Source organism: Lytechinus pictus, chromosome 14 (assembly GCF_037042905.1).
Source record: "Lytechinus pictus isolate F3 Inbred chromosome 14, Lp3.0, whole genome shotgun sequence".
NCBI classification, from domain to species: domain Eukaryota; kingdom Metazoa; phylum Echinodermata; class Echinoidea; order Temnopleuroida; family Toxopneustidae; genus Lytechinus; species Lytechinus pictus.
Window position 1 is genome coordinate 3280555 of NC_087258.1, and position 71686 is coordinate 3352240.

The following is a 71686-nucleotide window of genomic DNA, read 5'->3' on the forward strand; positions in this document are numbered from 1 at the left end:
TTGATGAAGTTTACAGCGTTATTCATGTTTGATTTTTCTCTATTTATTCAAATCAACCTTTTTCTTGGATGGACTTGACCTTTAATGATAGGACCTGTATTGTCGTTGCGGTGGTGGTGTGTGTGCGCCGCACTTGGGGGTGTGTGGGTGTGGAAGATAATTGCACCAAGACCAACACTTGGGAGGTAAAACTTATGGAAATGACAGCTCCTGAAGATAATTTTCCCGCTGGGAAAACAATAAGACTATTTACAATGAAGGCAAACGTAGGCTAAATTTGACTTATTAAATATTTATTTTATTTATCTATTTATTTATTTCACATCTTTATGCAGGGTAACCAATTCAGCTATACATGATAAAAACATTAACAAAGATAAAAAGCTGGTTTGCTATTGGGCCCTGTTAATTAAAATACATACAAATTACAATAATTAATTTAACATTATGATTACATATTGACATGAGCGAAAACAAACTATACAATTAAAATGTGCGAATATTATTAGGATTTCAGAAGTCGTTTGAATAGTACCAATGATTGAGCAGATCAAGTGTCTTAAGATAAACAGTTCCATTCACTTATACCTACCGGTATAAATGTGTTTTTGTAATACTGCGTTTTGAATTTCCGGAGTCGTAGCATTAATCTATTAGTTCTTCGTTTTATACGCACTGATACATCATCATTAAAAATAAAATTCGTACTTAACAAATGTGGAGCTAATCCATTTACACACTTGTATACCATACATAATGTCGATTTCAAGTACAATTCTTTTAAAGAAGACCAGGAAAGGATTTTAAAAACACGCTATGATGGGGTTTGCCATGTATTACCTCTTACGATGTATGCTGCACGTTTATCTATACGACCACACATTTGAACAATACATTGCATGAGGGAGTCAATCAGGAAATATAAAATTGAAGCATTAAAATTACAATTCTATATTTCGACTAGAATGTAAATAATATACATGACTTCTTGGATTCATTAAAATGTATAGGCCCTATGCCTACTATTTGCCCTATGATATTATTTTCTGAATATTATGTAAAAATCTAAAAAGAAATATACAAAAAAAAAAAAAAAACGATTATTGTAATAAACATGTTGATATTTTTGCTCGCTCGCAAACTTTTATAAATGTTGGCCCCCTCATTTTTGTTTGTTCATTACGCCACTGTCCGTACTCATGATATTTTGGGCTATCCGTAACAAGTTTACGGGATCGCGATTGTCAATCAGGGATATAAAATCCGCATTTATGCCGAGAATACAAACAGCTTTTTGAATGGACATCACAAGAGTCAATAGTTAGGCCTATGTACATAACCTTAAATGATATATTTTCTTTGTATCGCTGCAAGGTTGTAGTCATGTTAATGTTGAAAAGAGGATGTACTTGGATGGGATCTTTTTAATAAGATGTCATAATAAAAACCCTATACTTGAATAAAATAAGTTAAGTACATGTATAAGTTACAACACAAAGATAAAGATCTATTTTTATTATCTTGCATGGTATGAACGGATAATATTTATATCTTAATTTTGTTTACTTTCTTTTAAACTGCTTCACAAACATGACAATGGTGGTCTGCAGTTTAACAAAATCATTCTGCATGAAGCTAAAACAGTTAAAAATAAAGGGGTAACATGACAAACAACAACAAAAACCCCCCTATTTTCTTTCATTAAATTTATGAGTTCACATTATGCGATTCATCAACGGCACGTAGTATACATTTGTTATCAATGAACGCAGTAGACCACCATCGAGGATGGTTAAACTTGAAATAATTGATGGCAGCCTCATAAACGAGTTTCTGGCATTGATTGTGAATTATGGAGCGCCTCTGGCAGTCTCATCTTCATCACGCGATTCTATATAGCAGCAGTGCTGACTTTGAATACAAAATAATTACACTCACACTTCACACAATCACAAGAAACTAAGATGTGCCATTGGTTGTGGTTTTTAATCTCATGCATAATACATAATACATTATGTAAATAGGCTTAATAATCTTGACGATTACAACATGAATAACTTGGTTGCGAGATGATTTTATACTAATATAATTTGAATACATATTAGTACGATTCTTAAATCTGTAAATCACCATCATAAGTTCAATGTTATAACTTCATAAAATGGGTATACCACTTAATTAAAGAGGACGGCTTCAGCATAACTACTTGGAAGGACCCGGGTATATTTTATCCGATAATTCAATCACAATTTACTAAAGCGTCCGCCCCCACGCGTCCGCACATCCCTACCCGGGGTGCATAATGACGCCACCAATTCCTCTCTGCATAGGGTGCCCACCTCTACAGACGAGGAAACATTCAAAGGGCACAACATTAATAAACACTGCCCGAACAAAATTCCTCTCCACATGATAGGGTTGAACCTATATGGACGAGGAAACAATCAAGGGCACAACATGAAATAAATGGGGCATAATTAAGACGCAATGGCCAATACATCCAATCTCAAATAATTGAAAACAATACACCTTCCTGCTGAGCTTTACATGGTGAAGCCGGCCAAAGTTACGTAAGATAGGCACAGGGGCTCAAAAATTGTACAATTTATCAAACAAATGATGTGCAATGTATGTTCGGATAGAACAGCTATATCAACATCCCAACTCTTAAACCAACTGCTGAAAGCATTCTAGCAATTAATATATACAACTATATTAGTGGGATCGAGAGCCCCCTGAACTTGAACACGTACCCTAAATAACCGGGCAGGGGTAATATAAATGCACCCCCTGCTCGAGTGCAAAGTGCTACGAACCTCAGGTAAGGGTGAAAACCTCCATGGTCAAAGGAGGAGAAAAGCCCCTTACTGCCAAGCAAAGCTTCGACAACTAAACAATACTAATTACAGTCTGAGGCACCAGCAAATGCACATGCATGATAATAGCTTATTTGAATGTTTTCCATGGGTACTCAATTTGAAGGCGTAGCGCCCTTAAGACTATAAAACTACAGACAATTTCAATTTTCCCGCCGATTCATTACTGGACCCCTGATTATGACATTTAATTATGGTAACGTACGTATTACAGGTGGTCTAGCAGGGGAGGAGGAGGGAATTAAAATTTGGTTGATTCACACAGGACAAGTGTTCTCAACAAAACCACAACTCAAAATGATTATATTATCTCACTAACTCATGCTGAATGCAAGTAAATGCTACTTTCCCACGCCTCTGATGCGCGGTAACTTCCCGAGGGATTCTATTTTGTAAACATTGCGGCAGTACAAACAGGCGGCCGCTTATTCGGAGCGCCGCTAATCTTACCCGCGGCACCTTTGTGAGCGGTTTCGTTTCATCTACGTGACCGCAAGTACTTATCACAGCCGCTATAAGAACTGCCGCTCCGTGCGACTACCGCCCGACAAAATGTGCAAATTGCGACTGTAAATCATTTGAGCGATTAAACACCGCTAAAATTTATTACACTCACACTTCACACAATCACAAGAAACTAAGATGTGCCATTGGTTGTGGTTTTTAATCTCATGCATAATACATAATACATTATGTAAATAGGCTTAATAATCTTGACGATTACAACATGAATAACTTGGTTGCGAGATGATTTTATACTAATATAATTTGAATACATATTAGTACGATTCTTAAATCTGTAAATCACCATCATAAGTTCAATGTTATAACTTCATAAAATGGGTATACCACTTAATTAAAGAGGACGGCTTCAGCATAACTACTTGGAAGGACCCGGGTATATTTTATCCGATAATTCAATCACAATTTACTAAAGCGTCCGCCCCCACGCGTCCGCACATCCCTACCCGGGGTGCATAATGACGCCACCAATTCCTCTCTGCATAGGGTGCCCACCTCTACAGACGAGGAAACATTCAAAGGGCACAACATTAATAAACACTGCCCGAACAAAATTCCTCTCCACATGATAGGGTTGAACCTATATAGACGAGGAAACAATCAAGGGCACAACATGAAATAAATGGGGCATAATTAAGACGCAATGGCCAATACATCCAATCTCAAATAATTGAAAACAATACACCTTCCTGCTGAGCTTTACATGGTGAAGCCGGCCAAAGTTACGTAAGATAGGCACAGGGGCTCAAAAATTGTACAATTTTCCGCCACACGGGCAATGCCCGCCGCCACTGTGCATATCGCTTCGTCAATGAAATATTATTGTGAGAATCCCGTGAAGCGCGTTATGGCAGATGAAATGGGCTTGAGCATGTTACTACGATATATATAACAGAAGGAAAAGAGGAAAGGGGGACATTTTGTGTATTCGTGTATTGAAGAGGAATACATGGTTGAGTCTAAGTAATACAAGCTTAAGGATGTACCAACATCTAACGTCTTAGCTATACAGAAAAACAACATTATCTATGGTTGTAATTGTGCGAGAGAAAATTCTAACAACTGAATAAATCAAATCAAACAAAATGTCATGATGAAAATGGAAAGAACTACTCATGGTTTACCACACTAGCATCGAGAGAAAGAAACATAAAAAAATATTTATGTATGCATATATATCCATATATAATGATGATTAAATAATAAAAATAATAATCATTAACAAACATCGACTCATGTAGCAGTAAGAAAATGAGGTAAACCTGAATAAGCTAAACCTAAATATTAAGAACACCTAAACGTGTTAAGAGCAATTAACCATGCCCTGACTAAATGACGTCCATAAGGCCATTAAGTAGGCTTTCAAGGAAAACCAAAATGCCCTCCTCCGATAGGTGAACTCCATCCGGGCGAAACAGCTGGCGGTCGTCGTATCTGATTCCTTCATGCTCCAGAACAAACCCCGTCAAATGGCGGCACACGGACCTGGCACATCTGTTCGCACTCCTCCTATTCCTGTCAATGGCGGGCTGGTCCTCGGGGCAAAAGTCAGCATAATTATGTTGCCCGAGGTAAGTTACATGACCACCCCACGTTAACTGAAGGTAGGAGGGACTGCACTCGCCTTAGCACTTTACCAATTTTCTCCTGAAGCTTCCTATTCCATAAGCCCCCAATGTCATTCGTGCCAACATGGATGATAACATGGGACGCCGAATCAAAACTGGCCCCCGTATATGTTGCTCTACCTGATGTAATTTGAGGCCTCGGATCCCACGCCACACAACGCCAGCGTCTAGCCCCAAAGATTGATAATTATGGCGAGTTGCATAGACAGCAGACCAGTAAATGATGGAGTCCCCGAGAATCACCAATGTGAGTTTCCGACGTTGACCTGCCAGTGAAAAACACATACAAAACTTCCGGCAGTAACTAGTTCAACTACTTGTATGTTTTAAACAGTATATTCATATGTATTCCCCTACTGGTATAATTATAATTTGATAACTGCAAAGCTCTTGGCGTCTCACAGTGTAATTATGTACCAATTCCATTGGTAATATAATACGGATACCTTTATTTCATTCCCACCTAGTTTACGACTGTCAATGCATCATATATCCTTATAGAGATGTAGGTGTGGGGGACTTAGAATGAAAGTGGAATATGTGATTACTACTACATCAGTGATTGTACTCTTGTGTACGTACGGTATACAAATGGCATGATTTTAGATGAATTTAAACTACACTAACCCTAAATCTCGGATATAGTAATCTCTGGACAAGAAAATACTAATAAATAAAACAAAAAATAGATAAATAAAAATCAAATACATAAATCGAACAGATCACTGTAAAAACACCGCATTCCAACAACACCTAACAAGGAACTACACATTAAGTAATGAGAACAAACAAAACCAAGCAACGTAAACGGATAGTGGCCCTTTCCGAAATATATATAGCATACCCGCCAAATTGATGCGAATATAACGCTTATGAGTGTCCGGAGACCATCTACCCATCATCTCGATTGCTTCAGACGCAAAACCTGCCATCGCCGCCGAAGTGGCGGCACCTATTCTAAACGAGTGGGATGAAAATCGAGATATTGGCATCTCCAATGAAGACAGGCATTGCTGGAGAACCGCTGTAAACTCCCGACGGGTCACATTTGATCCGTCAAAATGGCAAAAGAATGCGCAAGAGAAATGGGGCCTGACAGACATAAATCCCTGCCCAGCTCCAACGGGGCAGAACATAAAAATCATCCGGGTGGACAGGCAGCAGGCGGAAGGCCGATTTTATGTCGGCCTTCCCCATGCATGCGCCATGCCCTATTCGCTGGACTACCCTTCTGCCCGTATACCCTAACCAAAAGCCTTGTCTAAAACCGTTCTCTAAATACTCTCCATCCTCACCATTACTGTATGTGCGCAGAAATCGCAACATTCCTTGTAACCTAATTGGAGTTTGAGCTAGCGCTCGGAGTTCCGATTTTTCCCTTTGAACATTGGGCTGCCCCGTGGGATGACTGCCCACACTGTGTACATTCATGTGTGTACTTGCAATATGGGCGGGAACATTTACCCTTGCGGTTGAACACGTAGCAGACACCTTGCCCTTTTTGCCTATTGTATGCCCTGTCCATTCCTTGCTTTGTGTTGGCAGACTGGCCGCCTCCACTGGATTGGAAGTAAGAGGGAAAATTGTCCCGATAACCCCCCGCTGGACCTTTGTTTATGTAGGGGGCAGCTGCTGTTATGAGCCATAGCTCACTATCAATTAGGGCCCAAGATCTTGTTGGTTCTCTTTCTTGTCGTAAACGAAATTGTATGTCGTACGTATGCCAGCCATAACCCTCAAAACGGGAAGCAGTACGGATTATGTCCATGTACTTGAACATTTCACCAGCCCGCGACTGATGCTTTTCCGTGTAAACGGCCCCAAAAACAAGAAAAGCACTTGTCCACTGTTCAATGGACGTGATACGTGGGACTTTACGCTGCGGTTGCAGCTGCATACTGCCACCTGAAATTGTGAAAATCATTGATTGCTCCATTTGCGGAGTGGGGGCGTTTTTCAACAAAAGCCCTAGGTCTAGAAACTCAGACTTCCAAATTTTTTCCCGCACCGATAAAGGGATCGCGGACCCTAGAGCCTCCCTTGGCACTGCAAGCATCGAAGGGGTTGGCCCTTCATTTTGCAATATGTCAACTCCACCATCATCACAAATCTCAACAGTAGGCCAAGGAGCCGTGCTAATCGACTCACCTAATGCGCCACTCGATGGACCTGCCACATCCTCTACCTGCCGATTCTCTCCTTGACTGCTAGCTCTTGTTACTGGCCTCTCCACTGGCGCCGACCGGGCAGTCACCGACTTCTTCTTTGCTTTCGGCATGACGAAGGAAGGAGACGATACACAGTTATGAGACCACTTAAAGTTGTTAGGCCTACTGGGAAACAGACTAATTAAAGTTATGAGACCACTTAAATTTCCAAGATTGGCACAATTATCGAATCCGTCCCGAAGTTCTTGCACCGCAAAACAGAGTTGGATCAAAAAGCGAAGTTCCGCTTCTAAAAAGTTGAAGTTGTTAGGCCTACTGCGAAACAGACGAATTAAAATTTGGTTGATTCACACAGGACAAGTGTTCTCAACAAAACCACAACTCAAAATGATTATATTATCTCACTAACTCATGCTGAATGCAAGTAAATGCTACTTTCCCACGCCTCTGATGCGCGGTAACTTCCCGAGGGATTCTATTTTGTAAACATTGCGGCAGTACAAACAGGCGGCCGCTTATTCGGAGCGCCGCTAATCTTACCCGCGGCACCTTTGTGAGCGGTTTCGTTTCATCTACGTGACCGCAAGTACTTATCACAGCCGCTATAAGAACTGCCGCTCCGTGCGACTACCGCCCGACAAAATGTGCAAATTGCGACTGTAAATCATTTGAGCGATTAAACACCGCTAAAATTTATTATTCACAAGAAACACCATTCATATAATGAATATACGATTTGTTTTAATAACGTTAATCACTAGAGCTTGGTTCTTATTTTATTGAATATTTGTATAAAATTACATTCATTACTTACACGTAATACTTTTCACTTGTTTTGAAGTGTGACAATTTACATTTTATTGTTATTGTTGCTGTTGCTATTTTGCACATATTCGGGTCTTTCATGTATATATATTTGATAATTAAAATGATTAATGTATATAAATTGCTTAGAGTGGAGGAAGTAAAATCTCAAGCTAATTTCAACATAAGATTGAATGATTAAATACCCATGTTCAATTTGTAATAAATCTGTTAAAATAAATCAAAAGGCTTTGTTATGCACTGTATGTTCACAGTGGGTGCATATAGTTTGTGGCGGGGTCTCAAGAGAGACCTATGATTCAGATGAACTGTTTGAAAATTGGCAGTGCCCGAAATGTATTCTCCAAAGTGTATTACCTTTTTGGAATGATCCTGATCTATCTACTGAAGTCGTGTATAACTGTAATAATATTTCTGTCGACGCACATGATGATAGGTCAACCGAAACTAATGATTTTGCTCTAAAAGATATTAAAGGTATAAAATTAGCTCATCTTAATGTCAGAAGCATTGTTAATAAAGTTGCTGATTTACAATGTTGGCTGAATAATAACCCTTATGATCTACTAGGAGTGTAAGAAACATGGTTAACAAAAGAACATTCTGATAGCTTGATTTCTGTTAAAGGTTATAAGTTTGAGAGGAAGGATAGATGTACTCATGGAGGTGGAGTGGGATGTTTCATATCAGAAAATTTATCGTATATAAGGAGATTGGATCTTGAATCTGTTGCCTTAGAAATAATTTGGTTTGAGTTGCAACTTAGCAATAGTAGCTCATTATTTATTGGTATATTGTATAGAAAACCGGATAATCATTTAGATTTTTTTACAGTCTTGAAAGTAATCTTGAGAAATTGTATACAGTTACAAACAACGTCATCCTTCTTGGTGATTTTAACTGTAATATGCAAACCATAAATAATATTTCTGGAAAAGTTTCCAGTCTCCTTACTACAATGCAAATGACACAGGTTATATCTGAACCCACTAGAATTTCACCACATAGCCAGTCAGTAATCTATTTGGTATGTATTTCTGATGCACTTGTTGACAATATTATTAAGTCAGGAGTGCAGTCAGCTGGACTTAGTGATCACTCTGTGATTTTTACAATTAAAGGGAAACATCAATCCCTTTCTCCGAAAATAACTAAATGTCGTTCATTCAAGTACTTTGACAGTGAGAAATTTAAAGATGATGTAAGGAAAGTTGATTGGCATGAGTATTATTCCTGTGGGACTGACGTTGAAAAATTGTGGCACTACTTTAAAAACACGCTCCTGGACATTTGTGACAGGCATGCCCCCGTGATATCAGTGCGGCAAAAACAAAAGGGGTACCTTGGATAAATGATGATTTTTTGGTGTTAGCACGCGAAAGGGATTATTATCGAAAGCAATTTAGAAAAACAAGATTAATTTTTTGGTGGAATAAATTTCAGTTTTCCCGTAACAGAGCTAATAACTTGATAAAAAATTTGAAAAAGAAGTATTATCAGGACAAATTTAAGGACTGCGAAAATGACATAAAAAAGAACTGGAACATTTTATCGAAGCTTATACCTAAGAAAAATAAAACCACGAGTCATGATGTTAAATTAACAATTAATAATGATCAAATACCTAACAATGAAATAGCTCACGTTCTAAACAAAGCCTTTAATGAAGTCGGCTCAAGGTTGCAAGCCGCTTCGGGTAATTTCTCGAAAGATTTATTAAACAATTTACAAACTCTGTTTATTCCAGATTGTGAATTTAAATTTTATGCAATCAAAAAAGGAGTATGTTTTGAAAGAACTATTACATATTGATTGTTCGAAAGCGGTCGGAGTAGATGGCATTCACCCTAAGTTTCTTAAGCTGGCAGCAGAGAGTATAGCTGGCCCTTTAACCCATTTATTTAATGCAACTTTACAAACTAGTGTTATTTCAGAAGATTTCATAACAGCAAGAATTACTCCTGTACATAAGGGAGGATCATTTGATATTGACAATTATAGACCAATTTCTGTGCTTCCAGTCCTGTCCAAAATACTAGAGAGAGCAATACATGGTCAATTGTATAAGTACTTAAATGTAAATGATCTACTTGCAAATTGTCAGTCTGGCTTCAGACCGTCTTATTCTACTGCCACTTGTCTAACTGAGATTACAGATTTTTTGTATGATAAAATGGACCGAAAACATGTTACTGGTGGTATTTTCTTGGACTTACGCAAAGCTTTTGTTATTCCTCACAATTTTATACTTGCAAAACTTAAGTACTATGGTATTACTGGCAATGAATACAACTGGATGGAATCGTATTTAACAGACAGAAGGCAATTTGTAATGATTAACAGTTGTCGCAGTGAATTTTTTAAAGATAAAATCAGGTGTCCCACAAGGATCTATACTGGGTCCATTGCTATATTGTATTTTTATTAATGACATGTGTAATTTGAAATTGCATGTACATTCTAAAATGTCTCTTTATGCTGATGATACCGCCATTTTTAATCACGGTGAATCAATTAAGGAGGTACAAAAGTATTTGCAAGATGATTTTGATTCAATAAGTAAATGGCTAGCCTTATATAATATGCATTTACACCCGCAAAAAACAAAAGCCATGGTATTTGGTCAAAATAAAAAGTTGAGGGGTGCTCATTTGTCAGTGAAATTCAGGAACATACAATTAGAAAATGTAAAAAAGATTAAATACTTAGGTGTCATGCTCGATCCGGGCTTGACTTGGTGCGAACATATTACTAATATCGTTTGTAAAATATATCGGGCAATAGGTTGTGTAAGGCGGATTAAGCACTTACTGTCCTTTGATATCATGAAGAAGCTGTACTTTTCTATGATTTTACCTTACATTGATTACTGTATTACATATTGGGGAAGCAGTGCAAAAATACATTTAGATAAGATACAAAAACTTCAAAATAAATATGCCAGAATGCTTTTGAAAAAAATATTATAATACATCACAAATTTCTTTGTTGCAGTCACTGAAGTGGCAATCAGTAGATCAGCGTATAAAATATCAGTATTGTGTTCTTGTATATAAAATAATGAATGGTTTAGTTCCAAATTATTTAAAACCTTTAGTATGTAAACGGCCCGTGAAATACAGGACACGGTTTTCTCTACGATGCCCCCTTCAGCTTCCCAAAGCTAGAATTGAACATAAAAGAAAATCTTTCGCATATGTCGGACCAAAATTATTTAATGCACTTCCTTCAAATTTACAAGTTTGTACTTCCTTGTTAGTTTTAAAAAAATTATGTAAAGCCTTTCATACGAATTGATAAAGAGCGAAATGATATTCCCTTGATTTACAATGCTATGTATGTTTAAATTGTCACTTCCCACTCTATATTTTGGTGTTAATTGTTTCTGATGTTAGATATTTTGTATTTTGTATTTTTGATGTTGTTTGTTGTTGTTGTTCATAGTTATCTTGACATGTATTTTAAACTGCAGGGCGCCTTTGTAAAGCAGTTTTAAGAACTGAACAGGCCTACCCTGCAGTATAAAATAAATAAAACAAAATAAATAAATAAATAAATAAATAAATAAATGATGCAATACTACGTTCATTGACAATAAATGACATTTGACCTTAATCATGCGATCTAAGACTTGTCAGTGATACTTGATTACCTCTATATCTATAAACTTTGAAAGCTATGACAGCAATCTAATGATTACCTCCAAAATGTCCTAGGGGTGATTGTCCGGGGGGTAGTTGTCCTGATACGGTCAAACCACTAACAGCTAGAACCGCCACTGCCTTAGATGATTCCTCAGATGACGACAATGTTCACATTCGCATTTGAGCATGACTTTTTAAACTTAGGGCCTACATTACTGTTAAATGACCCCAGATGTTTGTTTCAGCAGTGAACTGATATGAGACTAAATTAAATTTTACATTCGTAATGATCAAGAACGTTAACTTCAGAACAACACAAATAGCGAATGTTATACTAGTGTTATATATAATATAATACAAACTGACAAACCTGATGAACTATGCTACACTGATAGCTTTGCACCAATCGGGGGAAAACCAGTAGTCGGTGTCATCACAATAAGACTAGTACTAGATAAACAATTGCTATACAAATATTGCTACTATATGCTGTTCTTAAATAAGGTTAATATAATTTCCTTTTTAAGAGAGATCATTAAATTTATTTTGTAGCTCTTCCGCCGATGGTCTATCTTCAGGTTTCTCATTGAAGCAGGGTTCAAGAATCTCTTGGATTTTTGGATCCACGAATTCCAGAGCCTCGGGTGTGCCCATTTTTCCAGTGACAGCGCGAGCTATCAGGGCCATGCGATGGGCCAAAACTCCCCAAAGACGTTTCATGGAGTAGAACTCCACTAGTGTTCCCGCAACTGACCAGATGTCATGTTTGCTAGAATGTTTGTACCCAGGCAATGCAGTAATTACCTCCGGTGGCATGAATTGAGGGGTGCCCCTGATGTGCATGGTGGATTGAGTCATGTCGTTCCGGTTCTTGATGTGGGCAAGACCCATGTCACAGATGAAGGGACGGTTGGTGGTAGCCTCCACCTGAATGGGGGGGGGGGGGGGGGGCAACAAGATCTTGATCAGCACCGGGTAATAATGCGCTATACACAAAAGTAAAACTCTTTATGAAACGGGCCAATGATTATCCTGTGGCCATGTATATTCATGAGGCGAAGTCTGACTTTCCGCCCTTTCACACGGTAAAAAAAAGTAATTTTAATGGTGATTCGCAGTGCAAATTAAGGCTAATGACGATTTTTAGCACATGTGAAACCAAACTAGATGATGATTAGAATCACGAACGCCTGCGATCATCATTACAATTAGGATTCAAGATTCACGTGTGAAAAGGCCCTAAATAAACTCTGCTATATTGTCATTCCATTACGCTTATTCACGAAAAAGCTTCGGCGAGGTTATACTGACCTCTCGCGGAGGATGCACAAGTACCGACGGAAAAAAATAGGTACCTGGTACCATGAGTACGGTGGCTCATAGCCTCTTGTCGAGGCCCTGTCGGCTGCTTTCCGAGCGAACATGGCGAAGCAAGGGATATAGCGAAGCAGAGCGACGCCAGGCCTAATTCGCTTCGCGAATTAGGAAATCCCTCGCTTCGCTCGGGAAGCAGCCACCAGGGCCTCGACAAGAGGCTAAGTGGCTCAATGGTAGAGCGCCAGCCTTATGAACGAATTAAGAGTTGGAGTCTCCAGTTTGCTAGGGGATCCAGCTGGGAGAATCTCTATCAGAAGGTGCTTGGCGCTGGAGTCTCTGTAAATGTCTTTGTTTTATCCAACACAACATTATCAATTTATAAACTAGATATGTACCCTCGCTTGCTACTGCATTATGAAAACCACCTATTTCACTTATCAAAATTTCACTAATTACCAGAATATTGGCCGGCTTGATATCAAGATGTAAGATATTACTGGCATGCATAAAGGTGACTGCCTGGAGAACATCACGGGATATCCCAAGCTTGGTGGACCAGTCTAGATGAATCTGTATGAACGTTACAGGGGAATATAATTGAAGACCACATTCTACTGCTAGTACTTTGTAACAAAAATTGATGACATAGATGTGTTTATTCGACCGTGACTAAAGGTAGTGTTAGATTATATGTGCGATTCCACTGGCAGTCGCATTACACTATTAAATGTCTTTCCTAATACTCGGTGCTGTCACTTTTACAAAGGCAAGTCTTTCTGTCAAGTTTATACTGCTAATTTATCTTCAAGTTGACATCCGAGGCTTTAAAACAATAGTCATACAGACAGATTGAATGTATTGAATTGTATTGATTCGAATTGTATTTTGTGGATGCCATGTCCCCAAAATCGGCCATTCGCATTACACAAAAAGGACATGGAAAAAAGTGATTACTTTTCAATATTTTTTTTCAAATCAAAACAATATTACCAATTTCAATACCTGCAAAACATTACTTACATAATAAAAAGTCTCAAATAAGACATTTGAATTTAGGAAGCAACTTTGAGTTGATTTTGTGGACACAAAAACTCCGGTCAATCGCATTACGACCAGTTGCATTACACTTTGTCCGGCACCACAAATTTGACATTTTTAAAACCATTCCCGCAACTTACATTTGAAAATTCTCTTCTAATAAGGTGTAAAAGAATGACCTTCCGATTATCAAACTAAAAGTTTTACAAAACAAACATATGAAAATTACTTCAAACATGACAATTCCTAGCTACCGACTTATTTGAATTCTCAATATAAAGCTATTAAAACCCAAGTTTCCCCTCATCATCATGCCTTTACAGACAAGGCCCTGTCCACGGACGATTATTCTACTGTTACTGGGGGTGCTGAGAATTGTCACAGCACCCCAGAAACAATAGATAATCATCCGTGGCCAGGTCCATGTGCATTCGTGACTGTTAGATAGATAAGCTCTTGCCTAAGTCACATGCATATGAAAACAGCCATTATTAACAGGTATAGCACCATCGAAACTCGCAACCTTTTCAAACGCCTTTTCCTTTCCTGCTGCATCTCTAGCGTAAAACCATCCTTAACATTGTACATATACAGCGTGTCTCTAAAAAAGTAAACCCAACTTCAACGGCAAATTTTCAGAAAACTAAAAAACATTTACACATTATTTTTGCATGGTTAGATAGTCCAATAAGTCCTCTGTCCCATTATACCACTTAGGTTATCTAACTCTCATGCATGACTGAGCATAATTCAACTTAGTGAATTGGTGTCAAATCATCAATGTGGCAAGTAATTTATTGTTATTGTCATGCATTCAAGGCCTATTTGAAGTTAAATGTTTATAACATGTTAGGCCTATGATTAAATAATCACTGTGGCAAGTTATTTCTTGCTATTGTCATGCATTCAGGGCCTATTTGAAGTTAAATTTTTGTCACATGTTAGGCCTATGATTACATAACAATTTCAGCAAAGGTTGTTCCTGAAACAGGCACACTTCACATGCTTTCCAAACATGGTACAGTTGACAATTGAGCAGAGAGTATTCCTGGTAACTCGATACCAGGAAACAAGGAGTTTCGTGGAAGTTCAAGAGGCTTTTCGGGTGCAGTTCCCCGAGAGGCAGCCTCCAACAAAAGGGCCATCTGGTACAATGTGAGAAAGTATGCTGATCACGGAACCAGTTTGAACAGGAATAAAGGACACTCTGGCCACAGACGAACTGGGAGGTCTGCTGAAAACATCCAAGTGGTAAGAGAGGCCATCCAAGCCAACCCACGCATAAGCACCAGGAGAAATGATACTGGAATACCACGCGCAACTTTTAACAGAATAGCAAGACTGGATTTGCATCTCCATCCATATCATGTTCATGTTCAGCACCAACTTCTACCAGCTGATTTTCCCAGACGACTTCAATTTAATGGTTTGTGAACCGGTGCAACCGAGATCGACAGTTCCTCCAGTTTTTTACCATCGGGGATGAAGCAACGTTTTCCATGGATGGAATGGTAAACACCCACAATGAGCACGAGTATGCTGAACTCCATCATCCACCGGGATATGCTTTTAATAAGAACATGAGCAGGGAGAAAGTGAGTGTCTGGATTGGTCTTTGTGACAATGGTTCATTGGTGGGATCTTACTTTTTTTAAGGCAACATCAATGGCAGGGCATACCTTGACATGCTGAACAATTTTATTGTGCCTGAGATGGAACAGATCTCCCCCCGACAACAATGTGGAGCATTCCGCAGGGCCTGGTGGGCTCAGGATGGGGCCCCAGCCCACAGACTTATTGCTGTGAGGAATCGTTTGACTGAACTCTTTGGCAATCGCATCATTGCTCTTCATTTCCCAGTTGAGTGGCCTGCACGTTCACCAGATCTGACACCATGCGATTTCTTTCTTTGGGGGTCTCTTAAAGGAATGTGTTCCAAACCCCACCGGCCACAATTCAGGAGCTGAGGCAACGGATAACAGGTGAAGTGAACCGATTACGACAAGATCAGGGAATGATCAGGCGTGCTGTCAGGGACATGAGGAGGCGTTGCGAGCTTCGCATCGAAAGGAATGGCGGTCATGTCGAGGGTACACATCCCTAAGCTATGCTCGTAAGAAATCAGACATTTCCTATGTCATTTGATTGATGAACTTCCAATCAAAGTGCAATTCTAACTTGCCACAGTGATGATTTCACACCAATTCACTAAGTTGAATCATGCTCAGTCATGCATGAGAGTTAGATAACCTAAGTGATGTAATTGGACAGAGGACTTATTGGACTATCTAACCATTAAAAAATAATGTGTAAATATTTTTTAGTTTTCTGAAAATTTGCCGTTGAAGTTGGGTTTACTTTTTTTAGAGACACACTGTATGTTGAAAACTGAAAACTACTAAAACATGCACAACAACAAAATGACGGATTTCGGGTAGTGATTTAGCTGCAACCCCTTCGAACATATCCATCTTTCTTGGTCTAGAATACCTTTGGGTCATCACGATCGGGGAAGATGATCTTATCTAAACTTGGTCCTTCAATAAACTGCATAACAAGGTAGGCGTCCGTACACTCATAACCTAGCGCCATCATTTTCACGATATTTGGATGGGTGGCTTGCCTGGAATTACCAACAGACAGATACAATAATGAGATAGTAAAATTCATCATAATGACCTTCACTTATAAAACATCTAAAAATATAACCTAAGCAGTACTGGCATTTAGACAAAGTATATTTCGTAGGCTCGTAAGCACAAATTTGATGTATATGACCGATTTTCTTCATTGATACCATGGAACGTTCTTCTCCATGTTATGATGGGTGCTCACAAATAAAAAATGTCACACGGCCAAGTCTACATGCACTCCTACTTTATACTACTTCTTCTTTTCCTCCTCTGCTTAAAGCCTACCTGTGGATAGAAACTTCCTTTTCGACTTCATCCTTTTTACTCCCGACGACAGAGATCTTTTTGACTGCCACCGTGGTTCCTCGCCATGTTGCTCGATGGACGACACCATATTGTCCAGTTCCAACCACAGACCCCATTTTAAGGTCACACACTTGGATTTCGTGAACAAGATCAAACACTGAAGAAAAAAAGTTTTTGATCAAGACTGTTTACTAAATTTTAAAGGGTATACAAACCAACAGCCTTATAGTCCCACTTCAGGTCCCAAACTATCTGGACAGGTTTACTAACCATAATGCATGCATCATTCTCAGCAGTATAATCTTGTAATATAGGCCACTTGAATTATAAGACACTAATTAAATACTTCATACATTCATATTGCAAAAATTAGGTTACCAAAGGGCAAAGCAGATACCTATCCTCTCAAAACCTTTGTTTCTCTACCCAAATGAAGTTATATGCTAATTCATCATCAGTATTACTAATATTTATCTCGAAATGTATATTTATAGACTACTAACCAATTATAACACACCGTCAATGAGAGACAACACACAGTCATTGTAATCCCAAGATCAAAAGTTAACACATAATAATAATAACGGTATATTTACCCAGGGTAGCCACTTCAGTTCCGAAAACTGTTCTCCCAGCGGGCCATGCTATTATCATGATTATTATTACCCGGATAAGCTAGGCTACCTATTCAGGTGCACACAGCCTTCAGGAATTATTTCCTGCCGGTACCCATTTTACCTCACTTGGATTGAGTGCAGCACAGTGTGGATAAATTTCTTGCTGAAGGAATGCACGCCACGGCCAGGATTCGAACCCACGACCCTCTGATTGAAAGGTGAAAGTCAAAACCACCCAACCACGACGCGCCCACTAATACTCCTTATACTATTAATACACCCCTTATACTCAAAGCGAAGCTGCTTACTTTAGAGGATATTACAACCTACCAGCAACGGTATATTTATTATCAGGGTATCAATCGGCTTATGCCTTTTCATTTATCTCAGTTGTTTGATACAAATCAGAATTCATATAATTACAATACACACTCCTCTTCATGAATTCATTTGCCGAGACACAGGACGTGTTCTTCTCAACATAATATTCGTTTTATAGGTCCGAAAAGTGGAACAATTTATCTAAAGACATCATAATTTTTTTTAAATTACTTTAAGAAAAAAACTTCATAACAAAAATACATCCGGTCGCTAAATTGGGGGGGGGGGGGGGGGTTTGCTTAGTTTAAGTAGGGGGTTGATGGGTGTGACGTTTTTATTAACTGTTTTATTCGATATAATGTATATAAAGTTTACCTCATTTGTTGTTTTTGTTTTGCCCTTGTTATGTAATGTACTACATTGTAGGGATAATTATGTTTTCATGTATTATGTCTTTATTGTCTATATGATGATGTGCACTCGACACAAGCACTGCTTATAGGGTTGCTACCTCAATTGTATTGTTAAATGTTTGAAAATGTATTCATGCTTTTATCTTTGGAAATAAATGTTGAATTGAATTAAATTTGTCAGTTTACTCCCCTTTAATTCGATAGAGATAAAATATATTTATTTTGCCCTTATTATGTTTCACGTATTGAATAAATTATGTTTAACAGTAAAAAAAAAAGGAATATATACATTAGGTAAGCATGCTGCGATCAACAAAATACTGGTGGTTTAACACATAAGGAATGAGTAATTACATGAATAGACATACACCTATGTACGTACATCCGATCTTTGGCTTGTTGGTTCTTGCTAGGTTTTCTGATCCTTGGTCATTGGCAGCTGGATCGTCCACGGGAGTGTGTGGGATAGGGATATCATCATCGTCATCATTGATGGCGTTGGTAGCCAGGTCTTCTGTTTCCAAAGCTTCATCTACTTCCCTTTCTTCTAGTGATTTCAAGTCAGCGACCCTTCTGGAAAAAATAAATGCATATCTCATGGCATATTTAACAACATTTCAAATAAATCTACTAAAGGCCACCCAATACCATTGCCTTGATTGCCTTGGATAATATTTTTTACATGCCCCTTTATTTCTTATTTCATTTTTTGTTGCAATTAGAATGTAAAAGACGATGCTCTAATTCCCATGATATTTAACATTCATGAGGGTTTGTCACATTATATGCCTATGACAAGTATAGTGAATGCATCTGACCAATAAACCTCCAAGCAAATAATTCACCGTAATTTTGACTGAGTATTTGGTACAGCTAAACTATATTCCTGGGGACCGTTTCATCAACATTTTTGTCTGACAAGTTGTCAGATCTGACATCTTTCCTTGATTCTGATTTGCTGAGAGGCACTGTTACTATAGTAACTGTCGGATAAAATGGGACTTGTCGGATAAAACGTCCGACAAGTCATTTAATGAAACGCTCCCCTGGTGTCAATTTCATTGTCACTGTGACGGAGGTGTGTGCTGCTTAGTTAGTTCATTAGACATTTCTAATCATGCTACTTCCTTTCCTAATTATGGCATCTTTAATCTGGAATATAAAGCAAATAGTCATCATTGATTAAGTGGAAGACGGCGATATGAATGAAAACGCTATTTTAGCACAGCTTTGTTTCCGTAACGGAGAGTATATCCAAATAGCGGCTGAAATTCGCATTTATCTCACCACTTTTAACGGTAACCATTGGCAGTAGGCTAAAGATTCCTACGACTATTAACGCATTTGGCTAATCAGAGGACTAGGATCTTATTGCAAGGTAATATATATTACATAGGTATGTGCATATGTGGGTGGGTGTTATAGCCCCGGGGGGGGGGGGGCACTTCCATTGACGAGTGGATACCATGCGCGACCATGGGGTCTCGAAAAGCACCCTAAACACATAATTTCCATATTCTGAAAATTCACCCCTTAACAAGTATTGGCGTGTGAAACCCTACCCTTAACAATTATTGGAAACAAAACGATACTCTTGGCAAATATTTCCTGAAATGAACCCCTAAACAAGTACAGGAATGTTTTATTGTTATGTCACGGGTCCTTCGGTCGTCGGTTTTACCTTTTATATACACAATATTTGGTTTAGTACGACCCCACCTTCTACACCTCGCGCAAATCGGAGTCTTAACACGTAGTGTTTGGGCAAAAAGGACATCCTTTATAAAACATTTTAATTTTGTTTTATCATCCCCGCAAATTTGACCCTAAACACGTAATCTTCATAGCGAAATAGATCACAATTTTTTCATTATTTTTGTGTTTTTTTTTTTTTTTTTTTTACACCCTTATCACGTTACGTACGTAACGTGCCCTATCTTGAAAGAAACATCCTTTTACGTGTTTTTTTTTGGTCGCGCATGGTATCCACTCGTCAATGTAAGTGCCCCCCCCCCCGGGGGGGGGGGGTTATAGCACGTAAGTGAAAGTATTGCATTACCTGTCTCCACGGGCAATCTCCTTCAAAGTCCTTCTTAGTTTTGGATCATCGATGTAGTATAGAGGGGTACGACAAGACTCGTTTTCACTATCGATGGACGCCCCGTGTAGGACCATGAAACACAGCAATGCTGCACCTGTACTGTTGCCTACACCTCTATCCCTATACTTCTTTCGAATCTGACAGAGAGATTAAAAAAACCCATGTACGACAGATTTTGACCTTGATCGTGCGCGGAATATTTGTGAGATTTCTTTGTCCCTCTTAAGGAATGGGGAGGGGGGGGGGGCAATCCTGTCCCATAGGCTGCTGTATAAATTTCGACCCGGCCCCGTACTACTGCCCATGATCTACTCTTTAAAAAAATGCTAATGCGGTTATTTGGATTCCTTTTCCAAACCATATAAAATTATTAAAGTACTAAAAAAGGCTTCGCAATTACGAGGGTAAAAAAATGAAAATAAATTTAAAATCAGGCACAAGACTCGTCATCGTATTATCATCTGTATCGCTTTTAGAAAATCGAATTATAATTACGTTGTGAAATAAACCCAGTAGATATGCTTTATTTGAAAAAAAAACCTTGTGCAATTTCATCGTTATTGTTAATTCATTAATATAATAACGTAATCATTATAATCATTATCATCATTATTATCAATACTTTAATAACATCGTTATCATTGCTCTTATCAGTTGTGGGGTCGTCGCGATCAGAGGCCCGTAACCAAGGCTTAGCAATGATCGTAGAACATTTTTCTACGATTGATTGCATTTTTTCTTAAAGTACACACCTAGTTACAAAGAATGCGTATAGCATTTTAATTTATTTGAATGCAGGATAAAAGAGCATTGCTAAGTAAAGCCACTCGCCTTAGACCACTCGGCCACGGCATTGACTACAATGTACGATCAATCGTTAAAATCAAGCGTACGATTAATCGCTAACCGTTGTGTTAAGCCCCTTTCACAATTGACGTACGACCTGTTTACGACCGCCTGCAACAGTTTTTTCTTGTTGTTGCACGATCGATCTCTTGGTGTCTTGCGAGCACTCGCAGTGGTTGTAGACGAACGCACGAATTTGAGGTGGTCGTGACTGGTCGCATCTGAATTTGAACATGTTCAAAATCCAAACGCGATCAAATACGATTGATTTACTCGCATCAGCTCGTATCCGGGGTCGTATCAGGTCGTACCATCGGTCGGGCGATCATCGTGTGAGTGTTGTTCAACGTTGTACGACTTGGTGCGAGAGGTGACACAACTACGTATAGTCGCATTTAGTCGACTGGAGGTCGTACAACACTTGCACATGCGCTAGATACCTACAGAGACCAGTCTTGCGACTGGTTGCGATAGTATAAGACTGTTGCAAGACCGATCGAAATTACGGCTTACAACATTCCACTACCGTTGCATTCGCATGTATGCGACCGTACAGCCCCTTTCACAATTGACATCCGACCAGTTTACGACCGCCTGCAACAGTTTTTTCCTGTTGTTGCACGATCGATCTCTTGGTGACTTGCGAGCACTCGCAGTCGTTGTAGACGGTCGCACGAACTCGAGGTGGTCGTGACTGGTCACATCTGAACTTTGAACATGTTCAAAATACGAACGCGATCAAATACGATCGATTCACTCGCATCAGCTCGTATCCGGGGTCGTACCATCGGTCGGGCGATCACCGTGGGAGTGTTGTTCAACGTTGCACGACTTGGTGCGAGAGGTGGCACAACAAAGTAGTCGCATTTACTCGACTGGAGGTCGTACAACACTTGCAAATGTGCTAGCGACCTACATGTACAGAGACCTGTCTTGCGACTGGTTGCGATAATAACATGGGCCATAAGACTGTTGCAAGACCGATCGCAACGGCTTACAACATTGCACTACCGTTTCATTCGCATGTATGCGACCGTTCCACTCGCAATCCCTCGTGCAACACGCGCATGTAATCGCACGAGCACAATAAGAGCATATGCGACATACTCGTGCATCGGGGTTTACTGGTTGTTTTTGTTGTACGACAGCTGTTGCAACTGTGAAAGCCTCTGTGCGATCTTATAAGATGACTAGCGATTGATGCCTGTTGCAGCCTGTCGCACGACCAAAAGGTCGCAAATGGTCGTACGTCAATTGTGAAAGGGGCTTTACGGGACCCAGGTTGTCTTTGAGATGGGTTCGAATCACAGCCATAGCAACTTTTCATTCAGCAAGAAATTTACTTATTAACACAACTCAGGTAAGTTGAAATGACAACCGGCCTGATTAATTCTATGAATGCACTGAGCGGTTGAAGGCAGCTCGAGCTATAGCTAAAAAGTGCGCTTCGGAATAAATTATTTCAAGATAGATGGCGCTATATAACTGTATTATTATCATTATCCTAATCATTATTATTAACTCTCTTTTAGTTGTATTAACCTTGATGAAAAGTTCTGCTTACCTTTTTAAGAATGGGGGTTTCTTTAACTTCTGTTGTGATTGATCTTGTCTTGCTGGCTACCAGATGAAGCGGACTATGGTCATGACTGCATTGACTATTGATGTCTGCTCCAAGAGAAATCAAGTACTCGATACTTTCCGAGTATCCCTCGTGTGAGGCAAGGTGCAGAGCCGTCTGACCTTCACTGTTTTTCGCTTCAATGCACAGTCCGTTATCCTCAATAAAAAATACATTTAGAGGAAAATTTCATCAACATTTTCTGTCTAACAACTTTCCTTGATTTTGACTGGCTGAGTAGTACAATTCCTATGGTAAAAGTCGGATAAAACGTCCGGCAAGTTCTTTCATGAAACGCTCCTATTTTTAATAAATGAACGCTTTCAGGTCAGTGTTGAATCCTGGCTTGAGCTCTGAAACAAAATGATTCTAGCATCGGCCAAAGCATCGATGAGTGTTTGTTTTGTATGTTTTTTGTGATCGGGTGAGGGAGGAGAGTACTCTGACTCTCATCGGTTACATAAGATTATTTAGACAGATGATTGTGACATTCAGAGTGATTATCCTAAAGATAAGTTAATATTTTATACAGAAATAAGTTAATTAATGTCTTTATAAAGCATCTAATCGACATTTTGTAAGTAATAATACCAAAGGCTTTCACCAACGCAAATTTCAAATTTTTTCTTTATTGCTTCATAGGGAAAAGCCAGTTCTTAATGTGGGTGTTTTTATGGGTATAGTAACTGCCTATTACCTCAATAGCTAAAAGAGACTTCATGACTTCAACGTGGTTGTTCACTGCTGCGATGTGCAATACATTGTACCCATCTTTTTTAGGAACAGCTATTGAAGAAGGGCAGTGTCGTGCAACCATTCTAACAATTCTGTACAAGGAAAGAAGAAAAAATGCAAACATTCCCATTGCATTTTTTTGGCTTTGTCGCTACTTTCACTCTCGCAGGGACGTCTCCACAGCAATATCTGAAATGCCCTTGGGTGGACCATGAGATAGAATCCAAATGTTTTCTTGGCTAATATATATATATATATATATATATATATATATATGTTTGTATACAAATTCATGTTAAAACCATGTATATAAACCCCTCAAAAAAAGTTTGGAAATCTGTGTTTGGCCATTAATTTCTCCCAACTTCCAAGTTAACACAATGCATATTTTACATCATTCAAAAGATCATTTAATTCTCTTTAAAATGATACTATGCTTGTTATGATCATGCCATCACAAAAAGAGCAGGATTCAAAAGTGTTGGATGAGGTCTGAATTGAAAAGCTGCAAAACGAGCAAAAAAGGTTTGGAAATCTGAGTTTGGCCATTAATTTCTCCCAACTCTCAATTTTACAAAATGCATATTTTATATTATTCAAAGGATCATTTAATTCTCTTTAAAATGATATCATGCTTGTTATGATCATGCCATCACGAAAAGAGCAGGATTCAAAAGTGTTGGATGAGGTCTGAATTGAAAAGCTGCAAAACGAGCAGAAATAGTCATGAAGGGTCAATACAGAACATGATCCTTTTGTCTGTGTCAATAGAGATGAAAATCCATTCAAATCAAGCCCCTGCTTCTGTAGTGATGGTTCTGTGAGATAACATGGTTTGAGTCGTGGTTTGATATACCCATGCATGTTTGTTTGTTTGTTATGTGTTTGCTTGTGCAGAGGTGTGTTTGATTCCATATTGATGTTGATGTTAAGGTGCATGGAAATAATTAAAAGAAACCGCTGAGAAACTCACTCATCACCACTGAAAAAAGAACAGTGACTTTCAATATTGTGTCATTTTGCAACTTTTGAATTTTGACCTTGCCCCACATTTCAAGGCACTGCACCTCCATATGAACGACAATCACATCATGTAGGGTATAATTTTAAAGAAAATTAAATGTTCTATTCATTGATATTAATTACACATTGATATTTACTAAAACCCATGAGGAATTATCGATCAAAGTCAAAAGAAACCGCTGAGAAACTCACTCATCACCACGGAAAAAAGAACAGTGACTTTCAATATTGTGTCATTTTGCAGCTTTTGAATTTTGACCTTGCCCCACATTTCAAGGCACTGCACCTTCATGTGAACCATAATTATATCATGTTGGGCATCATTGTGAAGAGAATTAAATGTTCTATTCATTAATATCAGTTACACATTGATAATCACTAAAACCAAAGAGAAATTATAGATCAAAGTCAGATTTCCAACCTTTTTTTAGGAGTTTATATATATATATATATATATATATATACAGTGCGTATCAAAAAAGTTTACACTTAGAAAAAGCCCTGGGAATTAAAAAATATATAACATGTGGGCAATTTTTTTCACATATAATCTTAGGTTTGGGTCTCATCTATCCAATGAAAGTAAAAAAAATGACAAAATGTTACACTTGAGTGAGCACTGTCCATTTTTGTAAAGCTCGCAGATATCTGTTTGCGCAGAAATGCTCGTTTCCACGCTGTGTCAAGAGGAAAGGGCGAAATCAAACTTACCCTGCGAAACATTTCTCATACATTTCCCTTGCACTTTTGGTCAATTGAAATAAAACGGATACATTCAAGCATTTTGTAATAATTTCGCCACCCAAATTCAAGAGGAAATTTCAACACTTAGTAAGCACAACCTTTACCCTTTTTGTGCCAGCTGGATCTGAGGACATATCTGAATCTGAACAAAAGTTTATATTAGACCAATCTCCACCATTTTTTAACTAAGTTTTTATCATTTAAAGTGGATTTACATTTCATTTTTCATTTAATACTTGTTTCTCCCCACTTTCCCAAGCTTGACAATGATTAACAAAATGAAAATCAAGCCTAAGCCATTTCATGTAAATCACAGCTCAGTGTAAAGCAAATATCGTCACGATGGCCTCGGTGTGTGGGGGAGTGGGGTGGGGCGCAATGCACTCTTCGAAGGGTTTTGGGAAAGGAAACAAGTTAAAAAAAGGTTAAAGAGATCTTCAAATCAATTTTACTAGCTAAATTTCACGCGTTCTTCATGATTAAGGTTTACTTTTATTTGCATAATTATTTCAAAGTTCTGCGCAAATCATTTTTCACTAACTTTTGAAAAGTAAGTGGTGCTCACTCAAGCGGAAATATTTTTCGACAGTTATATCGTCATTTGCTTATATCGATCTGTACCAATGTTAAAATGTGGAAAAATCTTCAGGATATTACAAATGTATAATTTTACAGAATTTTTCTGAGTTTAAACTTTGTTGTGATACGCACTGTTATATATATCGTCGGCGGTCATCTGAACCGTTCATATCACACATACGACGGTGCAAACCCATTTAAGAGAAAATCGACTTCAAAGTTTACTATGATTTTCACACTTAGTTCCCCAGCCTTACAAAATATATTTATTGCTAGAAAAATAGATGGTTGGAAAGACAATGAAAATTGTTGACATTGGTATCTTTATTTTTACACAAAACTAAGGATCCGATAAAATATCACAAAACAACTACATGCTTGTAATTTCGGTTTGACTGGCTTAGATTTTCCCTGTACAAAAAGACCATAGGGAAAAAGCGATTCGACGTTTGAACTGACCGCGATTTCAATATATATATATTTTTCACGACTGTTTCAGAAACGGATTTTGAATTCTCTTTTTTTTTTTGTCACATCATGGGCACTGACGAAGAGTGTGACTTTACCTTTCATTTTTGAGAGCTATGCTCCTTTTAAAATCTACGATTTTATTTTTACGGCATTTACTAAACCTTTTGTGATTATTATATATATATATATATATATATATATATATATATATATAATTCCCGTGCACAAATGAACCTTCACTGCAAAACACAATTCCAGAAGTGACATCAGAAACTTTCATCCTGAGTTCTACCCCTCTCTGTCCTGAAAAGAAATCTCCGCCATTTGACTGTGGTATGTTTAACATGGTGTTCACATGGTATTTCTATTTGTGTAATAAAGATGTTAAGCAACTTTTGACACGACTGGGTAATGTTTTTGGTGCTATGTCAGCTACATAGGAATATCTCATTAAGCCAATAAAGGGTCACCCGTCTTACGAAGAGATTTGCGAAAAATCCACGAGGTACTTACTCTAGTTGGTCTTGAAGTACTGCAAATTGAAGGGGGGTAAATTTTTTCCCATTCTCGATGCTGGTATCGAGGCTCGGAGCTTTCAACAGCAGCTCTGCAACATCTACGCCGTCTGTGGTAATGGTGTCATGAAGAGGGGTATCTTTTCGGTAGTCCTTTACATTGTAGTAGTATAAACATACAAAAATATTTAAAACTATGTGTTGAAGAGATTTGAAATTTGACACTTTTATTGTCCTCAAACATGGAAAGGTAGAGTTTTTGTAGAAGATTCAGATTTTGCTGGAACACATATTATTCTTGTTGTTCTGGGAAACATATCCTCATCAGTTCCTGTCAGCTAGAATAAATAACTGATTATATAAAAGATTTCCTTTTATCATACTTCCATAAATTCTATCATTTTATCTGATTTTCCCTATGAAGCACTAAAGAAAAAAAAAAAAATCAATACGTACTTGCATGTTGACATTACATCCATGGTTGATTAGTATTCTAGCACAATCAACATGATTTCTCGCGGCTGCCCCATGAAGTGGACTCCTGCTGCGTCCATTTACTTTGTTCACATCGGCACCTTCTTCAAGTAGGCACTTTGTTACTACTGGTTCATCTCTGAAATATGATATAAAATATCAGTTTCATGATGCAACTATTTCGCAACACCATCGAGTCAATAAACTGTATTATCATCAATGTAATAATGAGATGTGTTCTTTTGAGTCCAGGAACAGCAAAATTTACCCAGTCCTTATAAATGTTGAATGCCCACAGTATTTTTTAATGTCATTAGTTCATCCCCTCATGCGATCGTTAGTTTTGTTTATAATCTTTGATCATTTTAGTTGTTTTTTCCAAATGTCATTCATTACAAAAATTTCATTTAAAACTTATTAAACAAAATCATGGTATTTCGAACGACTTCATTTCTATTATCAGGGTTACCATAAACGACGCACGATTAATCGAGAGACATACAGAGCTGCCAGCCTTTAATAGTAAAAATAGTAATCCAGAAGCTCAAAAGTAATAATTTTGACATGAAAGTCATAATTTCATACGCGACACGCGGTATGTCTAATTTCTTTGAAGAGGTTTTATAAAGACAAGAATCTTAAAAGAAATGAATCCTCTTTCTTTTAAGGCTCAGATTCAGAATAATCTCTGGTACTCTCTCTCTCTCTCTTGCGTAAATCCATGATAAATCCAATAAAAAAAACCCCCATAAGATCGAGTCAGCATTTAAACATGTGATGATTCAGAGGGATGAAGACAAAGATAGGCCTACTCGATCATGCGAATCGTGACCATTATCGGCCGCCTTCAAACGAGTTCACCACTGTCCAATGTATTACTATATTGTATTAAATGTTAAATTATCATTTGCCCTCAAAAGAGTAATAATTAAGGTCAAAAGCATAATGGCATAATTTGACATGAAAATCATAATTATTATGATTTTTTTTCCTACTAGATGGCAGCTCTGAACACGGACCTACCCTTCAACTGCGTAATGTAGTGGAGTATGTCCATCGTCTGTAGTTATTTCTATGTCAGCTCCAGCTTCTAATAATGCCTTTACGACGTCACGGTGGCCATGAAAGGATGCTTTATGGAGAGCGCTCTTGCCTTCAATTTTGACATTTACCTATACCGATAATCCCGAAGGCAGGTCATTGAAAGTTAGAAAAACACTGTTTAGCAATAACGTTCACAGTATTCTTTAATTTTCTTAAAGAAATTAAAAGTGTTGTTGTGGTCCTAAGGGGGGGGGGGTGAATTGAACATAAATGTTGTGGAAACTTTCAGTCAGATTACTCAACGTGAGCACCCTTGTGTTGCAGCCGTAGAGATGAAATTAATCTCGATTACGAAAGATAAAATGGTACTTTTATAAACATTAAGTATAGGAATGACATCTATTAAGGACAAATATCATTGTGACGGAGATTATCAATGGAAAGGAAATAATGAATACCTTTTTAGGTGTAGATGACAGTATCTCTGAAACACGTCTTAGGTCTCCAATTTTAGCTGCCCTTACTAATTCATATTCGATACTAAGATCAGTCTTATCGTCTACACAAAGGTTTCCATGCCCTGCACATCAAGTAGAGAATTCTAAAACATTGTATATGTGCTGTAATGTGCATAAGACAGATGATACTAGGTGTGCAGAAACTCTGACACCCCATTTTTGAAAATATTTTGTGAATTAGGATAAATATATGATTTTTCATCATCTCCGGCTCCGGCTGAAGCACTGGCTAAACTTCAAAGAAAAACTGACACAGCTTGTCCGTTATTGAAATCTAAATTTATCTCTCATTTACTATTGTCACACATTGATCTATATATTTGGCACGCTCGACCAAGGCGGGATTATGCACTTCTTTTAGTAGTAACGCGTGTGTTACTGTCAGGTATCATAAAACTATTCTAAGGAGCGTCAATTGCTACCTGGGACAAAATTTATTTGATTTCTTTTAAATGTTCTATGTCAACAAAATGTCAACAAAACTCTTCATGATATCCATATTAACAAGTAATTAAAAACTCTTGGTATACAGTAGATATGATATTATTGCAATATGCCAATCATGAACATTTTGGGAAAAGTTTGCTGGACTCCGATAAATTAAAAATACGTCATACAAGACATCATTAAACAATGAACGAAATCACGAGACGTCAACCGAAGTGTAGCAACTTCCGGAATAAAACCCACGGATTGCTGAATTGACTGTTTTTCATCATCAGCTGCGTCTTCACGGACATTTTAACTAGTTACAGTTACTCTTATCATTTATCGGGTTTCAACTTCAATATCATCATTGCCAGCATTGTGGACTATAATTTAAGGAATTCCTTGCCAGCTAATTTGGATTTTATACAGGACTATTATGATTTTCGATTACTCACAGCCGAATATTTAAGACATGTAAGACAGTGTACTATTTTGTTTTGCTTATTCTGTGTATATGAGAATAATATTAAAATCAAATTTTTCGTGGTTATTTGTTCGATATTCAATATCGTAACAATAGGCATACTAAAAGACAATCGAGCACAATGCTGCCAATCAATGGAGATTATATGCATGATAACTACAAAAAAGTTAATTGGATTGTAAAGATTAACCGAAAGTGACGAAGTTTTTTTTTCAAGTAAGGGCATAAATTTATATGGAATCGAAAGGAAATGTTTTCCTTTTCTTATATCCAGGACGATGATATTGTACACCCTTTTAATTTTGAATGGTAGAAGAAAGTGTAAAAAGTTGATAGGCATACTAAAAGACGATCGTGCGCAGTGCAACAAATCAGTTGGAATTATGCATGATAATTACAAAAAAAAGTTCATTGGATTGTAAAGTTTAACCTAAAAGTGACTAGGATTTTTTTTCAAGTACATGAAGTAAGGGCATATGGTATATGGAATGGAAATGAATTGTTATTTTATATCTAGGACGAGGATATTATACCCCTTTTAAATTTTTAATGGTAGAGGAAAGATATTATATACCATATACGGTACACACTAAGAAATAAAGGTTCAAAATTGAACCCCGAAAGGTTGATGCAAAATCAGCACCCGATAGGATTAAAAATTGAACCACTGGTTGGGGTTCATTTTTGCACCCTGCGGGTTCAAAACTGCACCCCTAGGGGTTCAATTTAAAATATAGGGGTGCAGTTTTGAACCTGCAGGGTGCAAAAATGAACCTTAACCAGGGGTTCAATCTTTGAACCCCAATGAGGGGTTCAATTTTTTAACCCATAGGGGTGCTGATTTTGCATCAACCTTTCAGGGTTCAATTTTGAACCTTTATTTCTTAGTGTGTATAATGGTATCTCTGATATGAAAAGGCGCAGGTTGGTGATCTTGGTGTCAAAATGCACAGATTCTTACAAAAAGATCAAATGAAATCAAATCAAGTACCTACAATGCTCATTCACCAATGAAATTCAAGGTCAAAGGTCAATGACCTTTTTACAAAGGCTATATATGGTATAATGGTATATTTGATATAATATGCTGCATGTTGGTGATTTTGGTGTCAAAAAGCTTTTGCAAGAAGATAAAAAGGCACAAAATAATCATAAAAAAATGATCCTTCATCTTTGATATCCAAAGTCAAAGGTCAAAAGGTAATGAATATATATATCCATGCATGATTTCCCCCAAAAAGAAATTAATTTATAATATTCACATTTTATTTGTGAATAATATAAAGAAAGATAGCTATTTGTAATGAAAACTTGGATGTTTAATGATTTCACTCTAAAATAAGGATAAAAAATGGCCATGAAAAATATATTTAGGGTTAAGAGGTCAATCAACTATGTCAATAACGTCAGGGAAGTAAATATGTCGATATAACGTGATTGTGGCATGTTTATTATAGTGATTCTGATGGGAAAAAGATTGACCTGCGTGGAAAATGAACACAAATTTAATAGTTGAATCCTTGACCAATGATGATGTCAAAAATAATTTTAAGGTGAAATCGAGATCAAATAACACTTTTTAATATAGATTGAAGTAATGCATTGCCAAAAGCGTAAAAAAATCATGTATGATATAATTTAATAATATAATAACGTTCTGTCAAGGGATATCAGACCAGGATCTATATCATAACTGATATGTTGCACAGCATGATTCTCAAGAACTGGAAGTGGTGCTGTAGGAGTTTTTTTAGGTCGATGGATGTGTACTTGTAAGCTATTATCTCCTTTTGAATTTCATTATTATATGCCTAATTTGTGCACGATAATAATCAGTTGTTCTGGACCAAATACATGATCCTTGTACAAACTGATACCTAGTAGAAATAGTATCATGGGTGGCGTACGGCAGAGAGCAGATATGCAGTTTTGTCCTGCAGCATTAGCATCTCAAGAAGTTCTGGCAGCTCGCAATGAAGGTAATTAATAGTAATACTGGAATTTATCTTTGTTGAAGTTGATATACATGTCGCTTTAGTGAAAACGAAACACATCGTTTCCAGTTGAATGTCTCCTCCCGATTGTAGGTCACTGACAGCGATCATTGACATGTTGACATGCTTGAACTACCTTCCATTTCTATTGTTAATTAATGCACATGCCTTACCTGTTGCTATGCTAGACAAATATCAGTCAAACTCTTTATACATGTACCAATGTTACGTAATTGCGACCAGTTTACTCTGTTATTCAACTTTGAAACGCTTCGACCTTGAATTTTATCGGTGAATGTGCATTCTAGGTAACTAATTTTATTTGATATTCTGGTAAGAATCTGTGCAGTTTGACACCATTATCACCAACCTGCGCCTTTCCATCTCAAAGATAACATTAAACAGTATATATGAAAAGGTCATTGAAAAAACACTGTCCCCAACCCGTATTCCTCCTTACTTTTTGTGGGTAAATGTTGACACCCATACCTACTCAAATCAGTTAAAAAATCATTTCCAATAATTTTATTACAGATGGGCTATTTTGGGGTCTAATTTAGGGATACTATAAGCCCTAAAGAGCAAATTATGTTTAATAGAGTCATGCAAAAATATGTATTATGTAATAATAATAATAATATGCATATATATATATATACAATAACGTCTTAATCCCCCACTACGTTTTTTTATTTCTTTCTCCCCTTTTCTCCCTTTCCCCGGCATTTTGCCAGCCGATGGGGGGGGGGGGGGCATGTGCCCCCTCCCCGTAGTTACACCACTGCTAATAAGGATGATAGCATAGTCACAGAATTGAACACAGGTATTCGTACTATGATTTAGAACATTACAAAGTAAGATATTCCATGTTTCAATATTATCATCATTCACTGTATCCCAAAATCGGGCCGCAGACCAAGCGTAAGGTGTTCGGTGGCCTTAACATTTCCATACCTTTTAAATCCTTTGATTGGTTTCTTGTTGGGTGATCTTCATCGGTAGCTAATTCTTGAGCAAATTCTACGCCATCGTCCGGGATAAGAATATTGTCATCGGAAATTGATTTTATATTCAGCCTCCCAATACCAAAATCCCCATCTTCTCCGAAGTTTTCCATGTGCTTTTGGTCAGGATTTCTACAATATCAAACAAAATAAAAGTGCTATTCATAAGTGACAGGAACTTGTATATCTTGTGTATTGGACACTGTTCGTTTGATAAATGTTTGCATACAATAAGTAATGTTAATATCCCTTGATAAAAGGAGCAAAAAGGTAACCTGTCTTTTTATATTTTTTGCAACTGTATCCATATTACTCAGTTCAATGGATAGTGTAGAAACTGATGAAATATTCATGGTTGGAAATCGTCAAAATACCATACGCCGAAATATCTAATGGGGTGGTATTCTGAGATCCATTTTATTTCAGATAAAATAAAATATTTTATCCTCGTTAAAATCAGTGAGATAAAATACCCTTAGAATCTATCCGAATTGGTATTCAGAGAACAATTTTATTTTCATATTATCTTTGTAAGACACACCTATTTTTAAATCAATATCCAATTAGAAACGCGCTTTTATAGCTCTCTCATATCACTCAAGCAATGGAAATCCATTCCGCCAGGAGGTGTGGCAAAGGAATGAGATTGCGTCAATTTATTGACTTCAATTACGCTTGCGCGTCTTTAAAGATACGATTCCAGTTGTGGGAACGATCTCAAAATGACTTTTTACAGAATTTAATATAATGATCACCAAAGTGTCTGTTTGTATGAATAAAAAATATTTGCCAAAGGATTCTGGAAGAAATTGTGTAATTGCTGAGAAATAAGCAAAATAAGCGCGGATTCGGTCACTTCCGTCGGGTCTTTATTCCAGCAATAATACACTGTCCCACGTGTGCCTATCTGTGTTGGCGATCTTCAGTGTGATCGTTTTTTAGCTAGATATTATGATTTCACAAAGTTCAGTTTATGTAACTGTACCAGATCTAGATCCACGATGATATATCAATACTTTACCTTGGTTTTACAGACTTTCTCACGAAATAAGTATTTTACTGCAACTACGTTCATTTAGCTTTAAAGAGATTTCTTTTTAAAAAAATGACAATACTCAATTTTTTTTTCGAAGCCTATATCGCATCTTTTCAAGCATCATTTCAAACACAATATTAGTCAAGAAAAGCCTTATGAAATACTTTCTGATTGTACAGAAATAACGTTAAGGTATTATCCTCAATAATATCCTCAATAAATGTTTAAGTTTTTTTCATTTTCATGTCAACATTTGGAGTTTATAGGTCCATGATTTCACCAAGAAATAATGATGAAATCAACGTCGCGGAGATAAAATAGCCCCTACCCTCTTTTAAGTTTATTTCATTTTTTCTTCAAAGTAACAAGGGCGCAAGCACATCATTCGCGTTGCAATCTCCAGATATGTGATGGGCATGTCTACGCAGGCATTGTTCTGTTGCGTATCATCTGTAGATACGCAATATAAAATTTATACGCAAGATAACATTTAAAATTTTATCTGAGAGATTAAATGTCATCTCAAAATACCAATTTCATTTTAAAAAATAAAATAAAATATTTTAAAGATAAAATGACTTCAGAATACCGCCCCTGGACCTCACTGACATTGCCCGCTCTAAATTGTCGACAGGAACAGTCAGCGTTTGGAATACTTTGGCGAATTCCCATAAAGAAACAGCATCGTTGGTAGGTAACAAGAAAACAATATTCTCATTTTTATATGTTACTACATATTAAAAAAAAACTTGTAAGAATAATCCTGAATGTGGTATATAAGTCATTATTTTTTCTTTGTTTGAGGATAGTGCCCTTTTCGAAAAAAAATATTCCTTTTTTCCTACGCCCCCACTTTCAACTTCACTTCGCCGCCCCTGTGGTTCAGGGTAATTATGTTAGAATTATGACCCCCCCCCCTCCCCGATCGTACGCGACTGCAATTCTGTTTATGTAATTAATCTTTACCTGGAGATCCACCTGATTAATGAATTTTAATTCTATAAATCCCTATTTTTTTAATTTGTTTTGCTTTACGGCTTGGGAAATGATTATCAGACCATACTGTATGGGAATTTAGTGAGAAAGTGGTCTAATAAGAATTCTCAAAACCGCATGTGTATTATTTTCTTTCATAACGTATTGGGTACTCTGCCGAGTAGATTTGACGCATTATAAATCAATAAATCATCTCTAATATTTTCTCTTCTCAACCTTCTTACTTGAAATCCCTCCTCTCTTTTCTATTGTTTTCACTCTAGGAAAGTAACAAGTGCCCCTTCGCCCCTAGATATGCCATGCAACATAAACTACACAATTTATTCAATAGTTCTCTTACTGATCTCGGGCAATTTGCTTTAAAGTCCTTTTTAGTTTTGGATCGTCGATGAAGTATAAAGGGGTACGGCAAGAACCATTTTCAATATCAATGGAGGCGCCATGAAGAACCATAAAACAGAGCAATGCTTCAGAACTGGTGTGTACACCGCCGTCTTTGTATTTCATCCGAATCTGAATGAAAACGGGAAAACGAGGTCATAAGTCGGATTAATGGGGAGTTTTTGCTCAACGGCGTACTGAGGATCCAACAACAGTGAAAATGGTCTGCGTCATCATGACTCTGAACAAAGAAGACTTTTTTTTAGAAAAAAAAAATGGTGAATCAAAATAGCAATTTAGTCCCTGACTTTGGACAAACGACATATTTGCAATTCTCCGTCAGTTCTGGAACTTAGGAGGAAACTAGTGTTCTGGTTCAACTATTCACCTCCCATGTATTCATTGTCATTTGACAGGCATTGTCAAATTCTCTTCTTGAATCCTCCGTACGCTGCTGAGCTGAAACCCTGTATTGAAAGTCGACTAGAACTCATGAAATGGTATATCACGATCTATATATCAACATATTTACCCTATCCCAAGAGTCAGGAAATGCGGTTCAAAGGGGTGGGGGCTGGGGGATTACCAAAAGAATTGAATTGAATTTATTAAACTTCATTCACTTGACATGAATATTCTGTTTTACAGCAATACAATAATATCATAACAAAATATTAATAATTATAACAGTACAGATGAATTATGTAAATACTTTGAATGTGCAGGGAAATTTGAATTAAATTCTGACGCTGAAACAAACAGTTACCTAAAACAATCAGTAAGCGTATTAACGTTTCGAAAAGATCCCTATTTCATGAGGAGGATTCCATTTTATCTACGGACAATCAAATTCTGTTATAAGAGGGTTAAAGAAAATGATGTTATCCATGCAACGAATATTGATCTTCAATGCGAAAGTAATATAATCAACAAGTCAAGTCACTTACATCCTTAAGCGCTTGTGTTTCGTTGACTTTCATATTTTTCCTTCTTACAGCGCTGGCTAATCGATGAAGTGGACTATGGCCTTTGTTACATGTTAGATTGATGTCTGCTCCTTGCATCACCAAGTACTCTAAGCTTTCAGAGATTCCATTTTCGGCGGCCAAATTTAAAGCACTGAGTCCGTTAACGTTTCTCGCATCCAGATCAAGTCCATGACCCTAAAGAAAAACATTATTTTCAGTCCCAATTATGACCATCATGGTTCCCGCTTTACCATGATCGTAATAAAGTTACCCGACATACGCAAAAAAAAAAGTTTCCTGTCAAGTCAAAACGGTTTAAGTGGTTAACAACAATTGTGCATGCGTAAAATGATATTTTGGAAATATGTTTGCTAGAATGACAGAGGTAGAGACAATGAAGTGAATAGTAAAAGCCTGTTGATAGAGCACAGATTTTAACCTTTAAAGTGATTGTATGATACCTTTATAGCCAAAACCACCTTCATGACTTGAACATGGTTGTTGACTACTGCAATGTGCAGGATGTTAAATCCTTCAGGTGTAGTAACCGGAATTGACGGAGGAGAGTGGCGTGCAAGCATTTCAACAAGCCTGTATCAGACAGAAACATAAATTTACAATGATATCACTGATTACTAATATGTTTTTTTTTAATATATGAGATTTTAGAATGTTAAAACAAGACTAGTCTAACTCGTAACGATTTTAAATAGTAAACGTGCGTATTCACCAAATGGGCACGATGAACAAGATTTGATTTCAAACTTACTTTTGAGTTCCGGGTCGGAATCTCTGTCAATCAGTTAAAATCACTGTTTATGAAACATGGATTTAGATTGAGCCATTTCACTGTCATGAATTACAGGGGGGAGGGGTGGACAAATTTGTGGATTTGACACACGTACTGATACTTGGAGTAAATTAATAACTATCGATTATTGTTTAAGACTTCAAATGTGATCAGAAACCTCCAGAGCTGACTGAAGAACATCATTCAATCGGTAAAAAGAAAGAAACTTCGAATCAGGAATGAAGTCATTCTTACTCCGGGCGGTCTTTAAGTGCGGCGAACAGGATTGGTGTCATAGTTCGTTTGTTCGTTTTAGCTGTATCAAGATTTGGAACTGCCAACAGCAGTTCAGCAACATCGACGCTATTGTTGATGATAGCATCATGGAGAGGGGTGTCTCCCCGTTCGTCCTGCATGTCGTAAATAAAAGGGGATCTTGAAACACAACTATCATTCCTTTAAAAAATAACTGGGGGTTGTGGCGTGCGGCTGTTATCCAAGCTATGTGGGGAAGTTACAAATTGATGCAGATGTTCCAGCCCCGGTCACGTCTTTCGAATGGTGACGTTAAAGTTATTGAATTTTAAGTTTAAAGTTTGTCAATATTTTGTGAAAACAGTTATATATTATAATATTATAATAATTATTATATATTATGTTATAATATTCATTAGGTGGGCCGATGATGTCATACCCCCAATTTCCCTTTTCTTATATGTTACTACATGAAATCATGATTGTTTAATTTTTTTTCATACATGTGTAAATGATGTGTCTCGATTATGATAAAAAAAAGTTGAGGCAATAAATAATCAATGCACTTAATTAGTTGTCAATCCAATTGTTTTAGTTTTTGGTAGAACATTTTTGAATAAACCTAATTTCATATAATAAAGTACAAAAGAACAAGTGGGGATATGACATCATCAGCCCACTTAACACGCCTAATGAAAATTCATGGAGACATGCCTAAAACTGTTTCATCAGAATAATGCAAATCTTTAAAATTCAATAACTTCGTTATTTTTTTTATCCGATTTTGAATTAATGTTCAGCATTTTGCTTGGTGAATTTTACTCTATTTATTGAGATTCAAATATTTCCAGCCTGGACCATCCCTTTAAACATCGGTCCAGACGTAAATAATCATATCTGATTGATACACGTCTGACAAAACTTAAATAGGCACACACAAGTTCCATGATAAAAATGAAGGAGAAAAACAAATAAAAGGTGAAATAGGAACAATAATAAGAAGAAAAGAAAAGGAAGAAGAATGTAAACGAGAAGAAGGAGGAGGAGAAGAAGAAGAAAACAAAAGACGAAGAAGAAGAAAAGGAAGAAAAACACCCCCCAAAAAAAGATAAAGAACGGCAAAGTTATCATTTGTATTATGATTATTATACATTATTATTACATACTTGCACGTTGACATCACATCCATGTTTGATCAGGATTCTGGCGCAATCAACAAAATTTCCATGAGCTGCTCGATGAATAGCTCTTCTCTGTCTTGTGCTACCTCTATCAATGTCAGCTCCTTTCTCAATGAGAAACTTTGTAACTGCTGGCTCGTCTCTGAAAATGTTACAATACCAAACTTTATAATATTCATAGATTTTAACACACACAGATGATTAATTAATAAAACTGTTCAATGTCGTTAGGATAATTATATTTGAGTTCATGGCTTTTTAGCCTATGGGCACGGTTTTGGTTTTTGAAGACATCATTGCTATTATACCAAGTTAAAGGACAAGTCCGCCCCGACAAAATGTTTACTTGAATAAAAGGAGAACAATCCAACAAGCATAACATTCTAATAGAATATAATAAAGTTATGGCATTTTTAAAATTTCGCTTAATGTCATGAAACAGTAAAATGCACATCCAGGTTGGTAAGCAAATGGAGAGACTCATGACGTCACCCAATAACTATTGTGTTATCTGAAATGTGAAATATTGTGATTTTCTCTTCATTGTCATGTGAAAAAAATTCTCCCTGCACATTGCTTTAACATCTTTTGCTTCAGCCAAATTTGTCACTATTGTCAAATCTGTAAAAATTAAAATATTGTATACTTCAAACAATAATAAGAAAAATAAATAATTAGGGACATCATCGACCCTGTCATTCGCATATCACTGACTTGTGCATATGAACTGTTTTGTGAAAAATAAGAGAAACTTAGAAATATAACTTTCTCATATTTACAATCGATTTTGATAACATTTTTAGCATTATGCTTTTTTTATTATTCTCTATTTATTCGATCAACAATTTTCGGGGGTGGCCTCGACCGTTATCAAACAATCATACTCGGTAAATCACAAATCATATATACAAGCAAGAGAAATTGCAGCTTACATTTCTTGCAGGCTTGTTGAATATCAAGAAACCCTTTTTTCCGGCACTCGCAGAAATCAATTGATAATTCCCTCGAGCGTACCCTGGGTAAATATTGGATTTCGAATACATCATTTTCAATTATATTTTTTTCGCTATTCTTTGCTTTAATGTGGCTCGCTACATACCCTTCAACTGCGTAATGTAGTGGAGTATGTCCATCATCTGTAGTGATTTCTATGTCAGATCCAGCCTCTATTAACGCCTTAACAACCTTTAAATGACCACGAACAGAAGCTTTATGGAGTGCGCTCTTGCCATTTACTTTCCCATTCACCTAAATGTAAAACATTCAATATTAGGCGTTTCAAAAGCACTTTATTGATTACGATAGAAATACACAAAAATACGATAAAAATACACAAAACACGCAGAAAGTAATGCAGACAAACGCGCACATCCACCAATCTACACCACACATCTACACTCACTCACCTTCACACACACGCGGCGCACACGAACCCATCCACACACACACCCACGCAACCAGACCCATCATCTAATAGACGCTCTTAGTTACATATGGAAAGAGGCTATATATCCCCCTTTCTTAATATCTCCTGCGCCACAATTTGAAAATCTGATTTTATACAGTACCACACCGTTTATTTTCAGATAGTACCTACGGTTTGCACCATTTTGCATACACCGTAAAGATTCAATTCAAATCCTATTCTGTATAGTTACCACCCTCCTTTGTCAAGTACAGCTTTAACTAGACGATCTGTTTTTGTTTGTTTCTTTTATTTTGGACCACTCTTTTGGAACTCATTACCTAACTCTGTTGAATTATCTATTTCTCTAAATCAGTTTAAATGTACATGACATTGTCTCCGAAACACTTCTAAACACGGCCTTCCTTGTATTGTAATTAGTTGTTTTTATCCCCCCCCCCCTCTCTCTCTCTCTCTCTTGGACTTAATTGTAATTATGATATGATTATATTGTTATTGTTTTTTTACATGTATAAATTTATGATTTATTGTTATTACAATGGGGCCAATTTAAACGAGCAGTTGTGCTTTCTTTGAACGCTTCACATCTAATATATCTCATAATGTCAATGATTTGTAGATACGTATATTTTTAACTGTGGAAATAAAACTTGAATTGATTTGAATAATGCTCACGAATAAAGAATGTAGATTAATTCACTTTCTTTTAACAAATCGCAAATAGGTCAATTACCTTCTCCGGTGAAGAAGACAGAATCTCCAATACACGATTAAGGTCACCTGTTTTAGCTGCATTATAAAGCTGAGATTCTATAGAATTATCGTCTTTGGATAAGTCAGTAGTTTCTGCATTGATGAAATATTAAATGATTCACAGTGAGTGAATATTCCATAACTATCGATGAAATAAAATATACTGTAAATAAATAGCTGGCGAAAAAAGAGAAATTGAATGAAAACAAGAAAGGAAGTATTTCACGATATGAAAAAAAAAACATATAAGGAATAAAGAGAAATCAACTTTGGGGACAAAAATGTGTAGATTAAAAAGTGTTACTTCACATGGGGCAAATATCAATTTCGAACGTTTTTTTTTCGCATGGAATGTCTTTTTTCCCCTGGGGGGTGTTCTCTTTCCTTCTGTTCCACAGCCCCTGCCTGAGCTTATTGATTTCATTATGATAAACAAGGTGCGTATACCACATCTTAATCAAAGTGGAGTTCCTACTCCGCCCCTACTCTAATAACATTTTTTTTTTATTAGAGTAGGGGCGGCCCCTGAAAGTAAATTATAACGTCTAACTTTAGGGCAATAAGACTAAGTTGCTATTAATAAAAAATGTAATGTAGAACAAATAGTCATCCAAAGTTGAATGGGTACAAGGCTATCAGAGAAGTAGCCCCACTGCGTTTAGGTTAAGTGAATAAGCGGGCCTCTTGCTCTACCGACCAATTTTGAACGTGTTTCTTGTGCACCTTCATTCTTATTAGGCCTGTGCATAAGTTATTTCGGGTAGGCCTACTACTTCTTACATCTTCGCATCTCGCATTACCTTAGAATTTCGTGTTATTCACCTGAATTCTGCAGATTATTGATTTCAACCAAAAAATGCAATATCATTAAACTTTAAGGAACGTTTGCTAACTCCTTACTCATTACTTGCGACCCACGTGAGCATTATACGTCCAAGATAACTCCAACCGGGACGGCACGGCGCCAGCGACGACCGTGTTCGGGCGGCCGCTGAAGGTACACACAGGGTGTATTCTGTTTTTGTCTATGTATGTCTTGCTGTGGTTCCAGCATGCAGCATCAGCACCACTTAGCCAGGAGGCTCCTAGACAGCGGCCGGGCAGCGTTTTGCTGGTAAACGCCAAGCTGGTATATAACCAATTACCTAGAAAACAGTTTACGTCTAGGTTAATCAGTCATAGTGGCTGACCTTTATAGGCGGAAGATATTACTCTCGGGCCTTTTTATAAAAGTGGAGATAATGACAGAGTGAGGATTCGAACTCACAACCTTGCGATTATGAGTCTAATGCTCTAACCACTGGACCACACGACCCGCAGCTCGATATATGCTACCGTGGCTACGAACATGATGTAGGTCATGATGGAAGGGTCTACATTCATTTGGGCTAATAAGTAGCTAACAGGTAAGTCCAAATTATTTCACCCCCCCCCCTCGACATGCTTTCGAATATCATGATAGTAAAACACATTGGCCTGTATTCTGAACTCTGATTTAATTACAGCAAGCCAGTTGTGGCTCAAATCGTTGTTAGTAAGTGTTAAAATATCAACTCATTTGACATTCATATCACTCATAACTGTATGGAAATGATAATTAAAGTGTCTTTCTTCATCTTAAAAGCAAGGGGAAGCAAAACAATAAATACATGCTATTGACGATTGAAGGATTTTTGGCTTCTCATAATTTATCACAGAGTTAGACTATGTAGACCGTGGTCTAAGTTAAACTTGACTTCAGAATATGGACCTTTAACGTCTAAACGCAGCTTACCAGGTTTGATATGGGTGGACTTGGCTCCATCGCCCACATGGTGTTTTTTCTTCTCAACTAGGGTTAGCGCACAGGGATGCCACCATGTATCCGATGGCTTCACTGACTCAAATCGGACCCGTGTGTCAAAATGTTCATCAACAAGTAGAACTGTACCTTCCTTGTCCAAGCACTGTCAAATATGTCAAAGGGATACATTAAATGGTCCATTCCCCCATTTTTCTTTTAGAAGTGAAATAAGTGCTAAATGACTCAACACCAGTATATCAGCTACTACATACGACAATGGGAGACGAGTATAAATGATAGAACACAATGTTGAATCATTGATAGTGGAAATATCAAGAACGTCTTGTAACAAAGTTATCCTGTAATATTTACTAAGGGTTTATAGATATTCATCATTTCAATTGAAACCAGGCATGTAAATGCTTAAGTCTTGAAGGAAAAAGAACGAGAGGGGGATGGGTAGGGAGGGGGATGAGAGGCATGCATTGTGATACTTGGTAAAAATCCCAACAATATCGAAAATATTACTTACGTTTTCCATACCATCTACCCATCCATTTTTGCTGTTTTCCTGGAGTCCCTTCACGTACTCTTTGTCTGTCTTGACGCCTACACGGTCTCCTTTTTCAAACATCGGAACCTGACAAAAGGAAAATGAAATGTGACATAAACAGAGAGAGGGGTAAAGGGGGGGGGGGTTGTTAAAAATCAAAATCAAACAACTTCCCATTCAGCAGTCCAGGGCCCCGTAACACGAAGGTTTACGATTAATCGTTAATTTGAAAGAACAATTCCAATTGGTTCCCAGTTTAGGCTGAGCAAAATGCGCATGCAACGATTATCGTGATAGGCCATGTCATCTTGCGATTAATCGCTAAGCTTTGTGTTACGGGGCCCTGGTCCATAACGTCACAAGAATACATGTATGTATAACTCAGAATGGTAATGCAAATACCGAATGGGGCAGTTTTGCATCCTCATATTCTTTTTAATTTTTTAATTTCAAACAAATTATGGTATTAATTTTTTTTTATATGCATGGGTCCGTGTTTTTATATATTTGTTTCCCTTCTTGTACTTCGATTTTTTTTCCTCCGTCTTTTGCTTGTGATAATCTACTATAGGTTTTAAGATTTTTGCAAACTTTTTGAGGTGTGTCTACAGCAGTCCAGATTCTTTCATGTGCTATGTACATTTTATTTACAGTTTTTTTACAGTGTATTTATAGCCCAATAATGAAGTATAAAGATCTTGCCATTGTTATATTGAGATTAGATTTAGGTTTACTTATTTTCATTCAACAAAATAATATAATCGAAGTAACAGTGCAAGTTCATGTTAAAAATAAGTCATACAGTTCTATAACATTTCATAACAAATATTACAGATAAATTAACGAAACGGATGGACTTGGCAAGAAAAGCAGAGCTTGTATAAAAGGCAACCTCCGATGATTCGTTATGCCAAAGGTTCGAATATTCCGAAGGTTCGTTAGTCCGAAAACAAAATGAGGTTCGTTAATCCAAAAATTAAATAAGGCTAATTTGAAGTGCTTATTCTATTCATGCATTTCATGAAGTTCTCAATATATTTTTTCAGGTCTGATCGTCAAAACTTATCAGCTGGCGCTGCGTGCTCGCATTTCCATTTGTATGTATAGAAGGTCCATGGTATAAACCTACTTCTCTATGAATTCTAACAAACTAAATGACAGTTTATCAAAAATTCCAGCTCGCACTTCGCACTCGAAGTAAATAATTAGTTCCAGACGCGTCTTGTTCATAATCACAAGCATTGCTCAGAATGTTCAATTTTTAGGACAAAATTCCAGAAATTTCTATAAAATTTAGCTAGCATTATTCAATCAGGGATTATGAGATACAATTATCTTGTTTATAAGTCACTATTCAGACCACCCCTTCCGTTTTCAAAAGGAGACTAAAATCATATTTAATTGACAACTACAATACTTAATTCATTTTCTATATTACAGGCTTTATCGTTACCAAGGTTACTTTGTTTATGTTACGTATTAAGGTTTTTTAGGTGTTGTATATTGTAATTTTTCTTCTTCTTCTTTTTTTTTCTTTTTGATATAATTTGTATTCTGTTCTACTGGTGGCAGCACCAATAAGGCTTTTCTGCCTTCTAAGCTGTCTCCTCGTTTCATAAATTATTTCTATTTCTTGTATATTCCAATTTTTTTTGTAAATGTTATTTTTAATATATGAATGAAATAAATGCATATGAATGAATATGAATAAAGAAAAAAAATCAGCTTTGATCAGCCGATCGGGGAAAATGTGAATGAAATTCCTCCCCCTCCTTATTGGCGAAAGCACAATCCACATCTGTATTTATATGCGATTCGGGGTAGAATCTCACCTGTCTTCTCCATACCATTTCAACTTTGTGGATGAGATTCTTGGTATCTGGGTCCAAACAGAGGAGTCGTAATCTACAGTTGGTTGAATCAAGGTTCATGAATGACTTTAAGCTCATGGTATTGTATGCGGAGGTTTCGTCTTAGAAGAGCAAGGATGATTTTACCTTATTGCTAATATTATATATATGACGTCTAGGTGACACACACATTGAGCATTGCTTCTTTTCCAGTGGATCGTTAGTAATTTGCATCTGTCGGTATTCATAACTAAGCATCTCTTTCTCAGCCCCGCTCGAAAATTAGGTTAAGAATTTGTTGACGATCTTTGATGATGTATGACATTGCATCAATTTTCCGAGAAGCAACCCTGTGCGGGTTATTTTAACCTTTGTCATGTTTGTTGTCTCCCCGTGACATGCTGTTGTTAGACTTGTCGAACTTAAATTAATTTCAATTTCAATCAGCAAATAAGCAAACATTAGATGCTCTTTAGACTAATTTATTTTTGTATGAAATAGAAATATGGAAGGCACGGAAACCGACCTTCGTGAGCTTGGCACTCCAAATTCCAACGCATTTGTTAATTTGGTGCTATCTAATAGTGTCCTCTATTTCAAATCAAAAGCCATCATTTTGAATATCACGTCATGGATCCTACCTTGTTTAAAGCGTCTGGATGGAGGATGAAGCGGTCATCTCTCCCTGGATAGGAGATCTCTGCATTTCCATCGGGATGAATGCTTGTAACCATGGCAACCTTTGTGATCAGCTGTACGAGATGAAGAGAGTACATGATAAAGAGTGAGAAAGAATGAGGGACAGGAGAGAACTTTTGAAATAAATGTAATTGCCTACTGAATAAATGTGTATGGTAATCATTGCTGCAACTTAAATCGTTATGAAGGATACATAAAATAACACAAGTCTTAAACTGCAAAATAATTATGATTTTCATGTAATATTATTATAAAAAGGAAGGTATCGAGACATGACCCAAGCCCACCAAACTAATAAAGACACCAATGTAAATGTTTTCACAAATTCCTGCTAAACTTCAATAACAATAACTCGATTAGACGTTATTATATTTTTTTTATTAAAGATTTTATTGTTTCAAAATCAAATGACAATATACATAAATAATAGCAGCAATGTAATAAATCATACACATTAGTAGACAATGTGTTACAATTCAGCAAGAACATGTTGAGACTTGTTCAATGGATTCCATTTATCAAAGTGACCTGAAAGTTTGCCTTGTTTTACTTCGATTGCTCACTCTAATTTTTCTAAAAAAAATAATGTCATTTTGAAAGTGTTTGAAGACCAGCATTTTCTCATTATATTTTTGTTTATAAATATTTTTGCATAAAATATAATGGTATTGGTTTTTTTTCTTTTGACTCCAAAACGAATATCCAAAACAGAAATAGGCAAAGTAAGAATGTTTAAATTTACTGACCATTTGTTCACTTCATTCCAAAATGTTATCAGATTTTGATTAAATTTTCAGCGTTTTGCTCTGCGAATTATACTATAATTCATTTACTATAATAATTTTCATCCTTGGGTGCTCCTTTGAAGTGCAATAATTCATTTTTTTTAAAGCTTGACTGAATAATTCTAAAACTGTAATTGTTTTTTTTAGCTCGTGCATTGTGAATATAAATCAATTACTTTAGATAAGCCTACTCATTTCAGTGTATATACAATATGCAACATCAATTTAGATAAAACTCACGTTTTGCATCCTAGGCGACCACTTGCATCCATTTTTCTCTTGAATGAACTGTAGTCTCTCGGCTGTCAAGGACATCGCTACTCGATCGCCAACCTTAACACCTTGCTCTTTGCCTGTATCAGAATAATAGCATTAACAATTAAAAATGAAAATCTGAACTTTTGAAGACAGTAATAGCAACAAGGTAGTATCAGAAAATGAGAGAGTGTGGGTGGGTTTCGAGGTAATTTATTCAAGTTTTAGAAAAAAAAATATATCTTCTACCACACTGGCCTGGAGTTCTTCGTGATCTGAAACGGATAAAACGTACACAGGATTTATAGAAACAATTATTGAATATACATACATAAAGTATTATTATGAAAGAATACTCCTTGAGGCTGTTTTCGAAATGTATTGCAAACCTACCTAGAATTGGTAGATGTGACGAATAGAAGCCGCATCCATGTCCTGGCGTGGTGCATTTCAGATCCACCTTTCCGTCATACCCGACCCTATGGGTTGTTGTCTGCCCAGTGTCCGTCCACTTAACAGTAACACCAGATCGTGGTCTCCCGGATATGACGCAACTGTTAACTGCATTGCCTTCGTGTCCATCTAGGATTCCATCAATAATAATAGTATGCACCGCTTAGAAAAAGCGCTGTATAAATGCTGCATTTTTCTGTAACATGTATTATTATCGTTATACTAGAGTCAAGAATTCATTGAGACTTTAAAGTAGGGATGATACCAAATACAATAAGTTATCGGAAATACATCTTACATGTCTTATGTGACTCATCCTTCTGGAAAGAACAACGTCAGTATCGAACGTACATTAATACATAGAGGGCTGTGGAACCGGGGGAGGGGGACGGGGGTAGTGAGGGCTTCAGCCTCCCCATGTTTTCCAGAACTGTAAAAAATTGGCCATCTGATTGTAATTTTTGCATGATCAGCCCCCTTCCCCTACTTTCAAAACCGTTCTGCAGCCCAGTTAGAATATGTAAGAGTCACGTTTTATTGCATCATTTTGAGTCCAGAAGTCCAGAAGGTAAAAGATGTCACAAATATAATGAAGAAGGATGTACACAGGTTGCCTACCAACGCTCCCATTTTCCGACAAAGATGGAAGACCAATACAAATTATCAAGATGTTGCTAAACTTCACAATATAATTTCATTTTTTTAGATTGATTTAACAGTAATATAATTTCATTTGTTTTATAAAAAAGTTATCCTGTATGTATACCAATAATTATTCAGAGCAAATAGAAGTAATCGAACTTCTTTATAAAATAAAGAGAAACACATGTAAATGTACAAATGGAATGTGAAAATAGTTGAACTTGCCACTTTCGTCTCCTTGCCAATCTTCTCCTCGGCTAACCTGGGCTTCAGGGCACAGTCCCATTGAAACTGTTTTGTCTTCTTCGGAACGAGGTGTAACAACGATTCTAGATAATAGATGCATTCAAACAACCGTGCATGTGAATATATGGCAAATGGTATCATTACTTTCTAACATATATGTGTATAAATCAATGACTGTGTGAGCCACAAACCACACTCTTCTACATGTTATATATATATATATATATATATATAATGAGATGAGGCAAGGCCAACTCAACAGATGACGCAGGACACCATTATTTGCTTATTTGTGTCCTGCGTCATCTGTTGAGTTGGCCTTGCCTCATCTCATTATGTTTAATATTTACAACTCAACAGCGATTGGTAGAAGTAAACTTATCATCACACTATATATATATATATATATATAAACATAAATCACAGTTTTAATAATAGGTTACGGCATTGATATACAAGTACACATATTTACTTGTGTATACACTATTAAAACCTTCAATGCAAAAAGGCCGATGTTAATCTAACACCAGCCTGATATCGGTCCACACCAGAGAGGTGTTGGAACAACCCCGGTTTGGCGTTGGGCTAACACCAATTTGGCATTTAAGCAACACCAATTACTATTAAATCAATATCGGCTTGACTCTTTATGAGTGTTGTTTCAACGCTTCTCTGGTGTGGACCGATAAACGGTATATACCAGGCTGGTGTTAACACCGGAGTTTTTGCAGTGTTCCCTGTGAGATTAATTTGATTATGTCAAACAAGAAGTTTGAATGAAATAGAGGACTCACATTTGTAGGATATGATTGAAATGTGGACGTTCTAGGGAAAGATGTGATTCCGTATAAATTCATAAAACTATATAGAGTAAATATATATAAACCAAAAATAAATTAAAATGATATACAAGCCTACATAATGTTCTCTCCGATGTGGCTGAACTGCGGTTTTTTTGGGGGGGAAAATACTTACAAATACAATATCACTTGTCTGACTAACCCTGTTTCATCCTGACTGTTGAAGCGTGTGAATCTGTGTGTCAAATCATGTTTGTCAGTCATATAACAAGGGGTACAAAGGTTGACATCTGTACAGCTATGATCACAACACTTCCATCTAATACCATGTATAGAATCCACCGTACAATTGCTACATGTAATCTTGGGATGGACAACGCCTAATAAAATGCAAACAATAATATTTACATGTAATCCATGTGAAATGTGCATTAAAACAGACAAGAAAAATGTCAGTGATTTTAAATGTCGTAGATACTCGATATGAAATTGTCGAAATTTGGATAGAAACTTAGAAATCATCAATCGGAAGCGACCATCGTAAAAGAATGAATACAAGTACGTTACGAAAATGCATCAGTCCTCGCATTAAGAGTATCGGGCATTTATTTTGTACTTGGTCTTTTAGTCATAATATGTGTCGAATGGTCATTTATATTTTTGTTCTGTGGCCGACTTGTATGAAATTCTGAGTACATGTTTCCTGTAATATTATTTTCACGTCATCAACATATATTATATATGATATTTCGTTGAAACAATAGACCTATTTAAACAGAAAAAGTGAGGGAATGAGGTAAAACCAATTTTAAAAAATGTGCTTGTCACCTGCTGGGGCGCTGTCAAAGAGTAGGAGGTCGTAAGTTCCACCTGTCCCAACTTGATATTTGTTACATCGACCAGTATCCCACCGGACCTTAGACCATCCATGAAGAGAGGCTACAGGTTCCTGGTCAGTCATCTTGACCACAGTTCCTAGATGGCCTTCACCACCATCCTGATCTCTCCAAGACCACTCGGAGCTTCTGACAACCCGCTGACCTATCTCCGGAGAGGTCATCTTGGAAGATGTCTCTGATAGAAGAGAATAATCCTCATGGCATGCATGGGAAAAGCTATTTCATAATTTTCATTGGTCGTGTCACCTGTGTCCCTTCTTATAAAAACTTTTTATAATAACAAATAATTGAATAAATAATATCTATAACAAATTTAGTATAAGTAGGAGTGGGCTATAAATGGATGATTTTTGGTTTTACTGTGGCAACAGTTTTTTTTTATTCCTTCTACCTCAACATGAAATGACAACATTTTTTGTCTCGGGTCCGACAAAAAAGTGTGCCGGGCCAAAATCGATAATGGCCGCCAAAACCCTCCAAAATCACATTTTTTGGCCACAACTTCTTTGTTTGGTGGTCTTTTTCTCTGGTTTTTGGTGTCTATTCATATGTTTTGAGGGGCAGGCGATTTGTTTTTTCTAAAGTTAGTACTTTTAAACCATTATTCATCAAGTTAAAAGGTGATTTTACTTAAATTTATCAATTTTTAGAGCCTTTTTTCAGTCATAAAGTAGGTTTCATCATCTTGTGGTTCTTGGATATTAGATGACACCAGATGCATTGACCACCATGACATATAACAAGGCCTGTATATAAACTATATAGTGTCATAAAAATGAGCTTCTGAGGTTTAGAATTACATTGTGAATTTCATTGCTTGTCAGCTGATCTATACACATCAAAAAAAGTAAGTCCCCCCTTGAACAAACATCAATAATTTCCGAACCAATACGAGTTTTTGATATATTTTTACATGAGCGTGTAGGTAATTTTATAAGCTACCCTCTGAGTAAATGTTATGGACGTATTTTACGTCATGCTTTAGTGAGCACCGTCAGAAGGCAAAAATGTCACTTTTCAAAAGTCACAAGCCAAAAATCATGACTTTGATTCCATTTTATTGGAACTGATTCCACATTCTCATCATGAAAATTAGTCAGAGGGCTTGTAAAAGGTACTTTCTAAAAGCCGATACAATTTTTTGGCTAAATTTCACGGTTGAATAAACACAAGTCCAAATTTGCTATAATTGGATTTTTTACACATTTTCATCAATAAAAATGATAGAATATGATGACAGTTATTTTTGGGAAGAGTATCTTGAACAATATTCATCGTTTCACGGTTCAATGAACATTTATTGAAAACAAAAAATACGATTTTCAAATATCATAGGCAAGTATTGTTTCATTTTGGTAACTGAAACTGATCTTTTATCAACTTTTTCGTTATGTTCATGACCAATTAATATGCTTCAATGATTCAAAGGCGTTTAATTAAACATTCACGCTTGAATGAACATGTGGAATGTGTTTAGCTCTTTTTTACGTTTTTGGAAAAAATGCACTTTGTAACTATGGATATCTGTCACAAACCTCCTTGCTTGGTTGATTTGATTTGATTTTTAGGAAAATCCAAATTTTAAATGCATCAGTGAGCACACAATATTCGAAAATTATGCAAATGAGAAGAAAGTTCAAGGCCTTGGCCCCACTTTGTGCCGTATCGTATTGTTATTTTGGTGTGCGCGCCTTTTGGATAGTGTTACTTTGAAACCATGTGCGAAGTTTTATGAAATAACTGTTGGCAGAAGTAACAAAAACCGTCCATGAAACAAACCCCTTATATCATCTTTGTTAAAATTTTGACTTCCTCTCTCATAGACTTGTGTACATTATGGGTGCATATGTTTAAGAATAAATAACCCCTTATTCAATATGGTGGAACTTTTTTTCACGGCTGTCTTTAGCAATGTCATTTGGCAGTAATGTTTATCAACCTATGGGCAGAATTCTGTGCAAAAATGAAATCGATTTGTTTATTTACGGATGAGTGAGCACGCATCAAAGTGGGAAAATGGGTATTTTCAATGTCACAGACTCATTTTAAAGGGTAATAAGGTGAATATTGGGGGCAAGTTCGGTTTCAAATGTCACTCTAATTGCTGTTGTTTTTATCATCCATCATTTCTATCACCACACACTTTCCGAACTTTAACATTTTCATGGTTGAGCGAGCACATTCGAAACTTAAGAATGAATACTCTTTATACTGCATAAATGTATTCTTTTCCTAACAATTTCTCATGATCAGTTTAATCTATGGACGAATCAGTGGTGGATCCAGAATTTAAAAATGGGGGAGGGGCCTATAATCGGGGGAGCCACCAACATTCTCAAATGTTAATATGACCTAACAAGTTATAGAGGATACTACCAAAAACCCCTATGATGGTACGTCACAATACAGGGGCCGCGGAATGGTTTTCAAAGTATGGGGGAGGGGCTGAGCCAAAAGTGGGGGGGGGGGCTGACCCATGCAAAAATCACAATCGTATGGTTATTTTTACATTTTTGTACATGCTTTTGGAAAAAAAAAGTGTGCCCCCACCCCGCTTCCGCGGCCCCTGCGATATTGTGCTCACTCAACCATGAACATACGATATCAAAATTGTGTGTGGAGTGGCTAAATGATGGATAGTAAATCAGCATAACACCATAAAATTCACCTAAAAAAAACTTTTGCCCAACTTTGTATTTGCACAATCTGTAAAACGACTCTTGTGACTTTCAAAAATTGTCATTTTTAATTCAATCTTTAATTACTCATGCATGACTCAGCCGATCAATCTTATTTTTCCCTAGGAGTTGCGTAATGAGTGTAGAAAACCACCTACGAAACATCATATCTCAAATTAACTCCGTTCAAAAGTTACAGCAATTTGATTTAGGGGGGACTTACTTTTTTTGTTGTGTATATAAACCTGATGTAACATAAATTGGACATAAACATATACGTACATCACAATTTTAGCCATTTCTACTTCATTTGGAGTTTTTTTTTACCGGGTTGTGGTGTCTAACCCTATGTTTATGGGGTCAGGTAACTAACATGGTAATGCTGATCAACAGCCAATCAGAATCAAGGATTCTATGCAAGTTACCATTGGATTGCAAAGTTACCATAATGGTAAATTTTATGCAACGGGGCCCAAAATGCCAGTTGATTATAATCTATTGTTAATAATATTTACCTCTCTTCGCCCCCTGTATTAGCATATTTGACAAAAGATTTCTTCAATTTCTGAGACAAAAAATATCTTCAATTTCTGACGCATCTTATTTTAAACCTAATAGCTCATTTCTATGACACTATAGTTTATGTACAGACCTTGTCATGGTGGACTATGCATGGACATTCATGTGCATGCAGTGCAGTATGTACAGTACATTGTCTACTGTATTGCCCCTATGGATGAATGACATTTTTTTTAATTTATAGATATATTTCGCAAATATCCGTAAAACCCAAAGCAGAGGAATAAAAGCAATAAAGCTTTATGAAACTGCTTGCAATTGTGGAGCTCGTATCGTCTAATATCCAAGAACCACAAGACGATGAAAGCTACACTTTCTTGGCCGAAAAAAGGATAAAAAAATTTGTAAATTTTGGTAAAATCACCTTTTAACTCTACAAATAATGGTTTAAAAGTACTTATACTAGGAATAACAAATTGACTGCCCCAAAAACATATGAATAGACACCAAAACCAGAGAAAAAGACCACCTAAAGACCACCAAAATTTTTTGACAAGCAAAAAAAGAAAAAAAAAGGTTATCAACCAAAAAAATTAGGGGGGGGGGACGCAGGAAACAAAATTGACAAGCAAAAAAAAAAGGTTATAAACCAAAAATTTTTAGCAAGCAAAAAAAAAAAAAAAAAAAGTCAACAAAAAAATTAGGGGGGGGGGGATCGTCCACACCACCTCAAATTTATGGGGGACACGTCCCCCCGCTTCCGCCGCCTGTGGGGGGTTTAGCGGTCATTTTGGATTTTTGCCCGGCACACTTTTTTCTCGGACCCGAGACAAAAAATATTGTCATTTCATGTTGAGATACATTACAAGGAATAAATAAAAACTGTTGCCATATTAAAATGACCAAAAAAGTATTTTTGACCCAAGTATAGCCCACTCCTAGTATAAGCCAGTTATATTAAATGGTTTCAGTAGCTCCAAACTGTTAATGAAAATTTGTCATTATAACAAGTTTTATGAGGTTACTGGCCCTTGGTGTATGCAGTGGTTCTTTTACCATGTTTATAACAGTTAGATATCTTATACTTGGATATTGCACACTGATATATCAAGCAAGCTTTATACATAACGCCTTCGTTTAGAAAAATCACAATAAATTTAGTACGTATCTTATTAAGAAAGAACAGATCACTTGCTCTAGAGCTACGTACAAAATGACTTAAAGACCCATGCGTAAAACTACTAGTGGCGGCTCAAATATAACATAATCAGGCATGATAGACGCATGTACAAAATCAAGCAAAAACATTCCTTTTTTGGGGTAGTCGGTAGTACAGTTGGAAAAGGTGATTTAGCGACTGTTGTATGGATATTCTTCCTATCAATAATAACTATTTGAAAAAAAACCATTATCTTAAGTTTAGCAAGTTTAGTTCCATTAAATGTACACCTTCAATAATATTTTTCCTTCAATCACCTAACATCGCGAAAAAGCATGCATACTCACGTTGCGTAATTTAGGTTTAATACAATTTAATTTTGTAAGAAGGGCTAACAGTGTTAGTATGTATTGATTTCCTGAGTGAAAATATGTTCCCACGCAGTAGACTGTGTATGTAAGGATGTTATTAACTTTTTTTCTTTTCAAACCGAGAAGAATACAGACTTCTAGTACGTGCCAATTTAAAGGTGACAGACGTGACAAAGAAACAGTAAATGCCATTTAATCACGATAATTGATATGTCGGCAAATGAGTGTTTTGGTATGTATTTGTAATAATCCTTATAGCCTACATATTATCATATCAAAAACTCTGTCACAATAACCCTACCAGGGGTGGATCCATGATTTTCCAAAGGGGGGAGGGGCACATTTTCCAGAGCAAAAAGGGGGCTTCAACCCCACAATAAGGACATTTCGTCCACGAAAAAAAATTACAAAAAAAAGGTATTCATAATTATAATGTAACGATAGATGTTACTTGATGAGAAATAGGTCTTCTCACAAAATCAGGTACACAAGTATTCCGAATAGCTGCCTGACAGCAAAAAGTTCCTACAATTTTTTTGAACAATAATGAAATAGAATTTGATTTAAAACATGGATTTGGGCACCACAATTAATGATGGAAATGACTACCCGACAAAGCAACAAATAATCTCAAATTTTTCATTCATTTGCATCCATATTAATACATACTGTACCTTTTTAATTACACGTATATATATATATATGTATAGTAGTAGACCGGCCAAACATCAAAAAGTGCTCTAGATAAGGATTCGACGGCAAAATTTGTTAATGCTTGGCATCCCAGCTAAAAGTCTTGCAAAAATATCCAGGTATAGCGTACGGCCGGATGCCAAGCGCAAATTTGCGTGAAAGTGTCATTTTTAGCGTAAAATCTGAAAGAATGTCGAAAATCACGCGTTTTGATATTTTGACGGATTATCATCATATTTTTGATTATCTTTGATATGAAATTATTTTTATTTGGAGTTTCAAATTATAAGTCTCATAAACATGCATTTCAAATTTGAATATTACACACACATATATAACACAGTGAAACATAAAACCGCGATTTCCTCAAAATAAAAGTTTGTGAAAACTATCAATAGTTTGAAGTTTTTACGCAACTTAAATTCTTCGACTTAAATGCGTTTATCCATCGAATGTAAAGTAAATATCCTAATGCCACAAATATTAAAATAATTTTCAAGTAAGATGGAAGATATCTCATTTCATGTTATCCGAAAGGAGACAATGTGCATTTTACCAGGTGCGCATTTTGAAAGAAAAATTGAAAATACCGTACATTATGTACATAATTACATGTTTAAGTACATACTAAAGCGAGTATTTAATTACATGTATAAGTACATACTAAAGCGAGTTTTTAATTGGATAGCACAATTTGTCAATTCTTTGCATCCCGGCTAAAAGTCTTGCGGAAATACTGAGGAATAACGTACGGACGGATGCCAAGTGCACTTTTGCGTGAAAGTATCATTTTAGCGTAAAATCTGAAAGACTGTCGAAAATCACGCATTTTGACCTTTTGAAGGAATTTGTAAGAAATTTTGATTCCCTTTGATATGCGATCATTTATATTTGGAGTTTCAAATTATAAGTTAACTAAATATGCATTTCAATTTGGAATATTACACACACATATATGGCACTATGAAATATAGAATCGTGATTTACTCAAAATAAAAGTTTGTGAAAACTATCAATGGTATATTTGTGTTCCGCATCTCAATTTCGTCTATTTTAGCGCTAACCGAATAAATACATAATAATTGTTGTCACGTCACATATGGTGAAAAAAATTGAAATAAGATGCAAAATATATCATTTTATGTTATATATGCGAAAGATAACAATGTACATTTATCGGATGCGCATTTCTGATTAAAAAAAAAAAACAGCGCACAATATTACATCTATATATTGCACATCAGGGGCCGCAGAACGGTTTTCAAAGTGGGGGGGGGGGGGGGGGGGCTGACAATGCAAAAAATCACAATCATATGGTCATTTTTACGTTTTTGAACAAGACTTTTGAAAAAAGTGGGGGGGGGGGGGCTGAAGCCCCCCAGCCCCCCCCCCCCCCCCGCTTCCGCGGCCCCTGCACATAAATTATATTGTATTCGTCATGATATTATAAAGGATTATGTTTACTTTTGTAGAGTTCGATCTTCTTGCTATTTCCGCGAATGAATTGGTGCTGAACGTAAATCTACCTGTGGCGATATTCATAAATAGGTCTGATATTTAATTTGCTGTTACCATGGTAACATTAATTTTATAGGAATATCTATATCCCAAAACATAGAAAATATACATGTATGAATAAAACGTTTGAATTAGCATTTTTTAAACTACTCTTTCAATCGACATTTTACTTCAGTTATTGGATTATCAAAGTCTTAAAAAAATATGGTCGCGGCCACGGCAATACCTTATTTTTGTCTCGCCTGCATAGCAGAGCAGGACTTAAGGGGCCACTTTTCCGGCGGAGGCGACGGCAATTTCAATTAACAGCGTCATATCAACCTTGAAATCTTAACCAAGGTTACGTTTTTTGAAATTTCATTATAAGTTTGAACGTATAGAAAAAAAATAATGACACTTATAAGTGTATTCAGGTATTACTGATCGTCTTGCAAAAGTTTTAGATCACATGATTAAGGTCAAAGGTCATTTAGAGTAACTGAACTTTGGCCATATGGGGGTATCTTTTTGAAATGTCATAACTTTTAAATTGTATTGATCCAGTTCATGATTAAACTTGAACAAAGGGTATTAAAGTATCATCGATCATTTTGTACAAATTTCAGGTCACATGATCTAGTTCATACGTCATTTAAGGTCGATGAGCTTATTATTTTATTATCACATTAATGGCGCTTTTGTGAATAATGATTAGTTTCAGTTGTTTCCAATGTTCTGCTGCTATATTTGTTGTGTGAAAATACACTGTATGAATAATAAATGTTATTTGGCCTTTTGCATTGCAAGTTATAATTTTCATTCAGTTCATTTTACTTCATGACAATTTTCGCGTTTGCTATTATCATAGGTCCATGCTGTTATATATCGTAGTCTAAGACGGGGGCCGGACAGCCCGACCCTGAGCAGCCCTGGACATACATGTATGCAGTGGCGTACCTAGGATTTTCCAGGATTTTCGTCAGGGGGGGGGGGGGCAAAAAGGTCTTTCAAGCTCATCAGGGGGGCAGGGATACATGCATGGGTGGTGGCTCGTCAGGGGGGGGGGGCAGACTGCCCCTCTGCCCCCCCCCCCCCCGTAGGTACGCTAGTGTATGTATGTATTGCCAATGCCATTTTGGGAAAAGCAGTTGTACGACCATCTATATATTACAATATCTGCGCTGGACGCTGGTCATTAGCCTTAAGATTTGTTTGTCATAATGGTCGTACGACTGCATTTCCCAACATGGCAATACATGTGATGAAATGAGCTTTAAGAATTAAAATGTGAACTTTAAGAACCTACTCTTTTGGTATTTCAAACATCATTCTCCACAGATGAAAACTCTTAGCTCATGCAAATGGTTGTTGACCGATCTATTTAAATTTCTGGTCTAATGAACTGTTCAATTAACTGATTAAAGAGACCGTAGTTGCATGAAACAGTGCCTTCTACATTCTAGAATTGGGAAAATGAGCTACGGACACTAAATTAAGCCTTTAGATGGAAGATGCATGGAAGTGAGGAGGAGGGGGAAACTTGCTCCCAAAAAAATTCAAGAAAAAGCATAAAACAACAGAAGCAAAATAATGGAAAGCTTGTTGGGGAGGGGGTCATTTATTTATTATTTTATTTATTGATATATCTATATATATATATATTTATTTATTTATTTATTATGACCTAAATTGAATGTAAATATTGTAATTTAAAACATTTTTTCTTAATAAACACAAATTCTTCCCTAAATCAAGGCTTTTGTTTAAAAGACTTGGTCAGTCAGCTCGCTCACCAGCAGCGTAGCTAGGATTTTGTCAGCAGAGGAGCAGGGGGAGGGGCTTGGTATTTTGCAGGAGGTACCAAAATAGATTCATTTATCAAGTATTTAGTATTAAGTACATATTAGCTTTATTCTCACAATGTACGATTAAGTATCTGACAAGGCCTATTTGAATAATGCGAGAGCAAAGCGCAAGCAGTTTTTGTATATGCCATGAAAATTAGAGCTAAAAGTTAGAAAGTTACACAATTCGTAAGTGTAATCATGAACATGATTCGTATCTAATTGTAATGTTACAAATTTAAGAAATTTTTAATATTCTGACATGATAACGGAGCATTTAATACATAATTTTAAAATAATATATAGGCTATTGATGCGAGCGCGAAACGCAATCTGATTTTTATATTCCAATCCGTAAACTGAACATTTTGATGACGTTTTGAAATAAAAAAATGTTATGTATCTGTTTTAAAAAAAAGCCAGTACAAGCCGAGCTGGCTTTTTTTTATAATTAGAAACGAAACATTCTAAGGTGCGATAGCTCAATCGGTAGTGAGGGGGTTTCGGATTCCGGTGGCCTCGGTCCGATTCCCACTTGGTGCGCTAGTGCCAAGTAAGGCATTTAAATGCCTTACTAGTAATGGTAGTAAGGCATTTTAATCCTCATTATAGGTTCCTCGGAGAGTACTTTAAGCCATCGGTCCTCTGGTTGCTTGTTTAGTAGCATTCATGCTTTCTTAGCAAATGAGGTAAAATAAAAATCGTCAAATCATAAACAATAATCAGTATTAAATTATAGGGTAAGATGCGAACGCGAAGCGTGAGCTGGAAATTTCGAATTAAACGAATGATTTTAAACATGTTTTTAATGTAGAAAAAGATGAATATCTTACTAAACAAAAACGTTAGCGCAAAAGCGCGAGCTAAAATTGGGAGAGACTATATAAGAGCTAAAAATTTGACATACAGTATGCACATATTTGATAATGGACTGGATGCGTATTTAACTAAACAATGTGAGCGCGAACGGCGAGCTAATTTTTTTCTAATTTTCTAAGAAGTTGACACTTCAAGCATGTTTTTTTAAACATGCAGATAGCAAGTTGTTTATTTCATTTATTAATGCCAGTGCGAAGATCGAGTCGAAAATTTAGTTGGCATCTTTTTGTAATCCCGTGTAGGGTGCCTATCTCGCTAAGCCAAAATAAAATATACACTCGAATCGCGAGCAGAATACTTGGGTATATTATCTTAAAAACGGGATACATTCAGCTTCGTGTAAACCTTCCGGACACTACACATGACCTTAGGCAGCGGGGAGAGGGGGGGGGGGGGGGGGCAGAGGCAGTTGCGGCCAGAAATTTTGTAACTCGTTTTAAGTATGTACTTATTCACGTATTTATGTTTATAATGTACGAAATCTTCAATTTTACACTCAAAATGCCACCCCCCTCCCCGATAAATTGTCCCCTTTCGGAAAATAGATCTTCCATCTTATTTGAAAATTCTTTTAATATTTGTGACATTAGAAACGATCGATATTTAATAGATGAACCAATTTAAATCGAAGAATTTAAGTTGTAAAAAAAATTAACGTATTGATAATGTTCACAAACTTTTATTTTGAGTAAATCACGATTTTTTTATGTCATATTGCCATATACGTGTGTGTACTATTCCAATTTAAAATGCTTATTTAGTAGACTTATAATTTAAAACTCCAAATATAAATGATCGCATATCAAAGGGAGTCAACATTTCTTACAAATCCCTTCAAAAGGTCAAAATGCGTGATTTTCGACAGTCTTTCAGATTTTACGCTAAAAATGATACTTTCACGCAAAAGTGCACTTGGCATCCGCCCGTACGTTATTCCTCAGTATTTCCGCAAGACTTTTAGCTGGGATGCAAAGAATTGACAAATTGTGCTATCCAATTAAAAACTTGCTTTAGTATGTACCTATACTTTGTAATTAAATACTCGCTTTAGTATGTACTTACATGTAATTATGTACATAATGTACGGTGTTTTCAATTTTTCTTTCAAAATGCGCACCTGGTAAAATGCACATTGTGTCCTTTCGGATAACATAAAATGAGATATCTTCCATCTTACTTGAAAATTATTTTAATATTTGTGGCATTAGGATATTTACTATACATTCGATGGATAAACGCATTTAAGTCGAAGAATTTAAGTTGCGTAAAAACTTCAAACTATTGATAGTTTTCACAAACTTTTATTTTGAGGAAATCGCGGTTTTATGTTTCACTGTGCTATATATGTGTGCGTAATATTTAAATTTGAAATGCATGTTTATGAGACTTATAATTTGAAACTCCAAATAAAAATAAGTTCATATCAAAGATAATCAAAAATATGATGATAATCCGTCAAAATATCAAAATGCGTGATTTTCGACATTCTTTCAGATTTTACGCTAAAAATGACACTTTCACGCAAAATTGCGCTTGGCATCCGGCCGTACGCTATTTCTGTGTATTTTTGCAAGACTATTAGCTGGGATGCCAAGCATTGAGCAAGCATTAACACATTTTGCCGTCCAAAGTAAAAAAAATCGTTTTGGCCGGTCTACTATAGAGCAAATGTTGGGTTCTGTCCTTGGATAATTCTATAGAAATTAATTTACACCACATTATACAAAAGAATCTATGCAGACCTAAAATTTTGATTTTGGCTTGATTTATATGAAATTATTCATGGGATACCAGGGAGCAACTAAAGTTTGGTCCTGTATAGGACTACAAATCTTGACACGGAGCCTATGTCAGTTCCAACCTATATGTGGTGTTTTTCTATTTGCATGATTTGGGTGACTTGTTCTAATACTATACCAATAGAACATATAAACATCGGCTCTTGGCACTTTTTGTGACTTTATACAAGTAGTAAAACAAATATGCCGGCTCATAACTATTTTAGCAAAAAGCAAAAAGAAAGAAAAAACAAAACAAAATTAAGTGGTGACCGGATACATTATTTTTATGGTGTATTTGTATTTTCAAACTCGAGTCTATTTCCAAGGATGAATAAAAGTATGATTATATAACGCTGGTAAAAAAAACAAAGTTTGGACTGTAAAAATTCAATTATACTCAAACACGAATAAGTTTTGTAGGATACCTTTCTCACGTTGGCACATAACAATTTTAGTCACATCTGAACTCATCAAGTTGATCTTCATTGCGAAATTAATTGGTGAATCCCTCCGTTACATGGACTTCTTGTAGTTTGTCGCCCCAACCCGATGGATCGACCCATACACAAATCTAACTTGCATTCCAAACTATTTTGAAGCAAAATTATTTGGTAACTAATTATCTCCCTTCTCATCTTTCTATGTCCCTCACCCTTCCCTCAGAAAATGCGTATTTCTAAATTTTGTTGATCGGTATTAATTTCCGACAAGAATGCGTCTAGCTCACTATTTTTCCGCAATTGTAATACCTTACACTGGGGTAAGCGTTACTTCCTCATTACATTTCATCTTGTTCGTAAATTCAGATTTTTAATCTGAATTTCAGCCGTTTCATGATTATTGCATATCTCTGCTAACAAACCAAAGCGACTTTAAAAAGTAAATGCTAGAACTTGATTTGTATTCAATGTAAGAAATTCAAATAAAAACAAAAACCTACCTCTTTAGTTGCTGCTGTATTCTAGCCTCCTTCGCTGGTTTCAGTTTTAATGTCGTCGTGATCATAGTACATGTATATCCAGCTATGATTCATCCCCCATTGATATGGAAAAGCAATGGATGCTATACTGTAGACGGGAAATTTGCTGGGGAATCCCAGTTCCCTTGGTATAGCTCTACATGCGCATGCGCATTAACAATAGCAGTAACAATGGTCATGGACAGATATTTTACCACAAGGGGTGCTGGTATGTATATGCTTACATGTTTGTCTCTCTCTTTTTCATGTGTCTGTGTGCGTGTGGGGGGCGGGGCAAAGGAGGTGCCTTGAACGCATGTTGAATTATCTTATTTCATAATCACGTGAAAAAAAGGCAATCGAATACCACTTTTTTTAATGTGTTCATGAAAAGATATCCATGAAAATGTTGTAACACCGTGACCAGTTTTTTAAAAGAATAAATGCGACCCGAAAACTAAGAGTTTTAAGCACTTTGGGGTTTCAATTTAGTTTAGCTTCTCATCAGAGCGGTAGGCCCTACTAAAATTATTATGTGCGGGAGTTGTAACTTCTTTACCAGGGTCGGATCCAGCTTTCGCCAAAAAGGGGAGGATATTTTTATTTATGTCAGGGGGTGGGTTGGATTAGCCAATTAAGGGAACAGATCAAACTTTACAGATGCTGCGGAACACCAGATCTGAGCTTCTTTGACTTTATTGAGGTTATACCAAAACCAACAAAAGGAAGGGAAAAACTACCCTGCATTGACATAAATGAAATAGATTATCAATAACACCATTTCAAATACATGTTATTAGCACTTGCATCACACAATGTACATAATAGACTGCAGATATTGAATACATGGAAAAATGTTATTGATATTGAAAGTGGGGTGTATTTATCTCTATCATTTACTGAAATGATAAAACACATGCATTCCTCAAAAAACAGCTTGTAAATATTATCGTTGTAGCTATCATCTCAAAACTATTTAGGAGTTCTAAGTATATATATATATTGTTTCACTCAATATTACGAGAAAACAAATCCTGAAAATCCGTAAATTACATAACAAGGATTAGAAAATAACTAGAATTATATTTTTCGAGCGTACATACATCGATCATCCTAACCCTATCAAAGTGATCCGGCCGATCAAGAAAATTCAAAAACACATGTACGAAAATAATATGCAAATTAGACACTTTCTTCTCGAGTAACCTAACGAAAATTCCACTTTCCGACATTTATATGTTTCCCGATCTGACTATTTAAGCACTTTTTGCAACCTAGAACATAATGGGTATACGTATATCTTTAAAAAAGTCGATGCGAGCGCGAAACGCGAGCTGAATATTTTTGATATTCTGACCTCAAAAGATTCACAAGTACTTTTGATAGTAAAAAATAGGAGAGATATCTATTTAAATTATCGTGTGAGCGCGAAGCGCGATCTGAAAAAAAAATGATATTCTGATGTAAAATTTTGAAATTTAAGCACTTTTGGTACTCATGAACAGGATGGTCATCTAACTTAGCAATTGATGAGAGCGCGAAGTGCGAGCAGAAAAATGTTAATTTCCTGCATTAAAATTTTGACATCCCAAACACTTTTTGTAATCATGAACAGGATGGGCATTTAATTAATCGATGCGAGCACGAAGCGCGAACTGAAATCTTTTGATATTCCGATCCAAAACTTGTCATTCTAATCTCATTTTGGGACCGTGGACAGGATGAGTATCTATTTAAACAATAATGATGCGAGTAAGAAGCGTGAGTTGAAATTTTGGTATATTCTTTTTTTAAGATTGGACATTCCCGGTAGGAAGATATTCCTTGAATGCTTGAGCGCCTATAGGCAGCTCAGCTAAAGCCGGGGTAATAATAATAGCAGGGCCCGCTGGTAGAACAGTTTTCGAAACTGTAGTGGCTACCCTGGGTAAATATACCTATATTATTATTATTATTATTATTATTCGAGTAAGCATTGTTGGAAATCATGAACAGGATGAGTAGCTAACAAAACAGTGTATGCGAGCTCGATTTTTCAATCTATCGACCCAAAGTTGGACATTCTATGCACTTTATATAATCATGAACAGGATCATCACCCTACTGATCAATTGATGCCAGCGATATGGAAATCTTTGATATTCTGACCAAAAATTCTGGATTTTTAAGCACTTTGGTAATCATGAAAACGATGGGCATCTAACTATAAGCATTTCACGAGAGCATGAATTTGACGCCGCCCGGTCAGACATCAAATAGGAGCCCCAAAGGTCGAATATGAATTTGGCACTCCTTCCTAGGTTGAACATGAATTTGGCGCCCCAGGACAAACATCGAATTGGCGCTCCAAAGGTCGATTATGAATTTGCGCCCCCCCCCCTCCCTAGGTTGAACATTAGTTTGGCTCCCCATACAAACATTTAATTGGCGTATGAGAGATATTACTGAGGTAAAAGTACACTTAGCTTCAATAAAGTCGTTTCACATACATTGTGCAATACCCTCCACCACAAATTAGCGTAGATGTTGCTAGCCTCTTGTCGAGGCCCTGTCGGCTGCTTTCCGAGCGAGCATGGCAAAGCAAGGGAGAGTATAACCTTATTTTTTTATGGGGGGGCATATCTTCACCCCCCCTCCACATCTGTACGCCACTTTTGGTGCTTTCAGTAAAAGCTAATGGTTACACCGACATAATATTATCTCTGACCACGAGAGTTTTGGTCGCAGGTAGGTCGGAGTAACTCTGTCCAGACGGGCATTACTCCGACTGGGCTTCTTTTGAGCCTCCCTCGGACCAAATCAGCCTTATACGTCTTGGTCGTGATATTCACGGCTAGTCCCTAGGGTGAATTGATTGATAGACAAGCTGCACTATTATGCACAATGACTTGAGAATGATATCTCTAGAATGAAAATAATTGAACCCTGGCAATATGTTAATGCAGCAAATAAGATTAAGTTAAAGAGAACAGGCTAGTAGATGCAAGATGATTTCAAGAGAATAGGTAGGCCCTATTAGTAGTAATAGTAGTAAATATTAGTAGCAGCAGTAGTAGAGAAGTAGTAACATAAGTTGTAGGAGTAGTTGTAGTATTAGTAGTAGTAGTAGTAGTAGTAGTAGTAGTAGTAGTAGTAGTAGTAGTATTAGTAGAAGTAGAAGTATTATTATTATTATTAGTAGTAGTAGTAGTAGTAGTAGTAGTAAAAATTCGGTTATGTCCCCGTGAATGGGAGTGGCCGGATTCACCTCCCCTTTGTCTTATTCAGTGCATCCTCAATCTTCAACCCGACCCTCCTACTTTCCTCCTCCTCCAATTGCCTCATCCATGTCTTCTTTGGCCCTCCCCCTCCGAACCGCCCACTTTCAATCATGCCCGTCATCCCTCCTCAGCACATGCCCATACCAACGTACCCCATTCGCCTGCTATCCCGGTCCACTGCTTCCAAACCCAACATCTGATTTTCCTATTCATCAACTTCACACCATCCATTGCTCCCCATGCACTATTGTTCTCTCTTCTCCTCAAAATCCCCATCTCGTCAGATGATCAAATATATATCATCGAATATATAGATATCAAGAATATTATTGTTGTTGGTATTTTGATGCACAAAAGACACACCGAAGCGCGTGAGCAAGAATTCGGCCAAGTCCTACACATTGGACCAAGTGAAAGTTAGACCAAATTGGAGCTATATTTCAAATGGGTTTAGCTTATAATTAGACGATCAGAGAGTTTGACCAACTGCTTATGCTACACCAAGTGGATGCACCCCCTCCCCCGAAAAAAACAATAATAATTATATAATATTGACTGGTCTTGAGGGAAACATCAAATATATTGCCAGCAAAATAATCATATTGGCCCGAGTCTTTAGACGAGGGCAATGTGGGTCTTTTAAGGGCAATATATTTGATGTTCCCCGAAAGAAGGGCAGTCAATATTTTTATTATCATCCAAATTAGACATCTAGAGCAAAAATCATTATAACAGTGATATCTTTTAAGAATAGAGTTATGTTGTGTCATGATAATATCAGTGTCTAGGCTCTGCACTTTACCATTATGACGTACTTGCAAGCGCCCGGATCCAGCGTTGTCTTTATTATGACGTAGATCGTTGGTGCGCGGAACATTATGAAGCGTATCGAGCGTATCACTTCATTCGCATCCTCAAAGGCCCGGATGTGAGACCAGGGAAAATACAAAGGTATATTTTGCGTCGTCTCTGCATGCAAAGTCAATACGCGCATTGAGGCCGAGGAAAATACAAACCAACGAACGTAGAGGGCAGCAACACACAAGCGTGTTGCTCTAAGGAAGGTCAACTCGATACGCGCATGCAGCTGAGGTACGCGCATATTTTATCATTTATGCCAACGAAATCATACGCCGATCCAATACAACAACAAATTAGTAGCGATCACGAAAACAATATGAAAGAATGTGACTACAACGATATCAAAGATAACATTAAAAAATTATGTTGGAGAATATACATACATTTAAAAACATACGTTGATATTTAAAACTTTACAAATATAAGTTTTAGAAACTAAATCATTACCAAATCGGTGATTGTTGTTATCAGCGATTTCACCAGACGGCTGTATTAGGTGATTTGCGTCGAGACGATTTTGTGACCACTCGCAAAGCATTTCGGGATTGAATATGACCACCTTATTTTCTCTGAGCTCTTCGCTGAACCCATCATCACAGTGCAGCTGCAGCGCAGCGCGCAGCCAATGCAATGCATCCGATGCATGGGTTTTTTCGCCGTCCATAGTCTCGGACTCGAAGTTGAAATTTAGACCCGGATTTCGGGGAAACAGCGCCTTTATTTCAGATTTATAGATTTAAAAGTCGAATGAAATTAAAAATTTGAAATCTAACCTTGAACAATAATCGTTGATAAACATCAGCCCTGAAGCAATTGCACTTCAAATCAGACTAGGCAAATTGGACGTCATTGTCTATGTTGCTAGAAGGTCTATGACGAGTCGCCTGAAGCCCCAGCGCATCATCAACGTCACTAGCTAGCTGCGCGACCGGCCCAGACTCGGCGCACCCAGGCCAGAAAAATGACCTCGATTATTACGGTGGTTGTCTATGCATTTATTAGTGGTGCAGCGAAATTCAGCAGAAGAAAATAAGAGATATGAGGTATCCTCGTCATAGACTTAATATTCCAAAATGAGGAAAAATGTCAAAATCATGATTATTTAAGCTAAATATTTTCTTTAAAAATAAAAGTAATATCTTTAATATTTATACTCAGAATAACCGATCTAATGATTGTTCATTAAAAAATATTTGAAATTAACAAATGAAAAAAAATCAACTCGACAAATTTCCCAAAACCCCACCTTATTTTTTAGAGTGGTCACAGAATTCGAGCGGAGTTGACCTTCCTTAGAGCAACACGCTTGTGTGTTGCTGCCCTCTACGTTCGTTGATACAAACAATATACCTATCCCTTCCTGATGATAATAAAATACAGGGAAATACGGTTTTGTAAATGACCAGCTCAGATGTATGATACGGGTGATAATAAATATTAATACACACATATAGACACACCCTCACCCACCCACACCCCTACCAACACAACACTCACCTCTAACACAGTGCACACAACCTTACCACAAACAACAACACACACCTAAAGCCCGTTTTATAAAGAGTTACAACTGTTGTAACTTTACCATTATGGCAACTACCATGGAAACCTTTATTGTGATTGGCTGCTGAGCCCCGTTACCATGGTAATTTCCATGACACAGTTACAAAAGTTGTAACTTTATGAAACGGGCCCCAGGACGCACTTACACTACACACCAGACTGGTGGTTGAAGACAATTTGTGTAATGGGCGACAATATGTGTTTCTAGGTTTCTTTTTGTCGACACAAATTGGCACAATATGCTTAAAAATTTAGACCGGCTTGTGCTGCACAATTGTCACGAGGTGACAATTGGGCTGGGGTGAATATTTGTGGTGCAACAACCCTTTCCTTTTCTTCCTTTTTTAACATGGGGGTGGGGCAATGGTCCCCAAGGGCTCCCATCCGTGCACCAGTGATAGACATAAGACGAACAAATTCAGAGTACTCACACATGAAGCCAATATTGGGATGGTGTATTCACGCAAGGGGGGGTCTTTATTCATACATAGCACCATCACACAAATTACTATATAGCATAAAAATAAAAACACAACCACCACTTAAATCCACAATATGGTAAAAACAAGAAAGTCAATATCATACATAAAACAGCAGTTATCTAGATAAACAGTGTTACATGCCAATGTTGGAACAAAGAGATATTTATAATGTACAATTACAAATCAAATGAGAATTGCATATCTTATACATGAGACATCCCTGGGCATACGCTAGAAGAAAGAAATGATATAGATCAGAACCAAAAGTGTTATAGTTTAACACTTTCATTTTTTAAAGGTGTACCATTTTATGTCGCTTCAGTATAGCGAAAACAAAGATATTATAAATACTATACGTACACTGTAGGCCTAATCTATGTTTTAACATCCATGTGCATTTTCCCCCGGGTAAAAAGAGAAAAAAAATAATTGGCGATGTATTTCTTACATTATTTGATACAACTTCAAATATTCGTTGTCAATACATCAAATGAATAACAAACAGCGTCTCTCTAAATAGTTTAATTTATGTAACAATCACTCTTATATACTTTCTAAAAATGTGTGCAAGGATTCATTCGCTTCCGGGAGATAAATAACAATTACAAATTGTACATATTGTAGTATACATCGAATATGTGTTGTATCGTACTGATAAAACGTCTCCGATATTGCTAACATTCCCGAATGATACAAGCAAGTAGAGTTGTATAATCATGAATTAATTCAAATTAAAATACGTTTTTGTTTCAAAAACTTGCTTTTTTCTTAGGAATATGCATTTCTAGAAGGTATTCACATCACGCCATTTGGAATAAAACTCTGGAAATATATAAAAAAAGTCATAAACCACTGGAATTTATAAGGATACTTCGACAATATTCACATACGAAAATGACGGTGTTAAAGTAAAGAGGGGGTATATTAGGAGTCGATTTCACTGGTAGTTACACGTGCTATTAAATAGGCTATATATCTATATCTATTTATGTTGTCAGTATTATCAAATACTTTATGCAATACAGGTCCGAATCCAGCCTGTTAAGTACAAAATACAAACGTACAAATACAATTATACCCTCGTACAATCGTTCATACATATCCACGCCCGACAATACGCACACACACACAAACACTCACCTCTATAACGCACTCGCAAATTTTCTACCGAAATAGGCACCCTCAACAATATCTCCCCCACACACATACACAAGCACACATCCTCACCCACATGCAACTGGAACACACCCACAGTAAAACGTTTATAATACACCATAGGCTATAAATATCTAGGGATCATAAATAGGTTTGAACAAAACAAAAATCAACTGCTATCTTTGGTGAGCTAAAAATTTGCAAAATACAGTATACTAGCGACAATATTCACAATGACTTCGCTCATGTATACTTAACTTTCGACCTTTTATCACCATTCATCAAACCCCACACAGTCTAAACGTTAAATATGGGGACAAATTCACTCATAGATATTTCCCTTATTTTCATATCACTTTTTGCTTCCGACGTTTTGGTCTAAAATCCCTTTTTCATTAATTTTTTTTTTACCGAGAGACATTACGCTTGTACTTTTGTTTTCAACGTGCACTTTATTGTTGTTAGGCCCTATTTCGATTAATTACGAGTCTTGAGCTATGATATTGACGCCATCGTTTATAGCCTTCCAATTTTCCAACCGAATAGTAATGTAAAATACTCAGAAAAGGCGATTCTACAATGAATAATAATGGTATCGGAAATGGACAATATAATAGCTAATAATAACATTTACAAACATTTAAAATGAAAATTTGATTCTATTGAATAATAAAAAATATATACTTAGGACTCGATAAGAGTATAATTTAAACTACTGTACTAGGCATGTTTTCTTACGATAAAGATTAAATTTTGTTATGATAATATACATTAAAATACAAATTTATATCAAGGAATATCCAATAATGTTATGATGACGACAATAAAAGAAGTCTTTAAATAACGGAAGGAAACGTGAAACGAAAGGTGAATTATTTATAGCAAAAGAAAACAGTCACCATCGACAATATTATACCAATATATATTTTTCAGAATGTAATTGGATAATGTTAGACCAACAAATTTCTGCTATTTCTTTTGATAGTCATAAATAGTAGAAGAAACACCGTTAGCAATATACTTAGATTCAACGAACATTCAATAGGCCTATATGAGTTTAGAGTAGTACATCTATTCAATAGAACAATGATTGTTCAATATATATAATATACAACTTTTGTAATAACCACAAGACTATCACAAATATATATATATAGATATATATAATATGCTATGATAAATTATTAGATATTATTTAGAGATATAATTATATCGAATATAAAAACATTGTATAAATTGGTAATATGTATATCTATGTGAAGGGAAGATCTCAGGTTGAATATCACAATAAAATCACCAAACTTCACAATCTACATTTATGTACGAAATGTAAAATTTTATAAGAAAAGCTCTCTATGATAAAATGGTTCTTGACATATATATCATATCACAGCGAATATGAATTATGTAAGGGAACGGTGTGGTCCAGCTGCCATGCTGACCTTTGTCGTTCAACTTCATTCAGAGGGTCGTGGGTTCGAATCCAAGGCATGGATTTTTTCCTTCAACAAGGAATTTATCCACATTTGCTGCACTCGACGGAGATGCAGTGCATTTGGTACCTGAAAGGAGTATTCATTCCTTGAAATACTAATGCGTCAGGATGATGACCAGGTTACAAGGATGATGAGGACGATTAGATCCTTGAGCACTATACACAGAATACCCGAGCCCTTAAGTGTCGCGTCGTATTGCATAAGATTGGAAAATGAAGGTCTAACATCAAAAATCGCAATGATTTTATCACCTTTACTTTCTATTTTATATTGAGAATTATAGCATTAAAAAACTCCGATGGAATACTCAAGTCTTTGTTGAGATTCATTGCTCGCTATTGTCATTGTTGCCTTTGACCATATCATGTGAGAAGTAGTTGATTCTCAAATCATGGACCCCTTACAAGTTATACAGATAATGCCATCAGATTCTGAAAAAGTGTCCTTTTTGTGGAAATTAGATATCCTCACCTTTTAAGGTTTTGAACTCAACCATGGCATTTATACCCATTGCCAAAATGCTTTCCTTCCTTTCTCCCTCTTTTTCCCCGTTTTTATTTTGTTTGCCAGCCGATGGAGGGGGGCACGTGTCCCTCTGCATCCAGGCAGTGAATGGTATTCTAGCTGGCGGAACATCTTTAAATGATGTAAGCAAACACTAAAAGTGATGTCTAGCAGAGCGGAAAAAGTACTGGATCATCTTAAATTGTATATGTATACAAATCAAAATTTAACATGTCTGTACAATACTGACACAAGTCATTTTATACGAACTCCTAGCCCTCTTCAATGTAGCATCCGATGTAGGTATAGGACATGACAACAAATGAAAATCGAATCAGAGTCACA

At 36.6% G+C, this 71686-nt stretch overlaps 1 protein-coding gene across 3 annotated transcripts; it reads right to left on the reverse strand.

The window, feature by feature from the left end:
• Positions 1–7180: 7180 nt before the first annotated feature.
• On the reverse strand, positions 7181–49832 carry LOC129276766 (E3 ubiquitin-protein ligase MIB2-like). Of its 3 annotated transcripts, XM_064109517.1 has the most exons (29): positions 49571–49832; positions 48945–49122; positions 47922–48025; positions 46995–47183; positions 46587–46699; positions 45504–45614; positions 42992–43099; positions 42451–42622; positions 40657–40769; positions 39597–39745; positions 38483–38639; positions 37317–37471; positions 36733–36862; positions 36251–36466; positions 35263–35435; positions 32841–33022; positions 28920–29041; positions 28441–28589; positions 27400–27556; positions 26942–27096; positions 23574–23703; positions 22820–23035; positions 20368–20546; positions 18691–18881; positions 16937–17114; positions 16509–16641; positions 13437–13550; positions 12468–12590; positions 7181–7294 (listed from the first exon to the last, which is right to left on the reverse strand). In XM_064109517.1, the coding sequence occupies exons 1-29, from the start codon at positions 49800–49802 to the stop codon at positions 7277–7279; spliced, it is 4347 nt and encodes a 1448-aa protein (XP_063965587.1). In that variant the 5' UTR covers positions 49803–49832; the 3' UTR covers positions 7181–7276. The 3 variants fall into 3 exon arrangements, with proteins under 3 accessions (XP_063965587.1, XP_063965586.1, XP_054769146.2); XM_064109516.1 differs by lacking the exon at positions 7181–7294 and having other exon boundaries at positions 12092–12590; positions 18691–18878; XM_054913171.2 differs by lacking the exon at positions 7181–7294 and having other exon boundaries at positions 12092–12590.
• Positions 49833–71686: the final 21854 nt, after the last annotated feature.

Coding starts and splice junctions, on each gene's coding strand:
- LOC129276766 (XM_054913171.2), bottom strand. CDS start 49,802: ATGACCTCTCCGGAGATAGGTCAGCGGGTTGTCAGAAGCTCCGAGTGG. Junction 29,042..32,840: donor CCAATCAAAGGATTTAAAAG/GTATGGAAATGT, acceptor CTTGATGTGCAG/GGCATGGAAACCTTTGTGTA. Junction 27,097..27,399: donor GATGTAATGTCAACATGCAA/GTACGTATTGAT, acceptor TACAATGTAAAG/GACTACCGAAAAGATACCCC.